Source organism: Triturus cristatus, chromosome 5_1 (assembly GCF_964204655.1).
Source record: "Triturus cristatus chromosome 5_1, aTriCri1.1, whole genome shotgun sequence".
NCBI classification, from domain to species: Eukaryota; Metazoa; Chordata; class Amphibia; order Caudata; family Salamandridae; genus Triturus; species Triturus cristatus.
The window spans coordinates 326,549,136-326,621,224 of NC_140587.1; the positions used below are offsets into that span (position 1 = coordinate 326,549,136).

The 72,089-nt window shown below is 42.6% G+C and overlaps 1 protein-coding gene across 1 annotated transcript; it reads right to left on the bottom strand.

Annotated features, from left to right (window-relative positions):
• Positions 1-2,922: 2,922 nt before the first annotated feature.
• On the bottom strand, positions 2,923-52,093 carry MED30 (mediator complex subunit 30). The gene is made up of 4 exons (XM_085605065.1): positions 51,801-52,093; positions 48,600-48,758; positions 19,077-19,187; positions 2,923-3,244 (listed from the first exon to the last, which is right to left on the bottom strand). The coding sequence occupies exons 1-4, from the start codon at positions 51,999-52,001 to the stop codon at positions 3,149-3,151; spliced, it is 567 nt and encodes a 188-aa protein (XP_085461191.1). The 5' UTR covers positions 52,002-52,093; the 3' UTR covers positions 2,923-3,148.
• Positions 52,094-72,089: the final 19,996 nt, after the last annotated feature.

The following is a 72,089-nucleotide window of genomic DNA, read 5'->3' on the forward strand; positions in this document are numbered from 1 at the left end:
GGAGATGAGGTGAGGCTCGCTATTCTATTCTAATGCTTATGACTATTGATGAGGATCCCCTGGAAGAGAAGGATTAGTTACTTACCTGTATTCCTAGTTCTCTTCCAGGGGTATCCCCATCAAAGTCATAAGCAACCCTCCCGCCTCCCCGGGCAAAGGATTGTTATATTTTGAAGATATTGTTAACTCTTTGTACCATGGCTTTTTCAGTCTCCGCTAAGAACAACTGACCTGTCACCCCTGAGGCATGATGGGAAGCTGGGGGTTCAGGAGTGCCTTAAAGGCACGGTGTCAGTTTATTGCTATGCAGCTACAGGTTAGCTTTTCAGTCTTTTTAGACTGGGTATTTGCAATGCAGCCTGGGAGCTTCCTATGCTTTATGTGAATTTCTACTGTTTGCTGAGCATTAAAACAGTTTCTAAACAAATGTTCTTGTTGTTTCTCATGCATGTTTTTCATGTATGGTGGAAATTCCTTACAGCATGATTCAGCTCTGGTGTTTATTAGGCTGCAATTATATATTATCTACTGGCGGTCGCCAGTAGATAGTTATAGTTACAACCTAGTTTCCATAGGAAATCTCAAAATTCTATTTTGAATAACTTTGGCGCCGGTTGACGAATCCTCGCGAAATTTTCAAAACTAATGGGGCGCTCCGCTCAGCTCCTACCCTGAAAGTCTCGGGGTGATTCGTCAAGCGGGGGCCGAGAAAAAGGGGGGGTCACAAAATGCATTTTCCCCATGCAATTTTCCATAGGACCTTTAGTCGCAGCTACAGCCCGAACGGCTGAACAGAATTACTTGAAATTTGGCAGAGAGGTAGCCATAAGGTCAAGGAAGTGCCTTTTGCAGGTCTGGTGTAAATCTGTTCAGTATTTTCCGAGAAAATAGCATTTAAAAGCATATCAATATCTATACGCGCGCACTGTGCGCGCACCCTGCCGTGCGCGAGCGCAATTCTGATTGGTTGTTAGATGTCAGTAAATATTCGAATCGGTCGAAACCAGGAAGTGTCGGCCGCCATTTTGTCTCTCGCAGTCTGAGGGGGTGAAAAAAAAAAAAAAGGTGGAGAACGTGAAAAGGGGGCAGAGTGGACATTTCCTGACCCCCTGGCCTTGGTCAGGAAATGTCCGGGTGTTGGGGTGGTGTGGGGGGTGACCGCCACCCCAATTGGAAGACCCCTGTCCAACATTTGGAAGGAACCGCAAAGGTGCAGTAATGTGAAACTGTCCTGTAGCATGTTGTGCAAGTGAACGAAGAAATGTCTGCATGGAGTATCCCCAGTGTTTACTGGAAATGCAGGGACAGACCCAACATAAAGGTAGGAATACAAATGGGCATAGGCACATCGATATATGTACATAAATATGTATGTTGAGCTCACCACTGCTCTAAGTGCCACATGTCATGGCAACATAAAACTAAGGCACACCTAAGTATGTGCCACAGAAACCCATACACTACATCCTCTTTGAACCAATACCCTCATCACTGCTGGGAGCAAAGACTGAGGGTCCACATGATCTCCTAGACGGCCTCGTGAAGGAGAGTGTGGCAGTGCAGTGTCACGCTGAAAATGGATATCTTGAGATGTACCACATGAGAGGCTTGAAGGTGCATTGGAGAAGCAAGCATTGACAAATGTATATCAGTCTATGAATAGTAATTGAACTTGATAGTGCCTAGCATTACCATTATGGCAATTGTATGCACAGAAAGCTGCCATCCAAACCCCATTGAGTGCAGCACCATCTTGAAAAAGTAGACTTTGCAGCTGCATCACCTACCAGTGTCCCACAACTATTTGCTGAGATATTTGTAACACTACAAGCACATTCTCCTACTGTCTCCACTGACCCAACTACAAATCCCAAAGCATTGAAGTCACTTTTGTGTCAACAAGGTGAATTGACAATAAGGATTAGTTACACACCTGTAATCCTAGTTCTATTACAGGGGTATCCTCATCAAAGTCATAAGCATTAGAATATTCCCGCCCATGCGCGGGACCCCGGAAACACTATATTATATGTGCCCCATATATATATATATTCACTTAAAAAACCATAGGTTTCACACATGGCCTGTTCATCATTTTATCTTCAGGATCTTCAGCATGACCACTGAGTTATTTGAGAGACAATGGAACGAAAAACATACGCAACACCAAATGCCTGGTTTAGCCATATTTAGACATTGCCAATTTAGCTGAATAATTGTGAAAAAATTGAGGGGGGCCCGAGGATTTATTTATTTTACAGGGGGTGCACAGCGTTGATAATTTGGAAGCCCACTGGTGTAAGAGTAGGAGTGTCACTTACCAGCGCTGAAGTCTGCAAAGGTCCTGGTTTTGCTGGTCATCAAGTAGGTACAGAAGCGGTAGGACATGCGCAATGGGCTCCATAACTGCACAGGAACTGTGGGAGTGTGTTACGGTGAGTTTCAGCCTTATGAGCCTCCCCTTTCGCCAGCTCTGATGAGGTGGTTTGACCAGCACAGACAGCTCGTCGAAAATAAGTATCGTAATAGGGCGGGTGGTTCCAGGGCCAGACTGCGTTCAGAACTGTTCCACTGGAACTTTCCTAAAACAATCACAGTGGGAATTTTCAGTCGGATTTAGAGGAACCGTGTTGGTCGGTAAGCCATGTATTGTAGTGCATCTTAATACTATGGCCAGAATGACTGCTTCAGACGTGAGATCGGTCGGTCAGACTGAGACCAACAAGCCCACGGAGGCTTACCGACCGACATTGTAATACGACTCATAGGCTCTTGTTGAAGCTTGTCAAGTGAACTTCATGGCTTCAGCAAAATATAAATTTGCTGGTCAATAAGGTTAGGGAACTCTTCACTATTACTTAAAATTCTTAAGATTTCAATGCATAATGTAATCTATGGACTATAATTAGAAATGCACAATAGTTGGGTATGTATACTGTTTATTTTTAAGAAGTGGAAATATATAAAACACTTTAGATTTAATAATCTACATACAATAACCTAAATCTAAATAATTTACATCAGTTGGAACTCTGGCAATAAAACAGTCTTCCACACGTCCAGAAATGAATACGATGTAGATCCATTCTGCTGAGGACAAAACAATCCCAAAAGAACAGGAATAAAATAATAGTTGCAGCATTGAAGATCAGTTTCTCATGGCAAGCATGGCATTTATATCCCAGATGAGATTCCTCAATTGATCCATAATTTGCTTCAACTGTTGATTCTTCTGTTTTAATTTCTACAACAAAAAAAACAACAAAAATTGTTGACGAAAGCACTGCATGAATGGTAATCAAAAAGAACTACTATGACAATCAAGACTTTGTTAGTTCAACTTGCTGCAATGGGATCAGGTTGGAAATTACCTTGTTTTCTATGGATGGATAGTCTGTCACCAGTGTGGTAATATCAGAGCCAAGCATTTAGCTGTTATACTCCAAAGCAGCACTTTTAAACAAAACCAAGGCATATATTGTCCTTTTATGCACATTACACTTAGCTGAGCAGGTAGCACTGTATTGACAATGTGTGTCATCAGTTGTCTCAATGCATAATGTACTAGGCAGTTCATTAGAAACACTAACTGAAAGTGACGTGAATCTTGCATGCATTGACCAACTGGGAAACAAGCAAAGTGGTGCTACGATAAATAATATTCTGGCAATAAGAATTTACAATGACTTAATATTGTAGGAATCAAGCTTTAGCTGGGTACTGTGAAGTACTCGCTCAATTAGCCAAATTATGATTAGTAGTCACCCAATCAACCAACCAGTGTTTAGCCAATGCCCTATCAACCAAAAACATTTTGTCAATTGAGTAAACTATTTTAGGGAGTTCTTAAGCCAGGAAAAGGGTAACCCACAGTCCACTTACAGACCATTCTATTTGGCCTCCTCGATTTGGACCTCTTTCAAAGAATAGACAGAGTCTTCTTGTGAAGAATAGCTACTGCACCAGCAGATGTTTTGGGGAAATCCTTTTAAATGAAGACTTTCCCAAATGTGAGGTAAGTGGGTTAATATATGGTGAGGTTGTTCAACCTCACCATGTAAAACTCACAAACCTGTCTTGGGTCCAGTCAGGTTAATTTGCAAGACCATAGCTCAACCCCGAGTAGCTGTGGCTTGCAGCAGTCAAGCTTTGACAAAGGAACAAGTGTAAAGCATTTAGAAGTACCAAATCAGTTGAATAAGATAGAAACAAGACACAAAGAAAATCCAAAACCAATTTATAAGAATAGCTCTTATTTGTAAGAATATTTAGACACTAAAATGAACAAAATCCACCAGAGGGTTCCAGAGAGATAAATTATTAAGCAAATAATAGATCACTGCTTTTCATTCAAATCGCAAACAAGCACTGGCAACTACTGCGGTTAGCGGTTACTTGGAATACATTTGTAAAGTTGTGTTCAGTTACTCTGGCCCGCTTTGGGTAACCAACCCAGACAGAGTGTAAGTCACAGGGACCAATAAGGCTTGGCAGGACAGTTACAGGGCACTCAAAGCAGTCTCCAGTCTATTTCCAGACTCTATGGGTAAAACGCAATAGACCTCAATGGAGTGGTCCTGATCCAAGGGATGAACAATTGTTACTTACCTGTAAACAGGTGGTTCTCCAGTATTGGTGTCTTTCATAGATTCACATGCTTGAATATTCCCAGTCGTCGGATGCGGAGTCCCACGGTAAATAATATAGCAATATATACAGTCATAATATATATATATATATATATATATATATATATATATATATATATATATATACATACATACATATACACATACACATATACACAAGTAATCATATAAAAACAGAGATATAAGTAAGTGATAAACATCAAGAATGTCCCTAAATGAAATCTCCATAGAGATACATGGAAAGAGAAAAAAGACATTCGCAGTCTATCTCTGTCATTATGTTAGTCCAAACTATGGCCAATCAGGCGCCAGCTCCTCTCCAGAACCTTCTCCTCAGAGCTCCTCACCTCAGATTTTCGTAGCACCAAAGTGACTTTAGAGTGTATGAGGAGAAGAGAGCCTCTGAAGGGAGGAGGGAGGGTCGCATGTGAATCTATGAAAGACACCAATACTGGAGAACCACCTGTTTACAGGTAAGTAACAATTGTTCTTCTCCAGTATTGGGGTGTCTTTCATAGATTCACATGCTTGAATATAGAATAGCTAGCAGTAACAATTATCATTGTTTCCATAGTCATAACAGCACTAAAAATTGTAATGCCAATCAATATCCTTATATATATGATATTACTGAATATCTATACAAGTGTAAATGAACCATTATTTCAACGGTAAATGGAAACAATATGGAGGAGGGAAGGAAGAGGCTCACCTTATTTAAAAAGATTGCGAAGCACTGCCTGCCCAACTGCAGCATCCTCTTCGTTTAAAGTTGCCAAGCAGTAGTGTCTAGTAAACGTATGTCTGCTCGACCACGTAGCTGCTCTGCAGATCTGATGTAAAGGCACTCCAGCAAATAAGGCAGTTGAGGATGACATTGCTCTAGTGGAGTGAGCGCTCACTAGTGACTGCAAAGGCTTGTTTGCCTTTTGATGGCAGAAGACGATGGCTGCTGAAACCCAACGTGCAATAGTTGGTTTTGTAACTGGACGTCCTTTGTGACAGCGTCCATAAGCTATGAAGAGTTGATCAGACTTTCGAAAAGATGTTGATGTAGAACTTTAAACATCGTTTCACATCCAAGGAATGTAATCTTTGCTCCGCAGGAGTTTGAGGATTAGCAAAGAAAGTCTTTAAGATCACTGGCTCGTTAATATGAAAGTCTGAAGGCACCTTAGGCAAGAATGTTGGATTAGTGCGCAATACTACAGAATCTGCTTTGAACTGTAGGAAAGGAGGATTTATTGTAAATGCATGAATGTCACTGACGCGACGTGAAGACGTTAGCGCTAGAAGAAGAGCCACCTTCCATGTCAGATACTTTAAATCGACCTTGTGTATAGGTTCGAACGGTGGTCTTATTAGTTGTGCCAACACGATGTTAAGATGCCACAACGGAGGAGGGCGTTTAACAGGTGGAAATTTGCGAAACAACCCTGATGGATTATCCTTGAAGAACAAAAGGGAAGTTGAACCATCCTGGCGGAAACGGGAAATTGCCGCCAGAATAACTCTCAAGGTTGCATGAGAAAGTCCGGAATTAGCTAATTGCAAGAAGAACGGTAGCAATTGTTCTGGTGTAGAGTGAAATGGATGAACCCCATTAGATGCACACCAATGGCAGAATCTCCTCCATTTCAACTTGTACATTTTTACCGTAGAAGGAGCCCTCGCCTGAGCCAAGATGTCTCTACAGTCCTGTGGAATGTCTAGATGGGCAAATTCACAGTGCTCAGGTTCCAAGCTGATAAGCTCAGTGATGAGGGATTCGGATGACAAATTTTCCCCTTGCTCATTGTGAGTAGATCTGCTCGAGGATGTAGGAGGATTGGTTCGCATTGGGACAGTAGGAGCAGTTCCGAGAACCATGCCTGTCGAGGCCATCGTGGGGCTATGAGAAGTAGATGGCAGGGCTGCCTCCGCATCTTCCACAGGACCCGAGGTACGAGAGGGATTGGGGGAAAAGCGTAGGCAAACCGATTGTACCAGTTCATCAAAAGGGCATTGCCCCGTGACCCTTGATGGGGATGCCAGCTTGCATAATCTCGGCATTTCCGGTTCTCCGGTGTGGCAAAGAGATCCAGCTGTGGACGACCCCATCGTCGAAATATCATCTCTAGAGTTGGCTGATGTAACTCCCATTCGTGGGTCGACGAGGAGGACCTGCTCAGGGAATCCGCTAGGATATTGGATACCCCTGGTAGAAGAACTGCTGCAATTGTGATGCGATGGTCGAGAGACCAATCCCAGATTGACTGAGCTAGTCGTGACAGTTTCGGAGACTTTGTTCCGCCCTGCTTGTTGATGTAGTGCATGTAGGTTGTATTGTCCGTCTGAATTAGGACTGTTTCTCCCTGGATTAAAGGAAGGAACGACTTGAGAGCTAGAAATATAGCCATGAGTTCCAACCTGTTGATGTGCCAGGTTTTTTGACACATCGTCCACTTCCCCTTTACTGACAAATCCTCCAGATGAGCACCCCATCCTTCCAGAGAGGCGTCTGTTATGGTCATGTCTGGGACTGCCAACAGAAATAAAATCCCTTCTGTTAGATTCAACGGTTGTGTCCACCATTTGAGTGCCGACTTCATCTGATCTGTGACGTTTATAACGTCGTTGAATGAACCCGTAATCTGACGCCATTGAAGGTCTAGTTCTTCTTGGATGGGGCGTGTCCTTAATCTGCAATGAGGGATCAAGGCAATGCACGATGACGCCATCCCCAGAAATGACTTCAATAGTCTTACAGAAACTGATCTTTTTGATCTGATAAGGGTTACCAGTCGAAGAATCCTTTGTAGACGGTCTTTGGAGAGAAATGTTCTTGCTGACACTGTATCCAATGTTGCTCCCAGAAAATCCTTGCGAGGAGAAGGTTGCAGATGGGACTTTGAGGAGTTTATAGAAAGCCCTAAGGAGCGAAACACCTCTTGGCAAAGACGTGTGTCCTGTAGAAGTTGATCTTCCGATTGTGATTTTAGGAGACAGTCGTCCAGATATGGGAAGATCTGAACACCCTGGAGACGTAGGAACGCTACCACAGGAGCGAGCACCTTTGTAAACACTTGAGGGGCTGAACGTAGACCGAATGTTAATACCTTGAACTGGAAATCCTTTCGACCCACTCGAAAGCGTAGAAATTTCCGATGCCGATGTAGTATGGGGATATGAAAATATGCATCTTGGAGATCGATTGTTGCCATGAAATCTCCCTGTGAGAGTAATCGCAAGATCTCGACAAGCGTTAACATACGAAAGGATTGTTTCTTTAGATACTTGTTGAGAGCCCTCAGATCTAGTATGGGCTTCCATTCCCCGTTCTTTTTGGGGATAAGAAAGAATCGGGAATAAAATCCTTTTCCCCTTTGAGATGTTGGTACTACCTCTATGGCTCCCTTGCGCAGTAGAAGTTGAACTTGATGAAAAAGTTCCTTGATAGGAGCCGGTGGTGGTCCGGTAGGTGGCGTAGGTGGAGGGAATTCGATGAACTCCAAGGTGTGACCTCTTTCTACAATGTCCAGAACCCAACGGTCCTTTGTTATGGAGGACCATTGAGAACAGTACAGTGAGATTCGACCTCCAATTTTCTGGGATTGACACAAGTCATTGTCTTTTAGAAGTGGAACCTCTGTACGAGGATTTACCTCTGTAAGTCTTGGAAGACTGCTGTCGAGAGGATTGTTGTTGACTATAGGAATAACGGTTGGAACCCTGGTTGTATGGTCGATACGGATTGCTTCCTTTCCGAAAATTAGAGGAGGCACCGCGTCCGCGTGCACCCCGAAAGGGCTGTTTTTTAAATTGTAATGTACCCAGAGATCGAGCAGTCTCTGTATCCTTTTTTATCAATTGGAGAGCTTCATCGACGATCTCCAAATAAAGCTTCTCCGTCATATGCCATATCTAATATCATTGCCTGCACCTCCTGGCGAAAGGATGTTGAGCGCAACCAACCTTGTCTGCGCAATACCGCCGCTCCAGCAAGCTGACGGAACCCCGTACATGCGATATCCACTGCACAGTCAATTATCTCTGCAGAAGTACTCTCTCCCTCTTGGAGTAGCTTCACAGCTTCACTCCTAGACGTCTCAGGCAGTTTTTCAACTAGAGCAGATATATCCGCCCATACTTGACGGTCGTAACGACCTAAGATGGCTAAGGCATTAGCCGCTCTTACAATGGTGGAAGCCATCGATGAAAATTTTCGCCCTATGGCATCCAATCGACGTCCCTCGCGATCAGGTGGTGCAGTGATCGTAGACGCAGGGTTTCTAGCCCGACGTTGCGCTGCCTGTGTGATTACAGAATCTGGTTTTGATTGACCAGTGAGGCACGCTGGAGCTCCTAATGGTGACTTATACTTTTTCTCCAGTATAGGCACTTGTGCCGGAAGGCTATTTGGTGTCTTCATTATCTTTTTGCCTTCCTCCCAAATAAATTCGATAATAGGGATTGTATGTGTCTGCTTGAAAGGCTGATTTTTAAAATCGTACAGGAAACAATCCTCCTCTTTATGTTCCGTTGTTAATTTGAACTGTTGGGCTGCCCTATCCATCAACTGGTGAAAACTTGCAATGTCAACAGGTGGAGAGTCACCAGGTACCACCGGAGAGGGAGATAGTGTCTGGGCATGGTAGTCATCCCACTCCGCCATATCGTCATCATCCTCATCATCATCGCCCCCATCATCCAGGAGCTCACCATCTTCCCTGTCCTGAGGAACTTCCTCTTCAGTTTCTTGATGAGGTAATGTCAGAGCTGATGATTGTCTGAGCGGTACTGAAGGTATTACAACTGGCATTGGTTTCGATATAGATGTTGGTACCACTGGAGTAGCCGGAACTACAGACTCTTGTGGTGTTAGAGGAAAACGCCGATTATAATCGTCCAACAGGAGTTGAAGATTTGTAATAAGCAACAGTGGTAACGTCGCAGTTTGTCCTTCCGTAGGAATTTCCTCCTGGTAAAACCTTTCCTCGTCCTCACTAGTTTCATCCTGGCATTTTATTATTAAATCCGACGGACTGTGTGCTGTTCCAAACGATTCAGGTAAACCTTCTTCTGAATCTTGATCCGAATCAGTTGCAAACAAAGGTGAAGGAAGGTGGGAATCATCCAAAGGTATGACCTCATGTCGACTACTTGGTGGCAATGGCAACAAGGGAGCAGCAGCAAAAGACGAAGTAGTCGCTGAAGACGCGGAAGAAATTTGTGTATTTAATGACCTCTGCGTTCTTTTAATCTTTATTTTCACCGATGAGACTGCCGTCGACGGGATCTGAGGTATAGAGGCCACTGACGACATCTTCGTAGACGGAACCGTCGACGGAACCAACAGCGACGGAACCACCATCGACGGAATTACCGTCGACGGAACCGTCGTCGACGGGATAGACGTCGACGGGAACGACGACGAGTTCTTTTTCTTCGTCGACGGAGCACTCGTCGACGAATCAATCGACGACATCGCCGACGAGGCAGATTTTGCAATCTTAGACGACGACGATGGTAACGTCGACGAGGTCTTTTCCCTCTTCGTCGACGACGACGATGCAATAGGCAATACAGATGAGACAGTCTTTATAGTACTGATGATCATCGTCGACGTCGACGATAACGTCGACGGGGCCGCCGTCGACGATCTTGATGCTGACGTCGTAGTCAGAGTCACCGTCGACGAGCAGGAAACTGCGGATTTCGTCGTCGGAAGGCTCGTCGACGAAGAAGCCAGTTTTTTGCCAGAAACCTGGGAAGTCGAAGCCTCAGCAGCCTGAGAACTATGTCTCGTGGGCGACAACGCAGTAGCCATGGAAGAAGACGTGGCAGATGTCATAGACAGAGACATTTTCTTCTTTTTAAGAAAAGGCGAAGGTAGGTCTTGTACACTACTGCGTTTAGAGGCTGTGTGGGAACGGCCAGAAGTAAAGCTTTCTACCTCAGAAACTACTTCATCCTTATCCTTAAGTCTCTGGAGCCACAACAAGAGACGGCCTTCCCTGTCTTTTTGAGTTTTTGTAGAAAAGGTTCTACAGAATTTACATTTACCCACTTCGTGGTCAGGGTAAAGACAGTAAATACACTTACTGTGTGGATCTTCTGAGAACAAACGTAGCTTTCCACAAGAGGAACAAGGTCTAAACAAAGACTTCTTACTTGAAGACATGTTGAAGAGAAAAAACTGAGCAGAGCTCAGGGAGACTCCCTGTCACACGACGTGCGGTAGAAAATCTGAGGTGAGGAGCTCTGAGGAGAAGGTTCTGGAGAGGAGCTGGCGCCTGATTGGCCGTAGTTTGGACTAACATAATGACAGAGATAGACTGCGAATGTCTTTTTTCTCTTTCCATGTATCTCTATGGAGATTTCATTTAGGGACATTCTTGATGTTTATCACTTACTTATATCTCTGTTTTTATATGATTACTTATGTATATGTATATGTGTATATATATATATATATATATATATATATATATATATTTATATTATGACTGTATATATTGCTATATTATTTACCGTGGGACTCCCACTCCGACGACGGGGAATATTCAAGCATGTGAATCTATGAAAGACACCCCAATACTGGAGAAACAGGATGCTCTGGATGTTGAAGAAAGCTGTGGATGCTTATCCGGTTGGCAGGGGTCTTCCTGTGGCCACAGAGGTCGATGCCCCTCTAAGTTCGGTTTAAGTCAAGTCAAAATCCAGTTGCCACTGGTATACTGGCTACAGCGAAACAAGCAGTTCCCTTTAACTGAGGCTAGTGCCCATCTTGAAAAACGAAACTGCATTCGGACGACTCTCCTGGGTCCAGCAGAATTCTGAGACTCAGAACCTTGCCTCCCAGGCTACACTTCAGCAGTCGGTGGCGGCCAAGTAATTGTGGCTACCAACTCACCAAGGCACATTTTGTTTTTTATAACTTCTGTGGCTCTGGAGCTGTAACGGAAGTAAGCCAACTGACTCTTGGAGTAACTTCTGTCGGGGCTCAGGGACAACGTTTTCTCAAGCAAGGCACCACACACACAATCCTCTTTTTGCTAATCCATTGATCAATCTTTGGTGCAGCCTCTCTTGCCAGGTCCAGGGAAAAGCAGAACAGTTTTCTCTCTGGTGGAGACTTGATTAGAGGTCTGGATGCCACTTTTAAGCAGAGGGCTGTGAATATTATCCAAAGACTATCAGGTCTCCTCCTGTCTGACTTCCTGCATAGTGTGGCATCTAGCTAGCTATCCCAGAATGCAATATTCTGCCCACTCCCAAAATGGCAGAACCCCTCTGTGGAGCGGAGTAGCCCACTGCAGAGCTGTAGTTGCCTGAGGGCTACACGCAAATGGGAAAACTGGTTTGGCAACTGTTTTACCTTTTCTGTTCCTGAAGCCAACCTATCTACCATAAAAAAGAGCAGGGTCCACCATTTGTATCTCAAAGGCGGGTTCCCCTCTGATGCTCGCCTTTTCGGCTCACACACCATCTGGCCTTCCCACCAGGAAGAGAGAATACCTCTCCCATCTTTGTATTCCTTCCTGAGAGTCAGTCACAACTCCCCTCAGGCGGGCAGAAAGCGGTCTCATGGCCAGCTACTGTAAATGGGCACTGGAAAACTTGGGCAACACAGTGACAACTTTCTAAAGTTACCATTTACCCAAAAGTTACATTAAATTTGACTTGGGCATCAAGTTAGGTTTAATTTAACGACTCATTTGATAACTTGAAGTACTAACTTTAGTAGTCCCATCCAGATATTAGTACAGCCAAGTTGTCAGCATGTAGCCCTGGACTCACTAATGGGAATACTAGCCTTTCTACAGCATGAATGACAATTATTTTTTTGTCAGAAAAATAGTAACATGTTCCACTTTTTAATATACAGCACCCTGCCTTAGGGCTCAATATGCCTGCCTAAAGGTGACTTTTATATATTAAAAAAAGAAGGTCTGCACTTTGTCATTAGTTTAGATGGTAAAGTCAACTTAGGAGTTTAAAAGTGCTCTATCGGTCTGCAGTGGTAGGCTGGGATACATGTTTTACTTTGTCAGACTCGTGGTGGAGCCCCAAGCTCTGAAGTCCATGAGGGGCACTTTAACTTACAGGCCCTGGGTAGCCCGGGTAACATATACTAGGGGCCTTTAAGTAAGTTAAACTATCCCAATTGGTATAACCCAATTACACATACACTTTTTAGGGACAGAGCACATGCACGGAGGGCTGGTGAGCAGGGTCCAGTGCATCACAGTCATTACACTAGTATCTATTAGTCAAAACGGGGGATGAACATGGGAGTGAACCTGCAACAAGTAATTTCCTCTCACCTATGAAATAAAGAATAATAGAAACATTAAGCAATGTTCCCACCAATAAAGTCACAAATCTAGTATTGAAACGTTGCCCAAGTCATACAGTTTATCAACCAGCTAACAGAGGGTTTTGTCCCTTAATCTGTACGGCTGAGCCAAATAATCAAACAACAACATGCCATTACTGATATTTTTATAGTCGTTTTTTTTAAACAATAGGACACACGTGAAGTGACTCCATGTGACCCAAGAGGTATTCTTAATAATTACAAATTTATTTTTCTTTTTAGGATTTTTTTTTTCCTTTTCAATACATTTATCAAAAATACAAATTTATACACATATTAAACTATTCTCAATCCACACCCACCATTTATAAATATTTTATTCTCTAATAACAATTACAATGAAAATTAAAGAATGACCAAAACAACACATACAACATATAACAATTAATGACAAATTTTGGACAATGACAAAACATATCCACACATAAATGAGACAGCAGGACAATAAAAACAAATTTGGTCTCTTTCTTCGAGTTAATTCTTTGAGCCTTCCATTTAGGCAAATAACCAAACAGTTCACTATTTACAACATCCCCACCGAATTCCAAGCGTGAAAGCAAACTCTTAATATTTTAAATTTCTAAACTTGAAAACAAGGGGTGAATTCCTTTTCATTGCACTTGTTTGAATAATAAGCGGTCGACGCGTTTCGAAACCAATTACAAATTCATAGGGTTCTCTTCAGGACCGAAAGCTCTTTATGAGATCAGCCGATCTCATAAGTTCTGCACAAATCATGTACTCTGTTGTTATTGAAAAAACTGTGAAGTTCTATCTCAGGCGGTGATGTCTCTTACAGTCATTACCATCAGTGTTTTATAGACAGATATCTTGTGTTGCTTTTTTCTCTCGCAGTGGACACCATATTAATTCTTCGTACGAGTCTTTCAGTGGGCTTGTCCGGACAAGACGGCGTCTTCCTTCGGCAGGCGTGTGTTTGTCCTGGACAAAGTTTGCTTTCACGCTTGGAATACGGTGGGGATGTTGTAAATAGTGCAGTGCTTGGTTACTGAATATTTCAAGCATATGTTTTGCGAGCCTGGAACTGGGATTAAATAATTATACAATTAACAGGAGGCATCCTGCATATAAGCAGTGAAAGCAGGGAGGATCAAGGTATAACAGCAATGGCTGAAAAGAGATCTCAACCATCAAAGTAGGGACTATAGACGGAGCATCACAAGTTAAAGATAAGATGAGATGTTTTAGTTATGTAGGGGAAATCATAAAATTTGGTGTGATGATGGGCAGGAAGGGCAAATTCAAATGTACTTTCAATGAACCACAATTTCGACATACGTTTTTTACAAAAGTATTGGTGGGGCACTAATATACAAAAGATGTGGTAGCCAGCTCACCTATACACACAAACATCCAAATAATACACAGACAAAAATAAGTGGAGGAATATTTCTGTCTGCTGATTGCTAGCAGATTGCCTTGACAGTAAAGTCTCTGCCAAAACCCACATTTCAGGCAACATGAAGTGAGTAGAGAATGTTTCCTCCTTATGAGAGGAGACCTCAGGTCAATTGGCAGCCAGTCAACTGCCTGTCCCGCCATCCCACCCATGGCCAACAGATGTACCACAACAACAAATGATTGTTGAACATGGTTTATGAAAGGAGGAGGAACTTAAGTGGTCATATTTTGATGGTTTGGTAGTAAGATTATAATGAAAAGCAGTGTATGATTTTAACACAGAATAGCCTCGGCTCTACTCTTGTGGCTTTACCTGCAGCACTGTTGTTCTTGTGTGTGGTGCTGCAATCTGTATTGCATGTTGGAGTTGTACTGGACCGGTATTTGTTTAATTACTTATATTGATGTGTCGGTACCGCATTTAAAATTCAATGGGCATTCTGTTTATTGTTTCGACTGAATGAGTATGAAAGTTTAAGCATATTCTCTTTCTTATGTTCCCAGTGAACTTTTGGTGGCAAAGCTGCTGAGAAGTAGGTTATAAACCACGCAGCATATTTGTGCAAAGTAGAATGTACGCAAGATGCCATGTGTGGCAACTCTTGGAGGGTCGTTTGATTGAAAGCAATGCAATTGCAGACTATGTCATTCTCTGGTCTTCATGCAGGTCTATTGTATTCCACCTACGATTTGTTTGCTTCTGGAAATACTGGGCTTCCATGTTAAATAGAGAGAAGTGTATCCCTCAATATTATTTTGTATTTTACAAAGACAATATTTATGGGGGGCCTAGTGACAATATACCCTACAGATGCTAATTATTGTTGGCAACAGTAGAGGGGGCAGCAGCCACCTTGAGGCAAAGGAGGACATTGTCTAATGGCGTCTACAATGATTGCAAGTTGTCAGACACCATCCTGCATTCAGTGCAATACAAGAATGCTTATGCGAGCGGCAATGTTGGAGACAGGGGATTCTACTCTTTCAATAGGTGTCTATGCTGTCCTTTACACTACCACGATAGAAAGGCATGCGGACAATGAACCAGCACTCTGTTAACAGGCATTTGCAATGCAATAGGTCTTGCATTTACGCGAGTTTGAGAAATTGACATTGCAAATGACAATGCCTTTTATTTTTGTTTTTAAAAACATAAATAAAAGGCATTGTCATTTACAATAGCTTAACCTCGCGTAAATGCGAGACCTATTGCATTGCAAATTCTTGTTTTACAGAGAACCGGGGCACAGGCCTTCCTCGGGACAAGGCTTGAGGGGAACCACTGGAGTAGAGAGACACAAATTGAGCATGTTATGCACCAAAATATCAGTGAACTGGTGATAAAAATGCATTTACTGCAGATAAAATTGTGCATCTATCATTTTGATCTGTGAATCAAGTCAGGTTTCAAATGGCGGGCTTTTACATAACACCCTAATGCATTCTGGGAGTTGTTGGTTGGCTGTTTGATACGTGATTAATTAAAAAGAGGAATTTTAATCGAAACTTTGACTTTTTGTCATTTCATTATGCTTTAGAGTGGGCTCTCCTTCAATTAGATTAATTGTATTCTGTTATTGTAGTTCAATTGAACTCACTGGATGAAAAGTAACAGGTTTTAACGGTTCGTCAGACTGCGGGAATATAGAGACCTAAAGCCGCTTCTGTTTTTTTCTGGGCGCTAGATAGAATTGAACGTGAGAGATCTCCTGCAGAGTGGAATCACCTGTCAATGACGTTTGCTGCTGGGTGTTAAGTGTCCAATGCTGGTTCTTGCTGGCCCCGGGCACGGCGTTGGATGAATGGCAGGGCATGCCACTGGCACGCCTGGGCTGTGGCCTGCAGAACGCCCATTGTTTAAATAATGGCAGCGACACGGACAGCATGTGTAGCTCCCAAGAGCGCTCAAATGGTTAAAGCACCTGCTCCGGTGATTTGTCTACAGAGGGCCACGAAGTCAAACACAGGACAGGGCCACCCCGGCTGATACTCTTACCAGATACAAAGGAACTGCCCCAGAAGGGTAACTCTTATCACAGTGCCAAGAAGAAGTGGCCTTTAACAAAGCACTTTATTCAAAGCACACAAAGATGGTGCTAGCTCTGTGCTGTAGACTTTAGAAAGAAGACCACTTAGGGAGTGGAGTATTCCTATTGTCTACAGCGCCTAATAGCAGGTTAGGCTGTTAATATTGCACAGTGGGACGGGCAACTGCTGCAGAGATAGGTGTAGAAAGCTTTAAGGTGACAGATTCGGTTCCAGGCGTTAAAATGTAACCGGAGTTCCTTAGATTCGTTAGACTCTGCGGCCCGGTGCAGGAAGATCACCGGAAATGTCGGACATTTAAACACCAGATTTATGCCCTCGTTTGTATTTTATTTACTTGTTTTTACTTTCAAGGAAGTCAGAAACTACTGCAGGTGCACAATAATGCGTACATATAAAAATACAAATGGGATGTAAATACCTATGTAGAAATGTAAAAAATAAAAAGCGCTGGTAATTTTTTTTTTTTTTCGAATTTGTCCACAGCAAAGTCATTTCACTCCCCTGAAAGAGCCTTCCCAGACACCACCAGTATTTTTTGAGGGGTGCTCCTTTCGATTCAGGACCGCAAACGCATTGGCTCTTGGAATCAACCGGAGTAAATGTATAATTGTATACATGGTGAAAAAACACTACATAAGTGCCCATGCACTGGGGGTAGTACTGGGTCCCGGTACCCAAAATGCACAATGTTTTAGGGCTCCGTGTGAGCCTTATATTATCAGCACAATTTGTAATTGGCGTGTCCGAGGCACCGTTCCCACCTCCCGTGCGCAGCGGGGACAAGGCGCTCATGTCGCCGTGCCAGGTGAGAGATGCCCCTGCTCGTACTGAGGCTGGAATGACTCATCCGCTCTCCTGGCTGCTTTTGATTCCCCTGTAGGCCACTTCGACCATGGTCACGTGGTAAAGACCCTTCTTGTCTTATGGCCTGTTTTTTATGTAGCTGCAGGCTTACCTGGCCAGTATTCTATGTCACTGCCTAGATTTAACTCTTTTTGCTTAGGTTTTACTATTATTGACCAGTGGCGGAGGCGGGAGTGTCGAACGAGGGAAGGTTTGGTGTTCCCTTGACAAGTGTGAGCCCGTTTTGAAAGGCAGCTGGCAGCATGCTTCCTTGCTGTGTTCCTATTTCGGGGCCTCGTCCTGCCAGTACGTTTGGCTGTGGTTTCCCGATTGTAGACTTGTCAACCGCAGTGCCCCGCGCGCGTTCTTCCGGTCTGCGGCCGGCTCTCGAAACAGTGTGACTCTCTCACACGGGGACATTGACAGAAGCAGAGCAACTTAAAAATACATCACAAAAGTATGCCACGGGGTGGATGCGGTGGTCCAAGCCAGAGCAAACACAAGCCTTCTGTGTGCTGCCGCAAGCCGTTGCCCAGCACGCGCGCCCTACTGGAGCTGTGCTCTTAGAGCGGGAGTAAGAGACCTACATAGCAAAGCTCGCGGACACCATCACCCTGCAGCTACAAGCGCTCGCCAGGTAGCCGCTGTTTATTTTTGCATCGCGCTTTCACTTTAAAGTGAAAGTGCGATGCAAAAAGTAAACACGCGCCACCCTGTCTGCTTTTGAGACGGCCCATCCAGACTGGCTCTCACGGCTTGTTTATCTAACACGCCTCCTAAAGATAAGAAATTGATTTGAAACAGCCGCAAAGCAGATGAGCCAGTCCGGATGGGCCAGACCAAAAGGCGAAAGGGCGGCAACCGAAAACCTTCCTTTTCAATGGGAAGCCAGTGTTTAACATAAATGCTGATGCTACCCAATGAAAATGAGGGCTGGGGCTTCAAGTTACCTTCTTGAAACTGCCTTGATGACTATAGTAACCCTGGTCGTAGTTCGCGAAGTAGCACTATGCGAAGCTACGCAAAGTGCACTTCGCGAACTACGTAGTACCCTGTTCGCACTGTGCAAGATGTCGTTTTCAATGATTGCACAGTGCGGACAAGCAACCGGCACTGTGCAATCATTGAAAACGGCATCTTGCACAGTGCGAGCTGTAGTTTTCTGCCGCTCGAGTAGATTTTTACTCGAGAGGCAGCTTTCTCAATGCGGACTGGTAGTTTCTCATCGCGAGCATACGCGACCACTCGCAATGAGAAACCTGACCTCCTCGCGTTGAGAATCTCGCCGGGAGGTTTATTTTCCACGCCCGCGATCGCCAACTTGATGTTGCTGATCGCGAACGAGGAAAAAGTCTCGCTGGGATGTCATTTTGCTTGCTCGCGGTCCCCAACTTGACATGGAGGACCGGCAGCAAGCAAAAAATTACCGCTGCACTACGCTACGCGTGTTTGCACTGTGCTACGTGCAATTCGCGTAGTGCGAAGAAGCGCAAACTTTGCGAGCGTAGCGTAGTGCTTTGCCCAGGCATAGACTATAGCTCTCGCAGGCGAGGAGCGCGCATGCACGCTCCAACGCCAGGCGAGACCTAAAAAAGTGAGCTGGTCTCCTTTGCATCTTGAAGACGTCTGCAAATGCTACAATGTTACAGATAACCGATAAGATTCTGTTGATCGCCTGGATATTGGGTAATTAATTAGGTAGACACTCCTCAAAAAAATCTTAATGTCTAAGAAAAAATGTCAAACAATACCTTATTAACTTCTACAATTTCTTTTCGTTCTTCACTTGCAAAACGAAGCTGGCTGGTGGCTCCACGATCTTCGTGTTTTGAGCTATCTTCTTCAACATAGGGCACCAGTTGCTACAAAACAAAGAAAAATGTGTTTTGCTCAAAAGAAGAATGAACCATAAGTTAATTCCTGAATTACAAACTAATCAATAACATATTGGATTATAAATGGATAACTGAGTTACATGGATCTTTTTCACAGAGGGGTCAATCAGTTTGAAACAGTCTTTCCCCTCCGGCAGCTCACTCTCTGCTTTACTCACAGCAGGCAAGCAGTGCTGCACTAAGGCTGTCAGAGAAACCCTGGAGACTGGCCTGGAAGGCCTTTATGACGATGCAAGAGTAACATTCTGTTATCAAATAATGCTACGTCATAGCAGTGAATTAACAGGTTTAGAATCTGGTGTAAACGACAGGCGCCTCCTATGAAAGCCATACATAGCATACATGATTGGGAACAACAATTACAAAGTGTTAATTGTAGAGACTAAACTGTACATCTGCAACAAAAATGATAAAAACTAAAATATTTTAGACTGACTACATTTCAAGAGTGTAGGTAAGACAACTACAAGTAATTACTTGAAACAACCTGTGGAGGTCAAGTAGATATGTTAAAATGTAAAATCTGATTCTCTCGTTTTTTTTTTATTAAGCTATGCCTCCTCCATTTCACACCCCTGCTCTGCTTTCAGCATGGCTCTATCCTTGACACCGCATCTGTATAAACATGAGTAAAGAATCTAGATTAGGGCATTGTAGGCTGTGTATACATGCAGAGTCAGCACCAAAGAACAGCTGGCATCTGCACAGGGTTTTTCAGACAGTGGTAAAGCCTCAAGTAAATTTTGCTCAGATAGCATATTTTGCTGTGCAGCTTCAGGACGCAACAGTTACACACGGCACCAAGACTGTTGATTCTTACCGATTGTTTCATTTGTGTGTTCTTTCAAAAGCTCTATTTACCTCTCGGTGTCCCTTGTTCGTGATCTTTGCTATAAAAACCCATGTAACCATCGTTCGGTGTGCTCTCTCTTCAAGTATCTCTATGGTGCTTGTCGGACGGAGCCCCATTCATGAATGCTAATTAAATGACCTATAGTTTGTACTTCGCTCCAGTGTCGATTCCTCCTTACTTGTTAAGAACCGTGGACTAAAGGGTGACCCTGGGTTATTAATAATCCACTTCCATAGATGGTGCATTTAGTTTGGGTTCAGGCGTTTGGGGGGACTAAACATTATAGTGGTCCTGGGTGTTTGGTTCCCTTTAAGACAGCTGACTAGTACTAATAAATTGAATTTGTAATGCATTACGTTTTGTGGCTAAAACCACTATCACAAACGCCAATGGCAGATTGACAAATCCTGAAGTCTTAAGATGGAGATCGCTCTCATTGATCTGTTGACGCACAAACTTATCCTAAATGGTCATACCCCAAACGTGTGCCAATGGCTGGGATTGGTGTAGTCCTATACAAATGTTGGTGCTCACCGATTGGATCCGTCACTAATGCTAATTTAATCATGGTCAATAATCCACGCTGAAACATTAAAGAATGACAGACGAGTTGTCATTTGAAATTTTATTTAAAGAATTAATAGGCCATATACATGAAATACACCATAAGTAAGTTTAGCAGCGGTCATAAGTACAAAGAACTCAGTACAATTCTATCTGAAGTCCGGCATAGATTAGCCCTCGAAAGGTGGGAATACGGGATTCAAGGGTACAGCAAATTACACGTCCTTTGATAGGGCTTTAGACAGAGAGTGTCATACATTCTACACAAGTACATGGTTTTCAGGATATGCACAAATAAGAAATGAGCCAGAAGAAACAATTTGCTACAGAACACATTCGGAGATTCTCTCATGGGAGTATTACATTGGATTTCAGTACTTCTCACAGTTTATTCAGGCATGCTAGTTGATACCTTGTACGTCAATAGCTTGAGACAGTTGGGTAATCTTTGGTTAGGTACTGTGCGGGAAATGTCTCTGGGAAGGCTCTGTGTTTACTAGTGTAAAACTTGAAATTCTTTATTTAGAATGAGAAACTAGTAGTAGTTATGGGATATACCATGACATTGTCGGAAGATGGAGGACAGTGTAAACACAGTATAGGCTCAGTTTATAATGCACTTAATATGAGAAAAGGGAAAAACAACTCACACAAATACTTTTATATCAGAAGGGTAACCTTCAGAAGCACAACAGGGAGGTCCGACTGCAATACACGCATCAACAATCCAAACTCAACAAAGGGCAGACTTGAGAGCCTTTTTTGAGTTAGGTGGGCTGTACTTGATTCAGTAACGTCAGCAGAAGGATGTGATCCTCTGTCCATGCCATGGGTCTACAGCCAGCCCCATTTACATTTTCTGCCTGCACATGACATAGGCACTTAAGCTTTGCTGTCTGGGAGAAATGTTCAATGTGCTCACATCAGACTCGCATCAGACTCCAAAAGCAAGAGTTTGTTGTTGAAAAACAAAAAAAATGGCCATCATGCCCTAGAAGATTTTTTCACCCACTGTGTAGGGGTCATTAATCCCATTTCCTGTTCCAGACCACCAGGCTTTCCTTGGAAGTCACAAATAAGAAATATTACATATGAACTACTATTCTCAATAGAGTAGATGGTCTGACGTCCACTAACAAACAGCCTAATGTCAGTCAAAGAGTCCGTCAAACGTTTCTGCCAGCATAAGCAAAGCTGTTTCCCCTACAACAAAGTGGGGGGACCATGACTTTGGTTGACAATGTATTCCACCAAGTTTGAGACAAAGTACTCCATTCGCCATAGTCTAAAGTCTCAAAATCTTTAATAATGAACTACCTGCTAATATGCAGAGCTTGATATCACCAAAATATTTATTTTTAAAGTGAAAATAGAGGGACAACAAAATGGGTCCTGCAAGATGATATTGGACATTTTTTTTAAACATTATGGATACTCTCAAAGAAGAGATCTTACGTTCGCCAGCTTTAGGGGTATTCGATCCACAAAACAAAACCATCCTCACAACCGACGCATTCAACAAGGGATTGGGGGCCACCCTATCCCAAAGAAATGGAAAAGATTATTGCCTTTGCGTCACGTTGCCTGACAAATGCTGAGAAAAATTACTCTGTAGTTGAAAAGGAGGCCCTGGCGTGTTTCTGGGCGGTGAAGCATTTTAAATTCTTCCTGTGGGGGCTTAATTTCACCATTTGTACAGACCATAAGCCTCTTACCTCCATTTTCGCTGTGAAGGGTATGGAAAATTGTGCTCCTCGAATTGGAAAATGGATCCTGGGATTAGAGAATTTCAACGATAAAGACGAGTATGTCCCTGGTGAAGACAACAGAATTGACGATTTCTTATCTAGGACACCACTGGAAATGGAGCAACCTGAAGAAATGCTGGACAGCCCTATTATGGCTGTAGAAGACCCTGCCATTACGGAAGAATAGTGGATGAAAAGCATGGAAGAGACCAGGTTTTAGGAAGGCTGAAAAGTGTATTGAGAGAAGGGTGGCCTAATAGATGCAGTGACCTGGAAGAGGAACTCAGGGACTTCTGGGAAGTCAGGAACGAATTGAGCATCATACGTCACAGAATCTACCGTCAAGCAAAGGTTGTTCGAACTGAGTCTCAGAAGAAGAATATTGGATCTGGTGCACGAAGGTATCCATCCTGGTTCCCCAGGATGGATACCATGACAGAACAGATAGTGACAGAACAGATAGTGAAGGACTGCGTCAGCTGTGCCAGGAGTGACAAGTCCAAATCCATACATCAGGCCCGTTTGTCCCGTGTTGTAGTGCCCAGTAAACCGTGTAGTAAACTAGCCATAGACATTATTGGTCCCATGGACAACCTCGGCGCACAAAAGAGGTTCATGTTGGTCTTAGTCGACTATACCTCCCATTGGGTTACTCAGAAATTAGTTTATCGTGTAACCACCAGTACAGTTCTGGATTTCCTAAAAAACGTATTCTCCAAAGACGGCATACCTTCCACCCTGGTCACCGACAACGGTGTACAGTTTACGTCTCAACTAATGAAGGAATTCTTTAAAAACTTGAACATCAAACATGAATTGACGGCATTATATTGTCCTAAAGCCAACGGCCTGGTTGAGAGGACTAATAGGTTGATAAAGGACCATATCCAACTAGCCACTACCAACGGTCATAACCTTGAATCATCCTTACGTGACTGTTTGTGGGCATATAAACACCACGCCTAACCTGGTAACAGGGGTTTCCCCGTTGGCTTCCCTCAGGGGGAGAGAGCCTTGCACCAAACTCAACCCTAGTTGGCTGGGTGGAGGTAGGGCTCTACATCCTAGTCCCGAGGAGGTGGGTAGGAAGGTTGACCAGCACCAAGCTAAGTACAAAGAACGGTATGACAAAAGGAACGGGGTCAAAGCCCCTAAGTGGAGAGTAGGGGATGTGGTGCAGGTCAAGAGAAGTGTGAAGGAACCTCACAGCCAGAGTAAGCTCTACCCTCCTTGACACATTGTGAAAGCTTTTAACAATGTTGTTCTACTGGAGAATGGGCAATGGTGGAGTTGCAACAAGGTTGTCAAGTCCCAAATGGATTCGTAATTTTGGTTCCTCTATGGTGCCAGGTGTGTACAGGGAGGGAGGTGTGTTACAATTTTCCTTCCTGTATAATGAGTTGTTCCGTTCCCCCTCCCCTTCCCCTCTCCTTGGTGTCTCCCACCTGGAGTTGAAAGTAGAATGTTGGTATCTTACTGCAGTTGAGGAGAGTGGATGGCCAATAAAGCAGTACTCTTACCTACTCTGGTTCCTGTCATTTAGAAACTTAACAGGTGGGTTTCATAATTTTCTTAATTTCCTGTCTTGAGTTTATCTGCCACTAACTACTCTATCATCTACAGTCTCAGAGGAGCATCTTACATCTAGAGAAGAACGGGGTAAAATACCCAAAAACACTGGTTTCTTCCATTCGTATACTCTGTCAAGCTGAGATCGATATCTACATAAACATCATAAACATCTGTGGAATCGATGTCATCACTTGTTCTTACTCATTGACTTTCACAACTATGTTAACGGTCAATCAATTTCCAAAATCCAATATAACAGAGGATTTCCTTATGCAAATCACACTACGAATAAAGGAGCACTTTGATAACACATTGGAAACATGACCAGGGTTTTATTTTTATTTTTTAACCCAATCACCTTTGACAAGATTATAATTCTTAATCACTTTTTAGACTTGTGCATTAATTTACTTTTCATTTGTATCCCATATACAATAATCATAGCTTTTTCATACATCTTGGGATCAATGCAATTTGATCTATTGCATTAACCATAAATCAGACTGTGTAATGTTACTTCAATATTTCAGAAGGTGAAAGCCCTGTTTAGTGTGGCACACAAGATGATGGACGGAATATTGCACATTGGCAAAACATTCACTCCCAGTCACACATCTGGGTTTAATCCATCGGTATTTTGCTCACCACGCCACCCCAGTTCAGACATGGCCATATGCAAATCAGTCTGGACCCTGTGCCTCATGGGAACAGTCCAGCCTGAACTGCCAAGCCATGTCTTCCCAGGATAGCTTGACTCCAGTGCCACTGGACTCAAGCTATCCTGGCTGAAGAGGGGTGAAACTCCGAAACCAGTCCTAGGATGCTTGTTTCCAGTCCAGGGAGGACCTGGCTTGGCAGTTCGGGCTGGACTGTTCCCATGAGGCACAGGGTCAAGACTGATTTGCATATGGCTGGCTTCAAACTGGAATGGCATGGTGAGCAAAAACACGATGGATTTAGGCCCAGATCTCTGTACTGGGGTGAATGTATAACATTGTTCTGCATTCTGTCCATCAACTGTTGTTTTTGCATGTCACCCCGAGTGGGACGGGTATGCTCAGACGTGGGTCCCGTGCTCTCCATGCCACTGGAATTAAGCTATCCTGGCTGAAGAGGGTTGAAACCCCGAAACCGGTCCTAGGATGCTTGTTTCCAGTCCAGGGAGGACCTGGCTTGGCAGTTCGGGCTGGAATGTTCCCATGAGGCACAGGGTTAAGACTGATTTGCAGGAGGAGCCAAGATGGCGACCGGGACGGCAGCGTAGGCTCCCGGCTCCGTGAACCTCCGCACCCCGCACAGATATCCTGCACGAGATCCTTAGCCTGCGCTATCTACCCGTGTTGGTGAACGCGAGCGGCAACCGGCCGTGTGACCCCGAAGTTTCTGGCAGCGGTACCGCCGGAGAAATGTCCGTCTGAAGTTTGCGGCCTGTGCAGCCCCGGAGCCAGGATCTCGAGTGAACGCCGTGGCCGGGCGGCAGTGCAACAACAACGGCCTTTGGTGACTGGGTGGGGTCGGACTGCCGGAGTGGTGCGAATGTCGGACTGCGCTTCGCCGTGGTCGCTCCTACCACTAAGCGTAGCTGAACGAGTGCGTGCCTGAGGTGGCAACTACAGGACTCTCCGGTGATTGCTTCAGCCTTCGCCGGTGAGCTGCCCGGACGCCGCCCGTAACTTGTCCCGATTCTTGCGGGCGCTGGTCCGTGGTGGGGACGACTGTGGCCCGTGACCACACACCGGACACATTGCTTGCCTGCCCTCGGAACCCAGTTACCAGTGCCATGGAACCCGAGGCGCTTGTGTCTGAGCCCCGGTCCCGATCTGGGATGGACCTACCCAGCGGCCATTTTGGTATGCCAGAGTCCACCATCCTGTACACTGGGTTGCAGCAGGATTGGGAGGGTGTGACTCTGAGGAGCGTAGCGGAGCGAGCGCCGGGAGCTGTACTGGGGTACGGCGACCTTCTCGAGGCTCTCGGTGCCCTTCACTCCACCCTGATTCACGGAGCCTGGGTGTTGGGGAGCAAGCTCGATGGAGTGACATCAGCATCGGAACAGTTGCCGCCTGCCTATCCCCAGGTACACTGGGACTTCTCACGCCGCGCACGGGGGGACAGTGTCGTGGCCGCCCCTGTGAATAGTGCACACCTGGACTCTCCGGACAGTATATTAACGTGCGATCAGCTGGCTGTGGGTTTGGTCTGTTCCGGAGGTTTCGGACCTGAGCGGGGGGGGGGGGGGGGGGGGGGGGGGGTGGCCTTGTCCCGTGCGCGGTCTCCGACGACCCAGGCAACGTCCAAGCAACGGTCGCCCGCCCTGGCTGATTCCGCCTTCCTGGGCCTGGTGTGCAGTGTAAATCCTGGCTCGGCATCGGGAAAGATGATCCTCCCTAGAGCTGACTGTGTCGATCTTCAGAGCCCTTTACCCTACCTGTGTGTGTCGCTTCCTGAGTTTTATTGGACACTTCTCTTCCTGGTAACATTGGACATGGCACTGGGACGAGGGGAATGCATGGGTGGGTTTGCACCTTCCGAGGTGGTCACCTACTCGGCGGGCGGGCTCGGGAGTTGTGTGCTCTCATGGCATAATTGTTAGTGTACCAAGTGCGTAATGCTCCTTACTCCTCTTTGACAGGGTCGATTTTGTGTTCTTTATTGTATGCTTTATGGGAAACCGTGTGGTGCGGGAGGGAGAAACCGGGGGCGTGTTTTGCAGGCCCTCCTCCAGTTTATTAATACTCTCTCTACCCCCCCGTCTGGTGGGGGCTCTTTTCCCACTTTTTTTCTCTGTTCTTCTATATTTCGGGTCTGGTTCCGGGGCGACAGGCACACTGCTGGGGGGGGGGGGGGGGCCGTACTCATCTGCAGAGGTGCAGGGTGGGATCCTTTAGTCTTTCACCTCCTTTTTCTATGGCCTCCTTTTCTTCTCTTACTCTTCTTTGTCTTTTTCTGGGATCAGTATGGTAGTACTCCTTTGTTGTTAATCACTGCTGTTTCCGGAGTGCCATAATTTCCGTGGAGTTTCCTGGGTCTTGGGGCAGGGGGTTGCAGGCGCAAATGGCCGTGTCATTCCTCCACATCCTGAACTTACTGTTTCAGCGCCATTGCTTAGATAGACTGCTGTGTATTGTTTACGTTCATCGTTCTGCCTGCCATTTTTCGCTGCTGGGAAACTGTTTGGCACCTAATCCTTCCATCCTTTTCTATTATAAAATGTTAACCTTTATTATCCTGGTCTCCTATCTGGGCTGTTCAGAGACTGGGAGTATGCTAGTGTCGAGATTTTGCTCCCCGAGGTACTGACTGTGATAGACCTGCTTTCTGTTAGTCTGATTGTTTAGCGGCCGGCCCCGGGGGTTGTAGGCCCATATGTGTAATTGCTTGAAATGTCAATAAAGGTTTTCAAAAAAAAAAAAAAAAAAAAAAAAAGCCAAAAAAAAGACTGATTTGCATATGGCTGGCTTCAAACTGGAATGGCATGGTGAGCAAAAACACGATGGATTTAGGCCCAGATCTCTGTACTGGGGTGAATGTATCAAAGCAAAAACCAAAGGAAATGATGGACGGAGTGTTGAACAATGCAAGCACTCACCCCCAGTCAACTGATCTGAGTTTAATCCATCACCGTTCTTTAGCCCACTCTGCCACCCCAGTTCAGACATGACCATATGCAAATCAGTCTGACCCTGTGCCTCATGGGAACAGTCCAGCCCGAACTGCCAAGCCATGTCTTCCCTGGACCGGAAACAAGCTTCCTAGGACCGGTTTCTAGCATTTCAGCCGTCTTCAGCCAGGCTTGCTTGAATCCAGTGGCAAAGTGAGCAAGGGACTCACGTCTGAGCATACCCTGCCAACTTATGGCGAACAAAGCAAAAACCAAAGGAAATGATGGACGGAGTGTTGAACAATGCAAGCACTCACCCCCAGTCAACTGATCTGAGTTTAATCCATCACCGTTCTTTAGCCCACTCTGCCACCCCAGTTCAGACATGACCATATGCAAATCAGTCTGACCCTGTGCCTCATGGGAACAGTCCAGCCCGAACTGCCAAGCCATGTCTTCCCTGGACCGGAAACAAGCTTCCTAGGACCGGTTTCTAGCATGTGATCTGGTGGCATTATAAATTGGTCTCTCTTCACAGGCCTTCCTGGAGCTTGGCAGTTCGGGCTGGACTGTTCCCATGAGGCACAGGGTCAGACTGATTTGCATATGGCCATGTCTGAACTGGGGTGGCAGAGTGGGCTAAAGAACGGTGATGGATTAAACCCAGATCAGTTGACTGGGGGTGAGTGCTTGCAATGTTCAACACTCCGTCCATCATTTCCTTTGGTTTTTGCTTTGTTCGCCATAAGTTGGCAGGGTATGCTCAGACGTGAGTCCCTTGCTCACTTTGCCACTGGATTCAAGCAAGCCTGGCTGAAGACAGCTGAAATGCCAGAAACCGGTCCTAGGAAGCTTGTTTCCGGTCCAGGGAAGACATGGCTTGGCAGTTCGGGCTGGACTGTTCCCATGAGGCACAGGGTCAGACTGATTTGCATATGGCCATGTCTGAACTGGGGTGGCAGAGTGGGCTAAAGAACGGTGATGGATTAAACCCAGATCAGTTGACTGGGGGTGAGTGCTTGCAATGTTCAACACTCCGTCCATCATTTCCTTTGGTTTTTGCTTTGTTCGCCATAAGTTGGCAGGGTATGCTCAGACGTGAGTCCCTTGCTCACTTTGCCACTGGATTCAAGCAAGCCTGGCTGAAGACAGCTGAAATGCCAGAAACCGGTCCTAGGAAGCTTGTTTCCGGTCCAGGGAAGACATGGCTTGGCAGTTCGGGCTGGACTGTTCCCATGAGGCACAGGGTCAGACTGATTTGCATATGGCCATGTCTGAACTGGGGTGGCAGAGTGGGCTAAAGAACGGTGATGGATTAAACCCAGATCAGTTGACTGGGGGTGAGTGCTTGCAATGTTCAACACTCCGTCCATCATTTCCTTTGGTTTTTGCTGGGGTGAATGTATGACATTGTTCTGCATTCTGTCCATCAACTGTTGTTTTTGCATGTCACCCCGAGTGGGACGGGTATGCTCAGACGTGGGTCCCGTGCTCTCCATGCCACTGGAATTAAGCTATCCTGGCTGAAGAGGGGTGAAACCCCGAAACCGGTCCTAGGATGCTTGTTTCCAGTCCAGGGAGGACCTGGCTTGGCAGTTCGGGCTGGAATGTTCCCATGAGGCACAGGGTTAAGACTGATTTGCATATGGCTGGGTTCAAACTGGAATGGCATGGTGAGCAGAAAAACAATGGATTTAGGCCCAGATCTCTGTACTGGGGTGAATGTATGACATTGTTCTGCATTCTGTCCATCAACTGTTGTTTTTGCATCTGTTCAGTGTGGGGCATGATGATATGCCCTCTATTTCTCTTCTTTTTATAAACTTTTAACAGACACACACTTAGCAATTGCCATTTGAATTCCTTCAACAAACACAACTGCGTCTCTCAGCAAGGTCATTTATATTAGGTGAATACAGAGGTGTGATTTTTATCACTGTACCTCAGTTTAAGGAAATCAGTGATCTTAAATGAAGTCAATTAAAGCCCATTATACTCTGTAAAAACTTTCCCTCAAAAATGCTAAAACCTCTTCCGTATTAGTTTCTTAGATGAATTTACACTATCAAAATGGAAAACTAGTTGACTGGAATTAAAATATATTTACAATTAGAACCTAACATGACGTACACCTAAAAAAATCCATTGTGAGATGCGGTCATGGACCTTCGGAAACAACAGGAACAAGTAGCGAGCTACAGCTCTTTAAGCATTAGTCCGAGTAAGCACAATTAATGTAATTCTTCTCAAAATTGCTTTTCATGACATTCATATCAGGCCACCAATACATTTCTCGGATTCATTTCTTAGTGTCAGGTATCTCCCAAGTGACCTTTGTGAGCAATTCCAAAAACGTCCAACCGGAGACCTGCTGAGTAATATTAAATCCCTTTTAAGGACAATATCTCCTACCTGCCACATGCACCTATTGATAAATACATGCCAAATATTTAAAAGAGACTGCTCTGCAGCTTCTTGTGTCCTATAAGTCACCTAAAATATACCTGAGTGTTTGTTTTAAAGTTAGAGATGTTGATGGAGACTGTTCTGCTGCTGCTTGTGCCCTACTTGCTGTAAAATCAAAACGGTTTTACAAACAAAACTGGATGCAACTGTACATACAAGTCAGTGCCAAAGTCCATGCAATGTTCCTGCTAAATCTAACAAAGATTCTATTGTCTGAATTATATAAAGTCCTCTGCTCCTTGTTGGTCCACATTTGTTACTACCACACTGCCTGTTTCTCTGCTTTTGCAACAGGAATGTACTGGCAGACTAACTTATTCTCAGATATCTTAGATATTTACAATTTTACAAGTATTTCAGTCTCGATATTTCCACAAAATGTCCGCTTCGCATCATGAAGCACTGACTTTTAACAAAGTTGCAACTAACCATCTTTAATTCAGGAAAATCGAAGCGAAGCGAAGCGGGAAACAGGGTTTTAACCGTTTAGTAACTACGCGATAGCTATAGATGGCAAAATATTTGATGCAAACAGGCAACCTATTTGATAAGGACAGAAATAAACACGATCATTAAACTTACTGGGAAGATAACCATAGAATGTATGAAAGCATTTACCAAGACATACATACCTATGTGCACACCAGCTGGTGACTAGGATGACTTTGTGACAGCTGTGGAAAGGCTATAACTGCATTTCAAGAATGACCCACAGTTAGTTATACAACGACACAAGTTCTACACAACATATAAATTGCCAAATTAACCTAGGGAAGCCCAAGCTGGAGCACGAAGAGTATGAGTTTTATCTCCTCTACGCAAATTTGATGGTACTACTCCTCTTTATATTAGAGATTTAATTGCTGAACCCTGTTACAACAAAACATAGAAGAATAATCATTAAAGTACAGAAATGCTTTGAGGCATATGAATCCTTCTCTCAAACAACTGGTTTGGTCAAAAGTGTGGAAATAGCCACACGCTCTGCAAGGGAGACAGGGAACAACAAGCAATCTTTTGGTGAAGTTTCTATGCTAATATGCAAATAGGCTAGTATGATGAAAAATGTTGGGATAGAGAAAAAAAAGTGTCATAACAATTGTAATAAGTGAATACTATTGTGGCGTCTCCAAGTCGCACGCTGTAATTCACTAGTTTTATTGCAGGTAAGAATCCTGGAATAGAGTGCTGCAACTGCTCAACTACACTGCAATCGAGACATAAGGACAGCAGACATGAGGACATTAAGACACATGAGACAGAAATGCAGGAGGGCATGACAAACAGATAAAACACCCCAAATTACCATAGTCTCAATATGCGTTGATTATGGAATAGACACTGTATATACTATACATCATTTTATATCAGTCAAATAACCTGAGAAAATCATACAGAATTGTGCTAGAAGGACACAACTTTGAGACCTAAGTCTGCTGCTATTTTCTACTTAAGTGTGGCGTGTACTTCTGATGCCAATAGAGCACCCACTAGGAGTCTCCGCGAAGCCTGCACTGTTGATGCACAAGAGAAATTTCTCTTTCCTTAAGGTTATGAAAACCTTTCGACTATGTTCCTTGTTTTTAGTTATGACTAGACTGTTAGCTGTCTGGCAACATATCATATCACCCAAACACGCAACAGCATAGAAACATACAGAAAGGAGCTATGTCGCAGCACTTTTCAGCCACTCGTTTGTTTGCCTGAGATCCCTTCAGATAACATCTTGATAGGGTGCAAATCAACTTCACGTTTCACTGATGTTTACATTTCTATAAAGTAGATGGTCTGCGAACTAATCCTACGAAAGTTCCCAAAGAAAACCAGCTGGTCATAAATAACAACCGACCAAATATACATAAGAATAGTGGAACAAGAGCTTGGCTCTTAATAGAACCCATTATCACAGTCATAGAACATATAAATAATAATAAACCCTACAGGCCCGAAAGAATAAGGCCTTGAGGGAAAAACCCCTAAACAACCATCTGACAGTTATCAGACATTATCCTCTATTCCCCAAGGGGAAAGAGAACTCATTGACCAAAAGGGCCAAGTACAAGACAAAAGCCATGTAATCCGCATTCTTCGCGACAATAAATATTAGAGAAAGAACTGTCCTGATAAAATCCAAAAGGACTCTCAGAACTCATTCTCATTATACCAAGATGAATGAACATCAACGCAAAAACTGGAGACATAAACCGTACACTAAGAAAGATGAACACTAATACCTCCAAGTTATAAAGAACTTTGTTTAAACATAATGACCACCCGATGATTACATAATGCACTGTAAAGTAGTTAAAATGAAGCCAAACAAATTTGAATCTCATATAGGTATTCAACAATTATGCCAGCTGTATAAAATGTTGCCGTGGAGGGTGTGTGTGTGCGCATCTCTCTCTCTTTCCCCAAGTGGCCCGACAACTCACAGAATTTTGCTGGCCAAGGTTCTACAAAGCTTGCCCCCGCATGGCCTTCATTGCCATGGTCCGACAGTCTGAGCACGACATTGAGTCGTGGACATGCTCGAGGCACCAAGGCAACAAGAAAAGAGGAGCAACCACATCTCACATTAAAAACTTCTTTCCGACAGCCATGATTTCTCAAGGACTGTTAAGTACAGAGATAATTAGATACATACCTCAAGAAGACAGGTAATATCTAAACTTCAGACAGAATAGCATATGCAAAAAACATTGTAGGAGAATAACAAGAGCTATAAAGCCTAAAAACCTCCTACCATGTAATGCATATCCGAAAACAACCTTAACTGTATCAGACACTGCCTCTCAAACAGCTTAAGACACAGAGTTCAGACCGCCATGTTTCAAAATTTAACAAAAGAATTACCTCTACCGTCCCACAAAGGAGGAAGCCAGTAACTTGTGTATTCCGAAGAATACAGCCATAACCTCTCAAATATGCAGTCCGCTTAAGAAGAGAAAACAAACTGCTCTGATTATGCTGGCTAAGAAAAACCAGAGGGGTGTGTAAATGTAACAGAACCCTGAAAAGGGTATAATAAGAGGTAAAGAACGGCTATTAGACCACAACAATAGTTCTTAAAAGAACATATAACGGAGTCCAATAAGTGCTAAGTTGTAGAGCAGAGTGATTACCGCACAAGACAGGGTACTCAGAGAAAACTATTTAATAGCAGACACCTAAAAAGCTATACAATAGCAGACCAATACTCCACAGTGAGTAAGACGTATACCCAAAAAGGATATGAACTCTTGAGCCTAAGCTCCTCATCAGAGTAAAAAAAGAAAGAGCAAATCAGCTACGCAGCTGCAAAGACAATCCAGAGAAACAACATCAAACGGTTGTATCTTTCAAACTCTCCCAAGCATTATCGGGGAATTTTGACTCACAAAACCAAGCATGTCCGCTAAAAGCAACAGACCGAGCCATGGCACTGCCAACTGAATCGGTGGTGTCCATTATATTAAACTTTGCCATCTCACGGCCATCTTGTGCAAGCTGAAAGAGTTCCGCCTTGACCCCTTCAGGAAGGGAAGGAAGTACATGGGTGCCAGGGTCCCACAAACACCAAGCCGTGCCTAAGACACAAGAAATGTTTAACGACTTCAAGGCCGAACTAGCCGATGCAAAGATATTCCGGCCACACACATCCAACCATCTAGATTCTTTCCCTGGTGAAAGTAAAGTCCTAACATCTGGATTTGGCGAAGTCTACGCAGCTTGCACAATGAACACCTCAGCAGTAGGGTGTCGAGAAAGACACACAGGGTCATCCGGGGCATGACGATGGGAAATGGCACGATCAACAGAGAGTCTGGTCACTGGCCTCGCCCAAGTTCCCAGAAGAATATCATAGAGACTCTCCTTATGGCAGTAAGGGTTCAAACACCTGTCATACCCTGATGAAGCAGATCCAACAAGGCATCAGATGACAAAGTCACCGAAGAAGGCTGCGATTTCAAGATATCAGCAGCTCTCTTTACAACTTCAGCAAAAGCTGCACTAGCCTCCGTCACCATTCGTGGCGGAGAAAGCAGATCAGAATTAGGAGAGGGTTGTAGACTACCATCCTCACCCAATGCAGGCCCAGAACTTTCCACAAGAGGCTGAACAAGACCAACCAAGAGGTCAACGTCACCGGTGTCACCTGAGCCAGCTTGCAATGCTGAAAAAACAGCAACAGAGCCAACTTCGACCTCGGAATGCAAAGGAGAAGACACAGGTAATTGCAGTGGCTATAAGCAGTGTCTCTGGCGCCAATCAACGTTGGGCAGCATTGTATCCACCTCCTGTACAACTTTATCCGACACCACCAGCGTCACAACTGGAAGCTGTGCCGGGCTGTGCACCGACGTCGTGATGACCTAGGCACACAGTCATGGTCTTTGACTTGCGCAGAGGGCGAACCTACCAAGTGTTTCCAGTCGGAGTACCCCTTACCTCCTTGGGGCCCAAAGTCCCTCCAGGGGGAGGCATGGACCCAAAAAAGGCATGCAGAGCATGATAGTATGTCTGCATCTGGGTTATAGTAGCCCTGGCTCCAGGATAAGGAGTGAGCCACGGGAGCGATTCTTGTACGGCGTTCTCCGTTAATGAACGGGTGAAACCAGTAGACGCCATGTCACAATGCAATTAGGCCGAAGGCCGCTGCGACTTTGATCCCTTATGACGGGGTTTTGCAACTTAGGTAAGCGACGCTCATGGGAACGGCCCCGGGCAGGAACCTCAGAGTGGGAAAGAGACCGATGTCGCCTGGACTTCGACCAGGAGAGCCGTGCCATCAACAGCTTAATTCGCCTTTCCCCTCAAGGCCTTAGGCTTCAGCCGTGTACAGGCGATGCACTCCTCGGAGTCGTGGTGCTCTCCTAGGCAGCATATACAGATGGGATGGGGGATCTGTAGCAGACATCTGTCGAGCTGTTCCCCAACGCAAAAAGGCATCGGAATAGGCCAAAATTACAAACGGTCCAAGGAACTGCTTCTCCGGATCCACGTTGAAAAATAAAACAACTGATGTCCACGCGCTGGAGGGAATTATATGGCATTGCTGAAGATACATCTAGAGACGATGTCATTGCAGAGCCGTGCAACGCCATCACCCGGCGTGCAGAGGTGCTGCTGAAAAAGTTCCGGATCCATTTGGACGCCTGGGGAGAATTCAAAAATTAAGGAATCTGCGGCTAGATGTCTCTTATCAGATTGCAGCTACAAAGCAGCAGCTCCCAGGCAGAGCTACTGTGCATGCTGCTGTGCAGAATCACCCACCATCCATGGACCAGGAGACACCCACTTCAGTCTGTGCTGCTCGCACCCAAACGTCATCTCCCGCTGTTGTGCTGACAGACTCCTGACCACCTATAAAAGGTGTTTGCTGCAGATGGCTCCTGCTGGCCCTAACCATAAGCCAGTGGACTCCTGAACTGTACAGAATGCTTACAGACTCCAACAGCATCCCAAGGAATAGTCCAAGGGGTCAACTGCTGTGCACAGATGGGGCCGAAAGTTTTAAATCCCATCACAATAAAGTCATAAATGTCAGGGCAGCAGTATGTGATCCAATTAATGCAAGGATTAAGAGTATTACAGCTTTGTATTAGGTCTCTGCTCATCTCTTGTCCCTGTCAAGGCTTTTTTGCAGTGCTACGAATCCTTACGCTTCTACTTTTGGCCCCGCGTTGTCACTTCAGAGACCAGCGCTCCAACAGTTAAAGGATGGTGGCCATGGGTTTGCCGATTTGCAAGGCCTGGCAACCTAGTAAGTGAACACATTAAGTTCTTGTTTCAAATTGGGCTCTCAGCCTATATACCGTTTAAACTATAATTGTATCTGTCACTGTGATTTAATATTCTTGCTTTCTGCTCCCCCTCTTTTTTCTTAAACCATCCCTTGTTATTGCCCTGCTCTCCAAAACCCTCGGACAAGACAACACATACTGGTTTATAAAGGTCAGTACAGAGCGAGATGGGATGCGGAAAATTAGGTTAGAGGTGCATTTGTGTGTAGCGAGGGTGATTGTGCTTGAAGTGTGCGAGAGGTATGCAGAGACAGATGTGGGTGGGAGGAGCCAGCAGAGAGGATATTGCAAACACAGAGGAGGAAAGTATGCTATAATTTTGAGGGGGTTGTGTCTTATGTTCCTGAGGAGGGAATAGTCCAACAATATATTAAAAATGATAAGATAACTCAGATTTGCGTATTTCTAAATTAGTTTCAGATTTGCGTATTTGTAAATTAGTTTCAGAAACTCAAATGCCACACCATACGGACTCTCTCTTATTCACATCACTTAAGCCACAAACACCTCCGTTTTAGTGTCTGTCTGAGAGGGTGGAAACTAATTGATCGTATAGCAAAAAAAAAAAAAGAAAGAAAAAGAAAATCGCAGATTAGAAGTCACTCGCCTTTCCACTGAGGACTGGCAGTTGTTTCCTAGTGGGAGCCAGAAAGCCCTGTCTCCAGACTGGCACAATGGGTGAAAGGGAATTAGTGGCTCTAGCACTATGCACTTATACAAGACTAATGCGGCATGAAAAACTATGGAATCATACCAATTGGAAAACAAAACAAGCATTTGCAATGCAATAGGTCTCGCATTTGCGAGAGTTTAAGCTATTGGCATTGAAAATGACAATGCCTTTTATTTATCTGTTTTGCTAATTAACCATTAACTAAAAGGCATTGTCATTTACAATGCCAATAGCTCAAAGTCTTGTAATGCGAGACCTAGTCAAAGAAGCCGGCTGCTCGGAAAGTGAAAGCAAGCATGGCGCGCTAAATGTTGCAGGAAAGCATGTGGTGTCTGCAGTAGGAGAAACTCATTAAAGAAAGTAGTGCCTAAAGACTAAATAAGACATACCGTGTAACAACAGAAGTAAAGGGCCAGTCCTCATGGGAGGCTCGACCTAAAGAGACATGGTCATAATGCTACAAAAAAAATTATAAATGATTTCAAGAAGGACTTCCCAAATTGCTGGTTAGTGCAGAACTACTGAGAAGATGGTGGGGTGCAGCGGACACTGATGTAGTTTATTGTGCATTATCAAAAGAAACCGCGGGTATTTAAAGGCTAAATAAACCGTCTGATACCGGCAACATGCATGCAGCAAATGCAGCTTGTTAAAACTTGGAGGCATTTGCTCGCCTGCCACAAAGGAGGATTTCATATCAAAGACAGCAAGCACTTGAGGAAAATGGTCTGTGCGAAGACTTGACAACTAGTGACAAAATGCAAATAATATTGCAAGGCAGTATGAAAAAGAATGAGGAATGAGGAATGAAACTCTGAGGTGGCGGCACTATGCTAGAGGTCCTTCCTGGATGAAACCCACACTAATGTCTAACTAAATACCTATGTACAGCAATAAATGTCATACATAGGTAAAAACGGTGTGCTCTGATGTTGCACAACAACTCTTTCGTGCTTACCTCTCATGCAAAATTCTCAGGCTTACAACCGTGCCAGCCTTTTTCACAATAGTTCACAATTCGTCTGATTGCGAGTTTTAAATGAAAAACATTGTGCTCTATGTAAAATGAAATGTGGAAATCAAGCACTCGCAATTAGATATATATACAAACGTATCTATATACAAACGTGTATATACGTAGAGGACTCCAACTACCAGCATGCTGTGTGCCTGGCAAGATAAACGCAAGATGTTTGACACACCCTTGAGATGGAGGAGGGGCAAGTAATCAGCTGACTGGGAGTGGTCTTCATAACATCTTTGTTTGACCCCCAAGGACAATGAGAAGCCCATGGAACCGGCACTGAAGAAAGCCAATCAAGGCTGAAACGCGTCTGCCAAAAGCGTTTCATGGACCTGTGTCATTGCGTGCAAGAAATTCAATAAAGCCGCTGTCTGCACTCCGGAGCTGTGTCGTGCTTTCTATCTACTGGAGAGAGAGCATTTGGTATATATATATATATATATATATACACATACACACACACATATATACACACACACACATATACACACACACATACATATATACGCACACACACATAAAAAATGTACACAAATGCAATGCACACACACACTAGGCAATTGCATCATCTTTAGCCACACAAAACACACAAAAATGGGCACAACTGCAAGCAAGCAGTTGTGGGGTCCACATGTTCCGTAGGGAAACTGAAAAAGATGGCACTGGAAAAGCCATGACGATCGAGTCCCTGGCTGCTGGTATGTAAAGCAGAACTAAATCACCTGAAAGATAAAGTATTGCATAGAAGCAAAGAGAAAAGTCTTCAATTTAAAAAAAATGTAGCACATGACTTATAGATACACACACAACTTTACTTTCTACAATGATTTCAATAACTGGAATAGTCTTTTCGAAAGTAAAGCTCACGTTCGGCAGGCAAGCATGGCATACAAATAGCAGAGTGCTATGGTTTATACAGCATCGCTTCTTTTAAGCAGCTTCTCAAATAGAATGCGGTCTCCACCCAAGTCTTTTATTGGGGTTCGGATGAGATGGGTCTCCTGCTTGCAGTGTCAGAGTGCTTTCAGTGCTAATGTCACAAGCAGGAAAGGAATGCTGCCCTGCTTACAGGCTTCAAAGACAGAACAGCGATATCAGTATGCCTGCAGCTCAAAAAGGCGACTGATACAAGTAGTGGAACAGGAAGATCTTATCCTGGGAAAGCAATTCACCAGCCCATGTAGATTTACAGTTTTAAAACAATAGCGTTATCAGAATCCAAACAGGGAAACCACTGACAAGCCTAACGGGTGAATGGGGAGTTTGGGATTACGCAGGAGAGCAGGGATCTGAGGGTGGAGCAACTCAGAGAGGGGTGGCATGTGAAGGACACACATGCACTCCTATGGAGTGGCTAACAAGGACTGATAATTACCGATGCTCACGCTCACCGCACTCGGCTTCCAAGAGCAGAGCATGCAGGGAAATTAGAGTGACAGCTTCTGCCATAAACAGAGGCGAAGGTCTAAAAGAAGATTTCATGCGGCTGCCATCTTAAGCCTACCGAGCTTCCAATTTATGTTTATTTTTAAACAAATAAAGTACAGTTGATAAGGCGACAAGTATATATATATATTTTTTTTTAAAGCTATGCTGCAATTATATACGTTTATAAAATGCATGTGGTGACTGTATATCACAGGAAAGAAAAGTGAAATTAAACAGGGAGCGACGGGAGGTGGTGCTGCGGACTTGGCAGCACACAGGTAGATTAGGCAGCAGCATCAGAATACTTAAAGAAAGGTAAAAAGATGGTTGCTGAATACATGGCAAGAAAGACATGAGCAGGACTTTAAGTTTATGGTTCAGGGTAAAAAGATGGCGACAAACAGGCAGCTGCTCAAGACTGCCAAACTGATGGAATGCAAAACAATGTCTTCGATCTGGGGTTAAGGGTAGTTAAGGTAAAAGAGTTCTCCCAAACAGCAGAGAAGCACTGAAAGCGTATGGAAACTGTAATTCACTGGTGCTCCTCAGCCCAAACACGGAAGTGAGCTATCAGCTGCAGAACCAGTTACGAGGGAGCAAAAAAGAGCGACGCTAGACTAAGCCAATGGTAAGTAGCAGGAATTAGCGGGCGGGAATAAAGTAGTTGTAGTCATTACTGCAGGTCTTGCAGACAGCGCAAGCGGTGTCTAGGCTCGACCTAAAACACTATTACAGTAAAAAAAAGAAATAAAAGGTAAACTAAAACATGTGAGGTGTACGACAGACTGAATTGCTGACATGGATACATTTCAGTTGTGAAAGGGCTTCTAAAGCAGTGAAGTGCATCACCATAACAATGCACCAGTAGGAGGCTCTGCAAACAGCTCTCTGCTGCTGAAGACTCACTTTCCCCTTCCAGCGGCCCCTCCATCAAAGCAGTTATGGAGGAAGGCTGCTCCAGTAACATCCTTTGTTGCGTGCACCAAGAGAAAGCTTTGTTTAACGCAAATAACTTAAAAAGCTCAGGAAGTTTCTTTCTTTATATGCACTTCAGCAAAGGCCCTGCATGCTAGGAAAGAGTAGGGTGTGCACACCCCCATGCACAGAACATAGGACTGTAGTACAGTGCTGGAAATGTGCAGTAAATGACGTGCTGATGTGTAGTTTTCACTAATCAGTAGGAACTGCTCACTTGTGGATGACATAACTTTTGGGATGGGGCCAGACCGATTTGGTGCACCCCTACTGGATATGTTGTCCCTTAGACCAGCTAGCTGACAGTGCCACCATAAGCCCCCCTAAACCTAATCAGGGAGTGAACAGTTATGGCAATCACTGAACACGATAACCCTGTTCCCTCAGGAACCGTGATGACAGATCTAGAACCTTTCGCTCATACACTTGTGCTCTCCTTTGCAGAGAAATAAACAAAGAATACACAGTGGGACATTTTCAATGTTTATTGAACAAACGTGATTCTGTTACAGAAGATATGTGCTGCAATGATGAATAGACAGAAGCAGATGAAAGTTATAAGTATCAGGTCAGTTAAGAGAACCAAACGTTCCACCATTGTGCTGAAACAATGTATAGATTCAAGCATACAGAATAATATAACAATCTGGCGTACTCCTACTATGCTGACCCTAACCTATGCGTCCATGGTGTACTTGTATGTTCTGCCAAGAATCCCCTTACTGGATGATCCAAACCCATTACCAGGTGGGTAAGAATGTAGGACCCCGTTTGGGTTACGAGCTGGACACCCCTTATGGAGATCGCAGTCAGCTGCTGGGCGAAAACATCAGCATTTAGAGACCTCTCAAAGTCAGCAGAAGTGCCTCCTCTGACTCCACTCGGAAACAGATGTTTATTTATAGAAAAAGGCATCTTTGCCTTGGGCTGAGACTGTGATCAGGCTGCCATTGTTTGTGCGTTACAGATAGCTGTGTTGCTATATGGAAGAAAATAACAAACACATTTGCACAATGTACATGTAGGCCTTCTACATAGTGCCAAGGCAATATGATAGTGTTCTTGGGAGTTGATTCGTGTAAACAATGTCGGTGTTTCTAGGAAGCTAACCCAAAGTGTCACGAATGCAAATGAGTGTCAAAAGTCGATCTAAAAAGTGAAGGCAACTTTAGAAAAGACATGTGTTCATGTAAAATGACAATGTGTCCTTCTAGGCCTAACTGGGACAAATGAAAGTGTAATGACAAAGATGAGAAAAAGGCCATATGCAGGAATTGGCATCTACAATATTTGATAAGTAGAGGGAAGCTATGAGTAGCTGTTGTGGCATGGAGGTCAAGATGGGTAGCGGGGGGGGGAGGGAGGGGGGGGGTCAACAAGAAGAGGGGCAAGAAGGCAGATGCTCGAGGCTAGCGGTCGGCGAGTAAAGAAGAGATCTGACAAAGTCAATCTCAACAGGAGACCACTGATGTTCTTCAAGGAATAGGCACAGCCTCACTGCATATTTACAGTAAGCCTCCATTTCAACAAGTCTTTCTGCCAAGAATCTATTCTCCCTTCGCCCACTCTTGCTACTCATTGTGCCAGACGGTAGGGCAACTACTGGAAAGTCCAATGGGTTAATGAGCAAGCTGTGGAAAGATGTGTAATTTGAACTCTCCAGTCACAATTTTTTAGGTCTCGTCTGAGACAGCCCAGGCTGTCTCTTCGAGACATTTTGTAAGTGGGCTTTTAAAAGTGCCACCAGAGGCTTTTCCTAGCATGAAGCTTGAGTGCATGAGCACGTGCACGCGTGCAGCAGCCATCTGGCCGTCATGGCCCATAAAGCACAGCGCTCTCCCAAGCCCTCGCTCTGCCCCTCCACCACCTCCTCGTCTGCTTCAAAGGGTTTCATTATTTTTTTTAGACCTTTTTAGGTGCACCAATTCATTTCAACAAATTCCCTCCCAGCAGACATGAGGTGAACGTCCATATCGTTGGCTGTTTGTGCCTGCTAAAAACCTAAACGAGAAATAAAATCTTTGCTGTAGATTCAGATCTTGCCTCGGTGCTGTATTTGGGAGAACCGTGCAGTGGCTCTGCGCCTTTGACTCTTCATTGTCACACTCGTACCTCCCCTGCTCTGTGCAGACATCTTATTGAAGCTGATCCGCGTCTCTATCTCTCAGTACACAATGTTTCCCTGTCTCTCATTCACTTTCTCACGCTCTCTTTCTAAGTCTCTCTCTCTCAATCTCACTTTACCATCCTCCCTCTTTCTCGCCCAATTTACCAGTCCACCCATGTCTCTCAATCTCCTCCCTCTCACGTTTCCTATCCCTTGTCTCTTTATCTCTCTCTCTCCCCCTTTCCGTCTCTCTCACCTTACCCATCCCCTTGTCCTTTCATCCCACTCTCGCCCTCTATCTCATCCTTGACACGCAATATCTCACTCCTTCCCTATTTATCTTTCATCTTACCCACCCTGTTGTCTTACCTCACCCCCTCTATCTCTTGCTCCCTCGCCAACTCCTTCACCCAAGTTGCCCCATCTCTCTCCACCTCTCCCTCCTGCTTTCTTTCACCTTACCCACTCACCGGTGTCTTCATCCCTCTACACTTTCTCTCTCACCCTACACACTGACCTCTGTCTTCGTCTCACTCCACTTTTTCTCGTTCTCTCTGCTTACCATCCATGTTGCCCCATCTCGCACTCTGTCTTTAACATTTCTTGTTTGTTTACATATGTATCTCTATTTCTCGTGTCTGTGTTTTACGCTTGTCTCTCCGCTGTCTCACACACTCATCTCAGTCTTTTGTTTCAGTGTCTGCCGCCCGATCTGCCTCTTAACTCCATCTGTGTCTCGTTTCTATGTCTGCCACCCTATCTGGCTATTATCTTCATCTGGCCCCTGCCCCTTCAAAGCACTTTAAATGCTTACATTTTTCAAACATGTTAAATAAATATTTAATTCAAGCCACATCACGGAGGTGAGGCAAGAGACACAAGAGTATGTGTGTGTATATGCGCACGTGCATGTCTGCATGCATGTGTGTCCTAGTCGGCACAAGTGCGTAGGTATATAGGAGTGCCTGTGTGTGTGTGTGTGTGTGTGTGTGTGTGTGTGTGTGCGTGCTTGTATATATGTACATGCTTGTGTGAGTGTGTAAATGTATCCCGTCTTGGTAATGCTGTATATGTATGTGCATGCTTGCTTATATGCATGTATATGCGCGCGTGTGTCTGTGTTTGCATATGCTCGTGCCTGCATGCTTATGTGTGGATGTGTGTGTGTACGTATGCTTATATGGTTGCATCTATGTGTGTTTGCCGTTGAGGTTGTCTGTTTCCAAATATGTGCATGTCTACGTGTTTGTTTGTATCTGTGTATGCGTGTTTCTTTGGGTCTGTGCTTGCACGTTTGTATGTGTCTCTGTGCATCTATGTTTATTTTAAAGGTATTTTGTATTGCACATAAAAGGACCAGGAGTGGGTGAGAGCACTTTACTTAAAACAATATCTGTGACAATAACTACTACTGGCTGGAGAAAAGATTAACCAACCTCATTAGTACCAGTTTAGTACTTGAATTCAACAATCAGCGACTGTACAGTGACAGATTAAACTTTGGCAAGAACATGCCAGTGCCCGGCACCACCTGTCATTTTCGTGTTGCTTTTGTTTGAGCTACGATGTGTTTGTTGTAATCTGAGATAATGCAGAAGGTTGTGAATTATGTGTCATGTTTGTGTAATGCATAATCCTGTTGAAAATGTTGTAGCTTCAGGAGCATGTAATTCTATTGTTGTGACATTTTCTTTTGCCCAGGCAGCAAATTACTCTGGTCTCCCCTCCCTCATAATCTATTTCCCATTTTCTGGTTTTCCAGCGCGGCGAGTTCATACAAATGGAAGTATGACTCCACTACATACAACAAACTGAAGTAAAACACTTGTCATTTTCAACACCAAACGCTCAAGCTTTCAAAAACGAGAGACCTGTTGCATTGCAAATACTTGCTTAGTTTGGTTCAGCAATAAACTTCATTCTCACATTCGGATGGTAGCCTATGAAGCTTGCAGCTCACATGCCGTCAGGCTAGCCAAAACAATAGGTGCACAAACCTTTCAAAACTCTACCTCTGCAGCAGCGGTGGCTGACTGTCCCGCTCCACGCGGGTGATTATTTATGCGTGTGCCATTGAAGCTTGTTTGGGGTATAAACCGGGATCTAGTGAGTCTTCTCCACAAATTGTACTGCTGTACACGTGGGCTGTGCCCAGCAGGCTGCTGAGGAAAAACGTTCAAAGAGATAGCATTTCTAGTTTTTAAAGTTAGAATAGTAAATAACGCAGGGGTCTCAAACCTTTTCTGTAACCAGAGCTACTTATGTTCAATAAAAGATTTCCCCAGCTACTAATATTGTTGGCCTTGTAATAGCAACCACATCAGACAAGATTATATAGGTGGCCACGCTATTCAACATTACTCAGTGCATAAGGCAGGGTTGCCAGAAATAACTTTAAAAAGTCTGTCACTTTGGAATCTTTTTACATAGGAAGTACATAACAGCTGTAGCTGAAATGCTCATGGCACTAAGGTAACAGTATTATTAATATGTCTCCCCAATGCTACATGTTTTATCACTTGACTTTAAAAGTAATTTGAAATTCAACCATTTTTCTCCAAAAATCTTATGACTTGAGCTCTGAAAATACATTTTTTTCTCGAATAAACACTTTTTCTATTTAGTAGAGTACGCTGCACACCGGAAAGCTACTCAAAAGGAGCTGGAGAGCTACTGGTAGCTCACAAGCTACTTGTAGGAGAAGCCTGAAATAACGCTATAGTCCAAAATGTTTCAGGAAGACACCAGGTTATATTTTGATTGGTGTTTGGCCTTGCGTATTGCTATTCCCGAAGAGGAAAGATAAATGATTATCAAAAAAATTATTAGTCTTTTTTAGGTCTCGCCTACGCAGTGTGCATGCGCTGCATAGGAGGACCTTTAGCCGTAGTTCTGCTCATTTTCGAAGCACATACTTATGCTTGTGGCGGTATCCACATTGCGGGAGCGAGCAGGGGGCGCACCACAAGCACGAGTATGTGCTTCGAACAAGAGCAAACTGCACGCGCACGCACACACACATGCATCATTCCTGGGCCAGCAAACACATGATTGCAGTGCCAGCAGTGTGTTTTTCTTTTACTGTGACAAGCACACGTGTGGCGCACGCACGCACCGCTCCCGGGCTTGCTAGAGTTATCGCTTCTGACATAATTCCAGCCGCTTTACGTAGATTTACAGAAAGGTAGCAAAGTCAGACCCTTGCAAGAATTGAAATGCTGACATAAAATGGGCCCTAACATAACCAGAAAGGCTATTTTCAAAGCACTGAATCATTAGAATGCTCAAATAATTTGTGATCACCCTGGAGGGCACCAAAATGTGCAAGTGGGATTTATACAGAACATGGAGACTTTTGAAGCATTTGTGTTTTAAACAAGCTGATATTTTATAACATTCCACACTCAGTTGCCCTATCCACTCCCCCTCTTTACCCATTTTTATTCTTCCATCTTTCTGTATCCTTTCATCCCTCTTGCTCACTTATGTCTTCCATCTCCTCTTTATCCCCTCCATTCCTTCCTTCTTTCTAGCTCATCTTCCTTAACCTCTCTTCCGCCCTTCTTTCACCTCCTTTTTTTCTTTCTCCTTCACCCAATCTTTAGTCGCTCACTTGCACCCTATACTTTTTACTCTCTTCTGACTCAAATTCCCACTCTCTCTTTTTATATCCTTTCTCTTTCTCCCTCCTTTTAGCTCTTCCTCATCTCTTGTTTTAACATTTTTAGGTCTCGCTTGAATGATCTATTTTCTACAAAACCAATGCTTACAGAGGGCTTTGAGTCAACTCATTTCTTATGATTGTATGACTTTCTTGCCTCTTTTGCGTGTTTCTTACGCAATGGCTTTCATTCCTTTTCTTGTGTTTGCCCATCCTCGAGCATTACTGTTTTACAGTGTTTCTGACTGGATGAGCTGCATCCTTCCACTGTTTCTATTAAGGGAACAACTTAAAAAAATGTTTTTTTTAAATCACCCCATGGAAGTGCATGTGTTTTCTTGTTGCCTTTCCCGTGTGCTGCTTTCCCCTCACATCCCCACCCTGCACTCTCTGTGTTGTTGCCCCAAGCTTGTCCATTTTTTGCTGTGCCCCACTCTGTCCTCCACAGACTTTTAAATGTTCTTCCCACCTCTCCCTAGCTCCGACGTTGTTTGTCTCCCTCACCATTTAAAAAAAATATAATAATTTGTTTTCGAAGGGCCCCGGAGCTTTAATTTGCTACTGAGCTGCTCCTTTCTCTGTAATGCATTTGCACACACTTTAAAATATACAGTAAATTAAAAGTAAAGAAAACAAGCATTGGGATAGCCAATAGGTTTTGCCTTTGGGACCTTATAAGTGTTTAGTTATCCAGCACAATATCCTTGGTGCAACAACATCAAGTGTTGCATGGCTAAATACTTATAAGGTCCCAAAGGCGAGACCTATTGGCTATGCCAATGCTTGGTATATTAGCTAATTGTTTGGAAAACCACCAATGAGTGAATGGGATTTGCTTTTTTCCGCACCCAAGAAATTAAAGTGTCACATTTAGGAAACATTTTCTCCCGATTGTACATCAAATGCCCGTTTCATTTCAACACTTCATCAAGAGCAACCACAAAGGAACAAAATGTAATTGTCATTCAATGCAATCATTCTACAAAAACCTAAACATAAGTGTTAACCCACAGAATATATTACGCATCCACAAAATAGCCCTGTCAAGCTGCCCAGTGCCAGTTGCTCATTCAGTCCAGGTTTTTCATTGCATTCTGGTACGATTAGTCCTGAATTCAAGCTGGAGTAAACAGTACTAGAATAACCTTAATGCAATGAAAAGAACTAGATAATAGCAGGCATGGAATTTGAGATAACGGACAACAGATAAAAATAAATCAGTACCTGCTACATTTTAGCAGATCGAGATAATTTCTAAACAATCTAGTGCACTGGAACATGAAGCTATTTGGCTATGATCAAACATGTTTGTCAAACAAACATCTGGAAGAATTCTCTAGCCCCATTGCTTACAGTGAGAGGCTGTGTAGTTCCCCTTTAGTAACATGACATTTGGTGACATCGGGCTTTCAAAGAGACTGCTGAAGCTCAGGCAGCAACACAGATCATGTAGTACTGAAGCACCTGGCATAATGGCATAGTAGCATAATGTTACTCACAAGTGTGATTCAAACACAAACCCGGTGACACTGATCGAGAAACAGGGCACATGGATTTTGAAGAACTAAGTTCCAGTCTGCTGCACTGCTGCTCTTTTTATTCAGTTTCTACGGTGTGCCAGAAAAAACAGGTGTATGTAGTCTGCGTTGTTTATGCACTATTAACCACGTAAACCTTTATCATGAGTGAAACATATCGGAGACTTCCCCAGCAACAAGGACCAGAAAAGAAACGTTTCCAAAAGATTGTCATCTCTTTTAGAGCGCTTTGGCGGGTTTCACTGTTTCCCTAAATTGAAAACAGAAGCTGTGTGTGGATCTCAAGGAGAAGGGCTGCTATCAAGCAAATCCAGGGGCTGCACAAATAGAGGTTTCTGTGAGACGGCTTGATTAAGTGCTCAGTGTTAGCTGTTACAATGAGTGTGTGAGGGGCATAATGAGACCTCAAGGGCTCCTCTTCACCTCACTTTGCTAATGACTTGTGCAGTGAAATACTACACACACTACAGCATGATTTGACAAATGGAATAATCTTGTTTAGAATGAGCTTTATCAGTGACACTTCATGTATGTAACAGTATCTCAAACACTGTTGTTTCACATGCTTAGTAGGGTCTGCTCTCTACTCCCGAAACGCATGTAGCGGAGTCAGTGTGTATATTATTACGGTATGTCTGCCTGCAAGGAAAAAGCCACTGGAAAAGTCGAAAGAGGAATCACAACTCATCACCCTCATAATAGCAAAGCAGACATCATCAAATGGAGGCACACAGGGTACATTTACTGTTTTGGATGCAGCACTTTCTAAAGCTTGGGGCCCCGGTACAAAAGAATGCTTATTGGAGAAGAGTACACTAATTCTGCTTAAACTCCCATGAATGGAGAGCCAAACCTTGACATCTGCAAGCCTTTTCACAGAAGCACACACCACCACTGTGTCAAATAGCATTCTGCACTTTCAATTATAATCCATACTAAAGTGACAACACAGATAAATAGGCAAATGGTCATGCGTAAAGACAGAATCTGAATGTAAACAGAAACTATATTTCAAGGAAATACAGTTCAAAGATGTGACCGAGTTCATTCTTCCACAGTGTTGCCTTTTTAATTAGCCTAAAGATCCAGATTTGGTGTACTAATACATGCAAATGCATGCAGGCACGCACATTAAAGCCAGATCAATTGGCTTTGCCAAAGCCTGTTTTAATTGAAAAGGTTAGTTGTGCTCCCATAAAACTAAATCTCCTCAAGACAGCCTAGAGAAACATTGCGGCTTTCTTAAAGCATTAGACCAGATCGAATGCAACCAACAAATTGAATGTATGTGACTCTAATATGAACAGCAAACTATCCCTTTCTAGACTTACACCACATAAAAAAAAAGCTTTAAAATTTTTTTTTTTAAAAGAAGATTCATACCTCTATTGGAATAGGATCTAGTCCAGCACAGTTCTCAATGCATTTGTCATAGACTAGTCTTAGCTTCCTGAAGAGTACCGACAACTGGCGGAGATGTTCTTGCAGCTTTCCCAGCCTGTCCTGGTATGTCCCCGTGTGATAAGTGACACCATTTGGCAGCTTGAATTCCAAAGTAACAAGACAGTGCATGAGAAACAATCAAAAGGCCTAAGCAATCCAAGTCTTAAAGCAAACACCTTGGTACAAAAGTTGAAGAAATAATTAAACTTAAAGCATAAACTAATAAATTATAATAAAGCATTTTTTCATTGAATAGGTCTCGTATACTGGGAGCACTCACCTATGGGTGAGAATTTTATAAGACATCCAGGGTTTCATGGACTCACATTCACACAACACTACCGATCCTAGCTGTCAACAGAGAGAACAGGGTAAACTATGCTGCTTCAAGAACATATCGTGAGAGTCAAGGTAAGATGCCAGTAAAAGCCTACGTGGATTACAACCTTTGTGGTTATTACAGTTGATGTACGCAGTTTCTAAAAAAAAAAAAAAATTTACAAATCAATTCTAGCTAAAGTCAAGTGTGGAAATAAATACAGGAAAAAAAATAAATGTACAATCATGCTAGCTTCAAGCAATGTTTTCACATACAGCAGAATTTAATGATTAGCCTATGCTAGTACTACACTCACTCAAGAACAAACCAGCCATTACGTCCCAAGTTAAGAAACAAAGTTGACAATAAGAATTATTGTTACAAGATAGCAATGGGTATGTATCCATATATTTTTCTATCTCAGATTAAGAGAATATTTTACAACTTTTATCACAAACTCATTAACTTAACTTAACTTTTCGTAGGTGAATGGACAAAACCTGAATCTTACTTAGAGACTACAAACACAAATATCAATTTTAAGGTACAATAATCCACTGGTAAGAAATCTGGCAGTAGTTGTGAAGGGTGCAAGTCCGTCACTAAATATAAGTCTGCCACTTTATTTTTTCTGGGAACTAAGTATCCCATTGTAGCATTTGACTCTAGCAGGGTAGCTAAGCAGAGCAGTCCAAGGACTACTCAGGGGAGGTGGTGTGGGCTAGTACCCCATGCAAGTTATTAGGCAACAACAATACTCAAATCATTGTCCATTCAGTGCTTTTTCTTATGAAAAGAAGTGTGTTACTATGCACACAAGTTTACATACTATGCATGAAGTACAAACATACAATTAGGTAGCCCTGCACCCATCATCATCACGACACCCTTCACCTCTACTAGATGCAATATCAGATTATAAAAAGGTATCTTTATCCTTAAAACAGACCTATTGCTTTTGTTAGGGGTTACCACATTATTAAAAGCAGAAAACGTTATAGTTCAGCATTACACCACCACCGATGTTCATGGGACTAGTACCAACAATCAATAGTATTCGATAATGTCAAATCTTACATTGTAAACCATCAACACTCTCAATTAAGCGATTGCGCTGAAAAAGGAGTCCCAGGGTCATATTTATACTTCTACTGTGCTTCTTCTGCAGCTTTAGGGCTATCCAACAGGGATAGAAGCCTGTGCTGGAATTGGAAATACTGTATTCCGGGAACCCACAAATTAGAGGTCAAGGTGTGGCAACAAAAAGGGGGTGGATTCACGCTGGGCAGAATCACAAGAATCAGTTCAACAGTCAAAGTATACTTTTTTTTTTTAATCTGTTACAAAGAACAAGCAGCAAGGAGAAACGCAACACTAAATCTGTCCCAACTTAACTAGCTGCAAAGGCTGCATTTTGAAAAATATTTTTGGGTTAAGGGATGTGCTAAAGAAAGCTCTATGTGCCCAGTAAAGCTCAGGGAATAACAATAGTAATACTAATAATGACAAGATAACTCTGGTAGTTAATGTACTTGCAGGAGGAACCCGTTTTGTCGAGTCACAGTTTTGACTCAAAGTAGCATAGAGGGTTCATGTGCCTCCTGCAAAGCGCATTCTGTAGCACGCAGATGACAGATTCTTACTTTATGTAGATAGGTAAGTGGGTTACTGCTTTTGACAGATCCTTTAATTACTTGCGGTTCACAAATTACAATCCTTCTAATACAGCACAGCAATCTATGAACCGGAACAAAGAATCTGTATGCAAACTGCAAAACATGGGTTTATAACTTTGTTTCTCCTCAATCTGTTATTATATATAAATAGGGGTTCTTTGTGGAATAGTCTTCTTAGTACAGACAACCCCAAATAGTTTTAAATCCTGACTTTGTGCTTCCGCATCCATCAACTCTTAACATATAATGCCTACCGTTAAAGCTGATGTGCGACTACCACACCAGGAAACTCTCATTGCCTTAAGTAACATCCTGTACATTTACACACTAATATACTTTATTGACATGGTTTTAGAACACTATTGTTTCTTCTCATTCAATTACAAGGCTGCTAAAAAGGATTTATTTGCAGAATAATAGTAAATCTGGCAGCCCACCTAAACACACTCAAGACGGTGGTGGTACCCCTGCTCACTCTTGGGGAACCACAACAAAAATGTGCACGCAGACCAACATATTTCAATAGAAAGCACAATGTAAACATTCTTTTTTTATTGAAGTTTCCCATAATTTTACGCAACTACCCGGGCACTGCACTAAACCTTTACTGGGCATGCTAGAGGAGCTATTAAAATGACAGGAGAACGGGGAGAAGCTCTTCTTAAGACCCTCTCTGCTCGTCCCTTCCATCCTATCCAAAGCCAGCTTGAGGCATGGGTGAGCGACCCAGGGTGCAAATCTTGAGGGGTTTAAGGAACCATGCATGCAGACCGCTGAGTCTCTGTCACCGAACTCCGGTGATTCACATTAAAGTGCTTCCCACTCGTTTATTTAACGTGCGGAGGGCGCTGTCTTTAACACCTCAATAATCTGCTTTCTCGCCCTCACTTCTCCCTTTCACACCCTGCTGTCACACACTATTCCCCTCCCAGAAACAACTTGACACCAGCGTGTGGAGCTAATCTGAGGCGGTCCAGAATATATACATTCAAGAGGCTAGCCGTAACTGTAATGTAATCGTCCAGAAAAGCTCTTAACATGAAAGGAGCTCCCTGCCCTTCTGTCTCGTTTTATACCAGCACCAGGGAGGATCCACCCAGGGCGCTACCCTCTGCCTATAACACACCTCTTACCCCCGTGTGTCACCTGCATATTCCGCAGCAGCTGGAAGATCTCCATGGTGCGACACACAATGTCCTGTACCGCCTCTTGCCCTATGCGGCATAGAGACGCTGTGTTGACTTCTCGGGCCGCTGCCGCGGCTTGCTGTGCACCAGGGAATGGACCCGATGCCATGCCGGCGCCAGCTAACGGTGGTGTTGCCATCAGGTAGTGACTAGTTCCCATTACACGAAAAGACCCGCTGTGAGCTAATCACGTGACAAGCACGCAATTACAGGACATAGCGTAATGCGCGCTGTCTCAGTAACCCCTGCCTCTGACTGGTGGAACTCTTTTGCAATCCCTTATTTCGATTAGTCTACTGATGACAAAGGGCGGGCCCATTGCGGTGGTTGGAAAGGAAAGGTGGAGGGCGGGGCGAAGCTGTGGCACGCAGAACCAACCAGCGACACTTTCACAGAATATTTTCCATTCAACGTGGTTTTCCATTTCCACCCGGAAGAGTAGATGGCAAGGAACGTTGTTTCTGTATGCTCCAATTCTTCGATAAACTGAACGGTTTCATCAGTGTAATTGTGTTTGGCTGTAATCGAACTCAAAGACTAGCTGGGCTCTTTCGAACATCCGAAGTATTCGGTTGTGGGCGGACCTGTCCTTCCAGGATTAAACAATCGATTTGATATCCATACCTGATTCCAACTGCAACTAGGCTTGATATACTGGCTGGTACAAAAATAAGCGAAATCACCTATTCTTATATGTACATACTTCAAACAGCAGGTATAACAGTAAAACACTTAATATGTACTAGAGCGGAGTTAACTATTCATGACTAATAGTTAAAGAAGGCAGAAAAGACATGTTACCAATGAATACTTAACGATTGTGTTGAAAGTCCTATTTCGTATCAAGCTCGGGCCTTTGCAGACTCTCCAAACAACAAAGGCTGGTGTTTTTCTCCTGGACAGGTGACTGATATAACGAAGATGGATCCTTGTAGGTTATGAGTATATGTTTATGTAACCTGGATACATGTTACAGGTAAAACCCCACCAGGAGCAGCCTCCTTGCTGCTCAGCCGATTGCTTCAACTGACCATCCATCCAAACACTCAACATTCTCTACGACCTCACACGCTGGCTGTGCAGCAGGGACATGGAACTCTGGGGAGGATGCATAGTAACCAAGAAAAGTCACAACAGTGATAACCCTAACAGTAACGCTCAAGTTTTGAGAATTCATAAGTGATATCTAATTACCACACTTGATTACATTTTAGTCTAATATGTACAAGAAACTTTACAACAAATGAAAAAAATTAACTTTTTAGTTGAAAAGTAGACCAATGCTTTGTAAAAATAGCAGAGAAGCTATCTGATTTGTAGTAATGTGTATACTTTTGCATTTGCTGAATAATTCCTGTATTGACACACGCTGTGCACATAGCAGAGAAGCTATCTGATGTGTAGTAATGTGTATACTTTTGCATTTGCTGAATTGACAGTCCTGTATTGACACACGCTGTGCACAATCTGCTCCTTGAGCCAGCCAATGTCATTAGGATGCTGTTAAGAACGTTGTGTGTGTCTGGAAGTTGGTCACTGGTCATTGCTCATTATATGCCGCTCCACTGTTGGGGACTATTGACTTAATAAACCTACCTTGCAAGTTGTCCTGCATGTCCTCATTATATCATTTTTGGCGACGAGGATGGCATATGGGATACTTATTTACATATAATTAATTTCTGCTGTCTTATGTCAGTCAAACGGTCCAAAGGTGTTAGAGAACTTTATAGTGGAGCATTCACTTTACATAGGTGAATAAAAAAAGATAATGTATTGCTAAAATAAGCTATATAAGCGCGACATTTATAACAGTGTTTAGTGCTGATATTAGCGCGTGAAAGAGCCAAAGTGGAGACGCTCAAACAATATAATTCACCCGGGTGGGGTAATGAGATTGAATAGAACTATTGTATAAACTACTTCTAGAAAGAAATGTCGAAAACAGGCATTGATCTATAGAGGGCTGCAAAAGCAAAGAACACAAATTTCAGTGATCCTGTGGGTGGGATAAAGGCAGAAAAGAAACAACATTCATTTGAAAAAGGGAGAAGTAGAGAGAGAGGAGGGATGCTCAAGGCAAGAGCAGAGATAGAGGGCTCCCAAAAGGGCATGCCAGAAGGACAAAGTATAGGTTAGAGAATTAAAAGAGTAAGATAGAGCAGGGCAATGCAGGGAACCTTAAAAGGGAAGTGTGACATGGAATGTGGCACAAAAGAAGTACGATTACAAAAAAATTCCTTGAGATCCAGATTTGAAGTGTCTTAGGAGAAGGAAAAGCTTCAACTCTTTAAATGTTACAAGAGAGTGAGTGGTACACAGAGCCTTTGGGAGTGAGTTCCAGAGTCCTCACAAACTCCCTGGCAATTGAGGCATTTTGCCTCTTTTTTTAAATGCCGGAGGCTAAAGGAGAAGTGTTTCTGCCCTGCACATACACTGTTTACCTCTATAAGTCTTCAGCTTTCCTGCCAGGTAAATGTAAGATTTATGGGTGACCGAAATTATCTTGAATTTTGATGTGGCATCTGAAACCTTTTTAACACATGTAGGAAAGTGGAGTATTATGCAATGAGTCTGGTTAGGCTTCACTCTCACAATTCCCCAAAGATGGTCCTTGGATTAACAATAATAAATCCTTAGCTCAGTCCTGGTAGTTTGGCAAGGAGCAGCCAGGCTTTACTAGAGGATCATTTGTTAAATATTTCTGAGTATCAACATGGGTGATAACTAACTGACACAACTCGAAAGAAACCAGACACCAATTTATAAAACAAAAGCAGATTTGTATACATAATTTAGACACCAAAACGAAGACAATTAGATAAAAATAACTGGAGTTGTGGATTTTAGAAGGAAAAAGAAATTAGTGCAAATAAATACTGCAAAACGTTAACATTTCGATCAATGGTAAAAAGCACTAGTGGCAATCGGTCACTTGCAGGTCGAGTTGCATGGAACTCACTGGGCGGTGGGGGGTAAGGTGATGCAGGTCCAGGACACGACAGTTAGTTGAATTTTACCTGGCTCGTAGGGCCCTGGTTAAGAATTGGTCTGGCTGTCCCTGGTGCTGAAGCAGGAGCTGCAGGGGAGCTAGTAGATGGTGGGTTGTCATCCATTCTTGAATAGTCTACGGAGTTTGACAGAGGTGAGAATTTGGTTTGGGAGACAGATCTTGAGTTATCGCTGTGTGTCCTTAGCATGTTGATGGTGCACTAGCCCTGATTCCCAAGGATTTCACCAAGGGCCTCATTACGAGCAGTGAGATAATATCTGCATTGAAACCTGCCCATATTTACTGGATGAAGTATATTCAGAAAAATACAGAAATATGCAGATTTTGGTGCGGTAAGACCGAAAATTCCTGTTATGCCTATTTTGCATGCATACAATAACATCTGAACATCTTGGTGTCAAATGTTACTATGTGCGATCATTATCGCACAGCACACTGGAGCACTTGTAATCAGGTCCTAAGATGTTCCATAAAAAACTGAAAAGGACTGGGGATAGCTACCATGGTACATCGAGGAACACATTGTTGCAAGTTCATTTTCATTTCATAAGGCTTTATTCGAACATAAAAAACAAGTTCATAAAAGCACAACATTAAAAAGACAACAATATAAAACAGCAGTCAGAAGCAGGAAAAACATCAGTTTAAAACAGTTAAAAAAGCATACTTTTCCTTGCATTAATTGATTTAAGGAGAAAGGTAGCCGTATAAAAACACACATCGGGGTGATGTAAATTAAAAAGCAAACTCATGCAGTCACTTATTGACCTGATTCCAAATTTAACAAACAGGGGTTTCAAATATGCAGTCCGCAAATGTTTGTACAGCCGACAAAGCAAAAGAAAGTGCACAGTGCTTTGGGAAGTAGTGTTGTCACATGGACAGGGGCCGACAGGATGTAGGTGCAGAGAGGGGAAGGCAACAAGGTTGTGGACTACTCCCATTCTAAGTCTAGTCAACACAAACCGATGTGCCTTCCAGGTTACTTGTGACAAATATGGTTGGAAACCCACAAATTCATTTAAATCGTAGTAAGAAACATAAGATGAAAGGTCAGAGCTTTTTTGATGCCTTCTAATGGAAAGCTGTTGTAAGAAGCACTGCCTAAGATCGGATTTGGACAGCTCAGTGGCCCCATAATGATCCGCAGTGATGTTAATGTTAAAGATCTCCCGAAAAGTATCCACAACATACTTTAACCATGGGATCTTTGAATAATGGTCCAAAGAAAGATAATCTGAGATAATAGCTCTGCACAAAGAGGTCTCTTCTTTTATCCAAATGGAGCGCCATAGGATCAATGGCCTAAGTAGAATCAAATCGGTAAGATGATGAATACCCAATTCGTTATGCACTAAGGCGTTAGAAACAGAGCTTGGCAGGCACAAAAGTCTCTTCAGAAATACATTCTCCTCAACCTGAAGAGACCCGGCCGGGGCATAGCCCCAGATGCCAGCTCCGTACAAGGCAATTGAGACACACTGGGACAGAAAAATTTTCAATATGTCGTTGACCCGCCTGTCTCCCAGTTTCGTTGCCATTGTAAAAATTCCATGAGCACTCCTTGCCATCTTAGCCCGGACATTCTTATGTTCATTGGCCCAAGTGTTTTTGTTTGAAAAGGTGACCCCCAAGTAAGAAAAATTGTCGACAGCCTGGACCTTTTGTCCCTCTATAAAAAATGAAAACTGTTTCTTTCCATTCCTGCGCCCACATTCCATAACATAAGTTTTAGATTTATTTAACACTAACTTTCTGCTTTTAATAAATTGCAGAAAGCCATCCATCAGCTGTTGAAGACCGTTTGGGGTGCGTGAAATTAAAACCGCGTCATCCGCGTAAAGTAACACAGGGACATAATCATTATTGATTTTGGGAGCATCCACTGCCAGAGATTTAAGAAAAGAATCAATCTCATTAATAAAAAGTGTAAAAAGCAGTGGGGCCAACACACATCCCTGACGAATTCCACACCCAATCTTAAACATAGTTGTGCATTCCCCTTTAGGTCCATAGCGGACACATGCTCGTAGTTTAGTATAAAGACGTGCTAAAAAGAACACAATGCCCTCGGGAGCCCCCATTTCAATTAGCTTTGCCCAAAGAATACCGTGGTCCACCAGGTCGAAGGCACTACTTAGATCCGCGAAGCAGAGGTAAATAGTGCCAGTCTTTGCCAGGGTATATTTACCGATGAGTAGGTCTAAATTTAGACACTGCTCAATCGTACCACGACCCTTCCTGAACCCAAACTGGCTCTCAGCTAAAATACCGTTTTCCTCCACCCATTCTTCCAACCTCGCTAAGAGCACTCGACTCATTACTTTTACGGAAGAATCCAACAAGGAAATTGGGCGATAGTTCTTAACTTCCCCACGATTTCCTTTCTTAAAAATTGGGATTAAAATGGATTCTTCCCAGGTAGGGGGCATCTCATTACGGACAGCTGCATTGAAAATGTTAGTTAACAGAGGCCCCCATATTTCAGGGACCACTTTATAAACATCAATTGGTACCCCGTCTGGGCCCTGTGCTTTTCCCCCTTTGCTGACCCTTATGCTATCTAAAACCTCTTGGACGGTAATATTCAGTGGCGTATGCGGCCACCTATCCCCTAAATCCCTAGATGCACTATCTGACTCAAAGATTTTAGAAAAATGAGAAACCCACTCTTCCTGCATAACGTTGGAAGTTAATTCCGGGATTTTATCATCTTTAAGAAATGAGGAATTAACAGTTTTCCAGAACAATCATTCATTTCAGCAGCCTTGGTCAAATTATCCCATGCCTCCTGCTGGAGTTCAGATTTCCTACGTTTAAGGGTTTCTTTATATCTGGCTCTTAAGTCTACAACCATACCCTTATCTCTTGGTGTTACAGATAGAGCTGATTTCAGTTCCTTTAAGGCCAAAGTGCAGGCTGAGTTAAACCATCCCCGCGGTCGATCCTCCTTATACTTGCATGTACTTGTAAGCTTAGAGTCGATGACCGCATTAATGCCAATAAAATGCTCGACAGAGCCATTGGTACCTTGATTATCTTCTAAAATCGCAGTAATGCCTACCAGGCAGCTAGTGATGATAGAGTCAGACGTAATATCGGCCTTATTCCCCTTCCATCTGAGTCTGGTACCATTAGGGCGCACAGCCTCAATGCTATTAACAATACAGCCCAGAATACGGGTCCCGTTATTTTCTCATAACATAGCCTCTACTACCAGGCAGTTATGGTCACTAAGTTGGATATCTATTACTTTAGGTACCGTAGTCCAGGCCTCAAGACTCGAGGAGATACAAATAAAATCGATCACTGAATTTGCTCCCCGGCCTGTGAAGGTTGGGCGGATCTCCCCCTTTTCGTTTTTCTCGTTGGCCATGATATACATATTGTGTGAGGCAAGGAGACTATTTAAAGCATCTCCGTAGTAGTTATGTTGGAAATGAAGAATCCCATCCCCATGACAGTCCACCAACCCGCATACGTTAACATCTGAGAGTGGACAGGTGGTGGCATTAAAATCCCCTGCCATGAACAGATCAAAGATGTCATTGGAATCCTTAAGAAGGTCATCCAGAGCCCTTGATAATGCTTTAACCGCCTGATCCCTAGAATCATTAAAAAGATTATTATAAAAATGTATTAAAAGAATATTCCTACCTCCTGTTTTATACAGCCATAAAATCTGGGAGTGAGCCCCGACTTGTACGTATTTTTTGACCAACAGAGGAGTTTGGACTGAAATCAAGATCAATAGGCCCCCCTTAGCTCTTCCCGATACTGAACCAGTAGCGGGTAACTGGTATGAGACGAAACCATTGTATCCTTTAAAGTCCCTACACCAGGTTTCCTGTAAACAAATAATATCAAAGAGAGCTAAAAATTCCGACCACCCCAGACTATCTGATTTCGATCTAATTCCCGCAATATTCCAACTGGCAATATAACAGCCGGAAAAACCATGGGCACCTGACCCCATATGGAGACAATTACTACCCTGTTGGAAGGTAGCAATATTGGAGGTCTCCATAACTACCTCTGGGCAACCTGCTGGATCTCCCTCCTTGCCCAAAGGCATACAGACTATGGATGACCCGGGAATATTAACCATTGGCCCTGGAATACACACACTTTGGCCCATACCCAGCAAAACTTGACTCTCCGAAATTTCCGGGGGTACCGTACCCAACTCCATTCGTAATTCCAAGCAACCTACTGGGTCGCCCTCCTTGCCCGTAGGTGTACAGTCTACAGTTATCCCTGAGGTGTTACCCAACTTCAGTCAGTCGTTTTGTTCCAACCCACTCAAGCATTGAAAACGGTTAACAGTATTTACCTGGAAACTGTTTACCGAGCTATGCACCGCTTCTCTCCGCATTCTCCCCCCCCCCCCCGCAATTCCTAGAAAAATGGTTAATGTGTTGACTATAGAAAAAGCCTAAAGGACGGAGTGTAATGCCCTGATCATTACTGGGGCGAGAAGTGGCTCGAATCAGAGCTGTCGTGGCAAGGTGAGGGTTACTAAAATTGATAATAACACAATCCCCCTGGGATATTTTTTGGGGATGTTCCAATCCAGTTGGTTCTGGTGGTAACCAAAATTTGGTCCGCCATATCCACTGGAAAGCCACACTCCCGATTAAGCCATGCCACAGTTTTATTTTTTAGGGAGTCATGTGATTCCGTATAACGATAGAACCGATCCTCCCTAATAGGTGTAACATTGGTCAGGACTGCTACATATGGTGCGCAGTCAGGTGGGAGGTTTGGTTGGGAGAGGGCACGATTATTAGACTTCCCCCTTCCAGAAATCTTTAACACATTCCCCAGGGCACAGGTAGTGGGGTTTGAGGAGGTATCATTGTTGCAAGTTAAAATGGGCGGTGAAGGAATTCACAATTTTAACCAGCAGTGACTTATTTGACAATTATGAGGTAAAGCAATTTAAGGCTACACCTTCAATGCCAATGTGTTTTCCCTTTATGTTAATTAGCATAGCATAGTTTACAGTTAGAAGACTACAGATTGGTCAAAAATTACCCGAATCAAGGTAGCAAAGTGAATCATCTGTGACTTGTTGAAGAGCAGCCTCATTGCTACAACCCTGTATAAAGCCAGATTGAATATCATTGAGAAGCACATTTTCAAAAATGTGTTGAGGCAGTGGTTCATGTAAACAATTTTCCATAGCCTTCCCAAGGAAAGGCAGACCCAGTACAAGATGGAAATTGTCAAGATCACTAGCATCAGATGACTGACTCTAAAGAGATGTGAAACCTAGCCAATTTTAGGACAATCTGGTAATGCTCCTTGTGGTAAAGATGTGTTGATTAAGGTGATCCAATAATGTAAAATCTGCCAAGTCAAGTACTTTTTTGTAGCTACTTTTGGTTAACTTTAGCCAAGCCAGATTAGAGGGAGAGAGAAATTGTCACCATTTAGTCTTAACCCAGCTCAGGGATTTTATTTTCAAATGCATCCATATAGATCTATAAGTCAGAGCGTTTTGATCTCTCTTGCATTTCAGCAGTGCAAATCCATGAATAATGATTTTCAAGCATTTGCTATTGTTATCTGCAGAGAGATTTATTAATGGGTTCCAGTAAGCCAGTCTGACCTTCCATCACCAATCCCTATTAATATATGCTTTTCTGGATGTGCCTGTTTTCAGAGACTATGCAGAGTCATGTGCAGTACTGTTACTATTTTGTATGGGAATATGGGGACCTGGCTCCAGCCCTTGCGATTCATAACTTATTAAGAATTCCTTTGATTTGATTTTGTTTTGTTCTGTGAAGGCAGCATGAGGAACACCATATACACAAAGTCCTACATTTACCAACAGTGCGCTTTCCAGCCCTTGCCACAATATCGCACTTCCCTGCCAGATCATCTCTGTTCCCACTACATTTGATTTTCTAGCCTTCTGGCTGGTCCTGAAAAAAGCTAACATTACAAAAATGTTCTGGGAGAGAGAACACTGTGTAAAAATGTTTACAGATAGTAAAGGGTAGTGATTTACCACCTCAATACCTAGTTGAGGTCTCCTTTTGTACATACTTTTACTGATGTTTGTTCACTCCATGTTCTTTCCCTTCTTTCACTGGTTCTCCACAGTGCAGCCTCGTTTCATCCTTTCCTACATACTGTGTCATCCCAGATTGGCTTTGCCTTTCTATTCTCCACATGTTGTTGACTGAAGTCCCCGTGGTTTGAAATGTGAAAGTTTATATTCTGCTCATATTTAGCAATCTTAATTAAAAAAAATATTTTGTCTAACACTATTTCTGAAATGGTTTGTGTACTATTTGTTTTTCTGTTGATAAATTACATTCCATGAAACCAGAACTAGGTATTCTCCTGAGAGTCAGTTCATAATCTACAGCTACCAAATTTACAAGCCCAGTCGTTCAAATTTTCTGATTGACACACATGCCAAGAAGACACAAACAAAAGGAGCGCTGCTGCTAAAATTCTCAGAGTGACCGCAACAAGTGATCTCCAAACCATCCTCTTGGATGTCGAATTTATAAAAAGCTAGAAGCTCCCCAGGATATCATAAATCACTCGCAACAGTGTAAAAAGCTTTGGTCACATCAATCCAATTTCTGAAGAATTTAAGAAACATTTGGAGGCTTTGACTTGATCTCCTGCCATGATTTTTAATGACCCTCAACATTTTGTTAGGAAAAGAAAGATAAAAAATATGTTAAGAATGTATGCTCTACAATCTGACATAAGTGATTGCAGGAAAAGACCTCATTGGGCCAATTTGTTATGTACTGATTATAAAGGCACTTTGCAGCAGTACTTAAAAGACATAAAGGCAAAAAATCTAGGACGACGGATGCCAAAGTTGAGACTTGGCCAAATGCTGGCCTTTATAAAGTGGAAATGTAACATTTTTACATATTAAAAAAAGTGTCCTAATGTGAGGTTTTTTTACATTGCTGTACACAATGCCCCTTGTCTTTATGTCATGCCTGTTTTTAGAGAGCTCCAGATACGACATCTTCAGAATGTATTGTCTGCTTTATTGGCCTACAGTAATGTCAGGCTATTTTACAGGGTCGGTAACTTTTTGTAAATAGAAACTAATAGCCTGAGCTAATATGGGGATTTATATTTTCAATAGGTAAATATTTTGGTGGCGATGAAACAAAGGTTTACTCTATATTTGACTGCATAATCACATAAATTAAGTGTATACTTTATATTACCTGCACTACAATACTTTACTTTTCTATTTGATGTAATGCACATGGACACTTTATTAATTGTTATAAGGTTAATTAATTAATAAGGTAAATTCATTAATCATAATAACTAACCATGATTTTGAAAGGAGATCAGAAATATAAAGGTACATTGAGCTTATTATATTTGTTCAAGGTTTTACTATTTCTTGGAGATAAATTGTTCTGTTATCTATATATTTAATATACTTATAACGCATGCACAAGATCACTTTAAATGAGCGTAAGTTATCAGTATTTATTTGGAGTAAAAAATGGGAAGGGAATTGTGTTTTATAATGAAATTATTGATAAGAGGAATTGTTAACGGGGTTGTTGAGATGTTGAAATTTATTATTTGAAAGAAGACCTGATCAAATTTTGTGCCCGGTGGGGCACAGGCATTACTATGAAGTTAGGCATTCGATGGACTTTAGCTAAAGTTCAGCAATCACCCCATTTAATAGATAAAGCAGGATGATAAGGAGTTTTATGGAGGATATTAACCGACAGTTCGTTAGAGAGGCGTGAAGTATTGTCTCTCTTCTGATACCCTCTTCAGTGCCCATGACGAGATAGTCTCGTCATGGAGCACGGTTGCGCTGTGCCCATGACGAGACTATCTCGTCATGAACCCCACCCACTAGTGCAACGCCCGGCACAGGAGGGGGAAAGGGCGTGGCACTGAAGGGGTTAACGTGTGTGTATTTGAAATGTTTGTATGCCTTTTTTTTTGGCTCAAAACAAACAATATAAATAAACTGAAACATAGGTCTCATCTGGTAGGCTGACAGTCTGCATAATATTTTCAGAGCTCTGAAGCATCCCATGCACTAGTAGCCCATTCACCTGTTTTTTCTTAGCAAGTTCATGTTTGTTGTCCTGTTGTAAATTCGTTAGTGCAAGTACTAGAATGCATATAAAAAACCTCAACTTGTGTGTTTGCTCCTCGATCTATCAAACTTTCAGCTCTGTCATCTGGCAGCCCATTTCCAAAACATTTGGAAACTGCTGAGGATGTATTAAATGTTATTTTCAAAACAATTTGTACTGAAGTAATGGATATGTTTAAAAGGATAAATCTACATGTATACTGTATATTTACAGGCTAGCACTGAAGTAGGTCACGGTGATCCTCCCTCTCTCTACAGTAGTTATAATAGCATGTTACTCTCTGCACATCTGCTTGCGTAATTTATGCTACGAGGTTCTTTCATGTCTGTTAGTTGTACATGTTGATACTTAAGAAGACCTAGAGGAAAAGCTCATTAAATATGACATTTAATCTGTGAAGATCGAGAATATGATCTTTCATAGATTTTCTCCTGTATTTCAGGAATAACATAGGATTTGACCTTTGCATTTTGTATTGCAGAAGCTTATACCTGTATCTGCATTTTTGCTTCTCTTTCTATTTCTCCCATCACGCCCGCTAGCCTCCTTCGCCTATAATTGCCTCTTTAAAATTTCCATTGCAGCTGTACAAGCGCATTGTCAAGGGAAACATAATGTTTGTAATAATTCTGTCATTTCAGCAGATCTCTGACCAGCTCATTTTGTCGCCATTTATTTCAGTATCTTTGTTGTGTTGCACACAGGTAAGTTTGCCAAATGTTTAAAATTCTTGATATTTGGATATTTCTGCTTGTAACTTCATAAAATCTGTCCATAGTTTCAATGTAAGACACCTTTTCAAAAGTGTGATATGGGACCTTTGTTCCCTATACATGTATTTAAGGACAAAACTTTGTTATAAATTTGGCATATAGCATGTATGCTACCCTTAGGTTTCTTCAAAGCTCTGACAGTAAAGACTTTCATTACTTCCAGGTGAGTGACAGAGCATCCAGCTGTTCCACACTGTACCTTCCCAGCCCCAATAATACCTTCCAAGCAACTCGCAGTAGTACAGATGGTTTGGCATTTACTTAAAAGGCCATCAGAGATGAAATGCAATATCATTCTTGTGACCAAAGGCTGAGGAACTGAGATCAGATTGTTGTCTAGTAGAGACTTCTGTGACTGGTAGAGTCTCTGCGCATCTAATCTGTAGCCATAAGGTATTCAGGGTCACAAAAAACCTGGTCATAGGCATCTTGGAGTATTTAAAACCCAGCTATATGGACCCTTAGTCATGACATAAGCACTGCTATGTCTCCATAACTTTACTACAGCGGGACTTGAAACTGGTAGCTGTGGGACTCGAAACTGTGTGCTGCTGGTGTTCTTTCACAGGGAACCTGATAATCAAGAAACTGTCCAGATGCCCTTGGCTCCAGTTGTAGTTTTGACCTCAGCAACTGCACTAGATGTAAACTTTTTCTTGCCCAAAGGAAAACATTTAAACGCCTTTGCAAATTATTTTTAGGGCCAAAAGACTCAAGATCGTCATCTGTGGCTAAAAGAGAAACACTCCAACAGCACAGGAGAGCATCACAAGTCAGGAATATCGACATTAACTGGGCATACTAGTAGGTAAAACGATTTCTTTAAAATAATATATTCCAGCAACAGCCCATGTATAAATCTACTATTTAGCATACACCATATAACGGATTCTGAAAAAGCCTCACTTTCCGTCATTAAAACGTATTCTGCAGTAAATACCCTACATGCAATACAACATATTACATGTTTTATATTAGGGCCTCCAAGTGCAGCCAGGCCATTACCATGTTCTTGATACATGTTAATGCCCCTGAGTGGGTCTGGCTCTTAGTCAACAAATATTGCCCTTCGCCACTCTTTCCCTCTACCAGGGTAACCTGCTCTGTGTAATGATCATGTGTATGTATGTCTCAGATGTATCGTAAAGTAAATACCTAGGCAATCTCAACGCAACACAATCGCATATTCAATGGAGAAAACAGTGATGGTATAGAAGGAGACACAACATACAAGATATTATCCAAAATAGATGTGGACTTTATTCTATTCAAATATAAATATAGCAATGATGTAGAATAATTGATAATGAAGGACTGTATAATTTGGAAATGTAATTCGAAAATAGAAATTGGATGAAATAAACAAAGCATAAAACAGTATAGAACAAATCACATTTCTAGTCAATCAGGTAACACAATCTGAGTACAAAAACATAAAAATAAAAGTGGCGAAGACCGAGATGTTCTCAACGCGTGTTTCGACGCTAACAAGGCGTCTTCATCAGGAGAGCCACAGTGTCTTTGAATCCTATAAACATACAAAAATGTACAATGTGAAACACAACCAACTGTATGTATATGTTCTGTAACAACAATTAAAACAATTAATTTTCGATTTTTTCTTCCTTTAACTCAATGTTTTTTTCTTTTTTAAAACAAAGTGCTCCTTCACATAAGTGTAATAACATTAACAACAAACGTGCTGTCACCAATCCATGTTAGGAAAGCCAACTAAAAAGAAAATAAGTATAGCTGTAATAGTATACAGGAAAAAGAGAGGTGATAAAGGACAAAGTAGATATAGTTATATGAGTAATGAGAAAGATACAAGATAAATCAGAAGACATTGAGATAATCTATAGAGAAAGTTGTAGCATAAAATGGCAGAAGTCATCACAAGGTGAAAGAAAAATAAATAAAGAATCTTACTGAATAAGTGAAAAAACCGGACTAGAGGATAATACATAAGGTCTGAATGTAATACACTGCTAAGAAGAATAATTCCTCTATGAGGTAAAAGCTAGCAGGAACTGCAGATGTAGGTGGAATACTGGGCCAAACAAACAACTTAGAAAATATAGGGCTTCTGATGTCCCAAAGTGATCACGGGATGAGGTACAATAAAAAGGGGAGGGATCTTACTGGGTCGGTAAATGAACAGAGTGATGAAAAACTGCGTAAGGTCCAACTGTAATTCACTGGCATAAAGAATTCTTCCTATTTGAAGTGAGAGCAAACAAAAATTCAAGATAAACACAGAGTACTTAGTCAATGAATTAGCTATGGGGAATGGGGCAATATGGTAAAAGCTGATGCAGGAATACAACATACCTAGTAATTAGAGGCACGCTTGTGGCGTGTGAATGAGCCAGGATAGTTGTCCAAGGGAATAGTACTAAACTATACACGGGGTATTCTAATCAATAAAAAAGAAAAACAAAACAAATATAACTAAGGACATAGCCAGAGGATAAGGAACAGTATGGTAAAAGCTGATGCAGGAATACAACATACCTAATAATTAGAGGCACGCTTGTGGCGTGTAAATAAGCCAGGATAGTTGTCCAAAGGAATAGTACTGAACATTACACGGGTTAATCTGATAAGTAAAAAAGAAAAACACAGCAAATATAACTAAGGACATAGCCAGAGAATCAGAAACATAACATGGAAGGTAATGTCATAGTGTACCTGCCATGTGGCTCCAAAGGGTATGTATAATGAAATAAAGCCTCCGGGGATTAGCGGCGGTTCATTTTCTTAACGAATTTAGATGGAGAAAGTGGATAGTTTCCAACCTGATAGATGATAAATATCTATGTTTCACGGATGGCCACTAACGAAAAATACGGACTAACGGTTACTATAAAGATATCAAATAATGCGAGAAAAATACAAGTCATTATACGGGGACCGTGAGATGACTTACTGGGTTCAGAACCGCGTACAGGATATCCGCAATGTGGTAGCAACAGGCAGGGGTGAGCTGGACCGCTTGGACGCCCAATTTAAGCGGAAAACATGAGATCACGGATGGCCACTAAGGACAAAAGCAGACTAACGGTTACTATGAAAATATCGAATAATGCAAAAAAGATACAGGTCATATAGAGGGGGACCGTAGGACGACTTACTTGGTTCAGACCCGCGTACAGGATTTACGCAATGTGGGACCAACAGGCAGGGGTGAACTGGACCGCTTGAACGTCCAATTTAAGCGGAAGACGTGAGATCATGTGATGCGTTCAAGCGAGGACGACGGCCACAATCGAGATAGAAAGGGGACAGCGGAAAAAAGGCTGAACTACGAAGTAGCGATGAGAAGGGATACTACAACATGAACCAATAAAGGGGGAAAGAGACACTAACGAATGGCAAATAGATGAAAAGAAAATGTTTAAAAAAGTGATATACATGTAGACAATCAATACCTTACTGTCTATAAGAGGGATCATGAGGATAAAGTACCAGGAAGGAGAATGAGAAATAAAGCACAAAAGAAAAAAGAAGAAGAAAGGGATGACATATGGGTAGTGTCGGATGATGAATACCAGGAAATATAATGCAATGCAAGGAAATTTTAGGGAACAACGGGACATTAGGGCCTGTTGAAAAGAATGGCATTTTCCCAAGGAAGATCACTATTTAATCCCTTGTGGAACGTGTTGAGGGTGAAAATCCAAAAAACTTCTCGTTTTTTACGGATTTCATCATTCTGTGTGTCATTTTTCAGATGGATTTCTTCGAGTATATGCCATTTGATTTCTTCCGTTGAATGTTGGAACTCTTTGTAGTGCTTGACCATAGGGGCTACTATTTTGCTGGTACGGATGGCAGAGCGATGTTCATTGAGACGAGTGGCAATGGGTCTAGAGGTTTCGCCAACATAACCAAAGTTGCACGGGCAGATGATTAAATAAATGACGTTGGACGTTCTGCAGTTGGTCATTGATGTAGAATGAGTGGTGTAACCGTTCAAGGTAATGGTGCTACCTTCTATGGCTCCATCGCATGCTTTGCAGCTAGTGCGTAGACATTTGAATGTGCCTTTAATGGGGAGGTTGCCATCAATGCTCTTCTGAATGAACGGGACATGAGTGCTGAAACGTGATCTGACGATTATGTCTTTTAAGTTTTTGTTCCGTCGATGCGCATACAAAGGTTTCTTCAAGTGTGTGGAGGGATCTTGATCTGAATTCAGAATATGCCAATTGGCGTTGATAATGCGACGCACTTGTTCGTTCATTGTGGAATGTTTGGTGATGCATACCAATTTGTCATTGATTTTGGGGTCTTTGGTTCGTAGCAAAGCATCTCTGTCATAGAATCTTGCTCTTTTTAGAGATTCTCGGATTAGCCGGTGTGGATATCCTCTAGCAAGGAATTTGTTTTTCATGGTTATGGCTTGTAAATCAAAATCATGGATGTTCGTGCAATTACGACGCAGTCGCAAAAATTGACTGAAAGGAATACTTTGTTTCTGTGCTCTCGGGTGGTAACTATTGAAGTGCAGCAAGGTGTTTCTGGCTGTAGGTTTGGTGAAAAGATCCACTTCTAGATGTCCGGAATTGTGTAAAATCAGGATGTCCAAAAATTCAATTTTCTGTTTGTTGGCGTGTGCTGTAAAATTGAGATTGGTATCTGTTACATTGATCCATAGGAGGAATTCCTTGAGTTGTTCTTCAGTATCTCTCCATATAAAAAAGATGTCATCAATGTATCGTGCCCAACGATACACTGATTCGAAAAAGGGAGCAATTTCGTTGTAGATAAAAAGAGATTCGAATTTGGACATGTAAATATTGGCTACTGAAGGAGCTACAGTAGCTCCCATACTTACGCCGCGGATTTGTTTGAACCAGGTATTATTAAATTCAAACGTATTTTCAGTTAGCACAATCCTGAGGCATTCCAAGACGAAAATTTTTGGGCACGGTATTTCATGTTTGTCAATGAACCAAGAGACCGCTATGATGGCTTCATTTTGGGGGATGTTACTGTATAGGGACTCTACATCTAGAGTCACCAGAGTCTCTTGATTAGGGTTGAATGGAAGATGTTCAACTTTTGAAATCATGTCACCAGTATCTTTCACATATGATGTGATTTTAGATATGAAAGGTCGAAGCCAGTGATCCACATATTTCGATAGAGGTTCGGTGACTGAACCTATTGTGGATACAATGGGACGCAGAGGGGGTTGTGTAAGATTTTTGTGGACTTTTGGAACTCCATATATGCATGGCATAGTTTTTTTTGAGTTGGTCAGGAAAGCAAATTCTTTGTCGTTAATTTCTCCTTTAAGGAGAGCAGCGCTGGCTATCCGTTCTATTGTTTGGCAGATTTTGTTAGTTGGGTCTGATGTCACTTTAGTGTAAAAGACAGGATCTTCAAGTAGAGTAAGCATTTGATTTTTGTAGCTGTTGGTATTCAAAACTACTATGCCTCCCCCTTTGTCTGCATTTTTAATTGTGATGGATTTGTTTTCTTTAAGGGTAGAAAGACACAGAAATTCATCTTTGTTGAGGTTATAATTAGGTTTTTGAATGTGTCGGGTAGCTTGATCTAAGCGTTTGAGAACAACTTTCTCAAAAACTCCCACTTCAGGTCCTATCTGTTCCAAGGAAGGTGTAAAAGTGGAAGGTAAAGACAGAGTGGTATTCGCATAGGTGGTGGATAAGTCGGTGGTATCTTGGGAGAAAAATTTCTTCAATCTGATTTTACGGAAGAATGAGATGATGTCAGTATATAATTCAAATTTGTTGGTATATGCATGAGGCACGAAGGACAACCCTTTAGACAGAAGGCTCAAACAATTAGAATCTAGAGGATAAGATGACAAATTGAAAATGGGGATATTTTCTCCTATCTCCAATATTGTCGATTCCTGGTTTGCAGTACTTGTTGATTGTCTTGGGGTGTATAGGAATTCTGTTGTTGATAATTTTGTTGTTGGAAATTCCCTCTGGCTTGAGGTTGGAATCGGACACGTTGTCGTCCTCTGCGCGTCCCTCGTTGGGCTAAAAAAGGCTGGTATTGTGAGTTATAAGGACGGCTTGCTCTAGATGGATTTTGGAATTGGTCATCTTGATCTACATCGGAGTCTGTGGTGTCAGAAAAGGTTCTGACTTGTGGTGGTCTGTAGTTAGAATCTTGAGAATATTGGTTTTGTTGGTAATAATTTTCTTCAAGGTAAGGATACGTTTTTGTGATCGAATAGTATCGTATATCCTTTCTTAATTTTTCCGTTTTACGTTTGATCAAGTAATCAGAGAAAGATGCCAATTCTTTCTCTGTAGTTTCCAACTTCTTTTTTGCCTCCTCAATGCTATTAGATTTTTTAATTTGTTCTTCTAACTCCAGGAGTTCATTCTTAAGAGAGGATAGTAGTTCTTTCGCTGTTTCGATGATAAGGATCATCAGGTCTCTTGAGCATCTGCTTGCTATCATGCTCCATTTCTCTAGGAACTTTTTAATCTCAACGAATAGGCCTGGTATATTGCGTATTCTCAAGCCTTGTGGGATAACTCCTGATTTTAGGTATTCTAACATGAATTCGCCATGTGCCTCTATTCTTTTAATTTTCTTTTTTAGATTGAGAAGTTTAAAGGTGTCATCATTGGTGAGAGACGTAGAGGTAGAGCTATTGCCGAAAGCATTACTGGTGCCTACTAATAGGGCAAAATCTTCATCCGAGAAGCCGAACATTTTCAACTGTTCCATTATAAAAAGAGATAGTGAAAAAATTGGAGTGAGAAAAATGTGAAGAAACAAAACAAACAGATGTAGAAAATGAAAAGAGAAAAAAGAAATAAATAGATATATAGTGAAAATGGAAATAAATGGAAGAAAAACTAATAAAGTGAATCAAGGTAACAAATTAAGGATGGGTGGTGACTAGCACGAAAATATAAGAAGTTTACACAAAAAACATTAACAACAAACGCGCCCCACACAGACAAGCTGTGGGTAATTAGTGTTCAAAAAAGGGACCCCCTGCAAAGACTAATTCTAATCCTAGGGCAGGGTAAGTGACATTGTAAAGTAAATACCTAGGCAATCTCAACGCAACACAATCGCATATTCAATGGAGAAAACAGTGATGGTATAGAAGGAGACACAGCATACAAGATATTATCCAAAATAGATGTGGACTTTATTCTATTCAAATATAAATATAGCAATGATGTAGAATAATTGATAATGAAGGACTGTATAATTTGGAAATGTAATTCGAAAATAGAAATTGGATGAAATAAACAAAGCATAAAACAGTATAGAACAAATCACATTTCTAGTCAATCAGGTAACACAATCTGAGTACAAAAACATAAAAATAAAAGTGGCGAAGACCGAGATGTTCTCAACGCGCGTTTCGACGCTAACAAGGCGTCTTCATCAGGAGAGCCACAGTGTCTTTGAATCCTATAAACATACAAAAATGTACAATGTGAAACACAACCAACTGTATGTATATGTTCTGTAACAACAATTAAAACAATTAATTTTCGTTTTTTTCTTTCTTTATCTCAATGTTTTTTTCTTTTTTAAAACAAAGTGCTCCTTCACATAAGTGTAATAACACTAACAACAAACGTGCTGTCACCAATCCATGTTAGGAAAGCCAACTAAAAAGAAAATAAGTATAGCTGTAATAGTATACAGGAAAAAGAGAGGTGATAAAGGACAAAGTAGATATAGTTATATGAGTAATGAGAAAGATACAAGATAAATCAGAAGACATTGAGATAATCTATAGAGAAAGTTGTAGCATAAAATGGCAGAAGTCATCACAAGGTGAAAGAAAAATAAATAAAGAATCTTACTGAATAAGTGAAAAAAACGGACTAGAGGATAATACATAAGGTCTGAATGTAATACACTGCTAAGAAGAATAATTCCTCTATGAGGTAAAAGCTAGCAGGAACTGCAGATGTAGGTGGAATACTGGGCCAAACAAACAACTTAGAAAATATAGGGCTTCTGATGTCCCAAAGTGATCACGGGATGAGGTACAATAAAAAGGGGAGGGATCTTACTGGGTCGGTAAATGAACAGAGTGATGAAAAACTGCGTAAGGTCCAACTGTAATTCACTGGCATAAAGAATTCTTCCTATTTGAAGTGAGAGCAAACAAAAATTCAAGATAAACACAGAGTACTTAGTCAATGAATTAGCTATGGGGAATGGGGCAATATGGTAAAAGCTGATGCAGGAATACAACATACCTAGTAATTAGAGGCACGCTTGTGGCGTGTGAATGAGCCAGGATAGTTGTCCAAGGGAATAGTACTAAACTATACACGGGGTATTCTAATCAATAAAAAAGAAAAACA

What these genes read in the sequence shown, in the direction of transcription:
- MED30 (XM_085605065.1), bottom strand. Translation starts at nt 52,001, where the DNA reads ATGGGAACTAGTCACTACCTGATGGCAACACCACCGTTAGCTGGCGCC. An exon ending in TAGATCCTATTCCAATAGAG is followed by an intron (nt 19,188 to 48,599) that starts GTATGAATCTTC and finishes TTTGTTTTGTAG; the next exon opens with CAACTGGTGCCCTATGTTGA. An exon ending in AAATTGTAGAAGTTAATAAG is followed by an intron (nt 3,245 to 19,076) that starts GTATTGTTTGAC and finishes TTTTTGTTGTAG; the next exon opens with AAATTAAAACAGAAGAATCA.